At 44.7% G+C, this 71,907-nt stretch overlaps 2 protein-coding genes across 10 annotated transcripts; one reads left to right on the forward strand and one right to left on the reverse strand.

Annotated features, from left to right (window-relative positions):
- The first annotated feature begins 2,962 nt into the window (after nt 1-2,962).
- LOC115535556 (sodium bicarbonate cotransporter 3) lies at nt 2,963-46,632 on the forward strand. 6 transcript variants are annotated; one of them, XM_030346850.1, is made up of 26 exons: nt 2,963-3,106; nt 17,192-17,273; nt 21,444-21,593; nt 22,369-22,507; nt 23,458-23,618; nt 23,951-24,139; nt 25,238-25,564; nt 28,253-28,362; nt 29,170-29,327; nt 30,072-30,159; nt 30,455-30,601; nt 31,193-31,302; nt 34,746-34,920; nt 35,229-35,362; nt 35,800-36,045; nt 36,483-36,588; nt 37,699-37,860; nt 38,185-38,298; nt 38,635-38,796; nt 39,572-39,823; nt 40,391-40,459; nt 40,944-41,117; nt 41,438-41,575; nt 41,966-42,066; nt 43,648-43,764; nt 44,203-46,632. In XM_030346850.1, exons 1-26 carry the CDS (start codon nt 3,065-3,067, stop codon nt 44,291-44,293), a joined length of 3,744 nt encoding a protein of 1,247 aa, XP_030202710.1. In that variant the 5' UTR covers nt 2,963-3,064; the 3' UTR covers nt 44,294-46,632. The 6 variants fall into 6 exon arrangements, with proteins under 6 accessions (XP_030202710.1, XP_030202709.1, XP_030202704.1 ...); XM_030346844.1 differs by lacking the exon at nt 25,238-25,564 and having other exon boundaries at nt 2,964-3,106; XM_030346847.1 differs by lacking the exon at nt 25,238-25,564 and having other exon boundaries at nt 2,964-3,106; nt 28,253-28,326.
- A 219-nt stretch (nt 46,633-46,851) lies between these two features.
- On the reverse strand, nt 46,852-54,621 carry LOC115535557 (homocysteine-responsive endoplasmic reticulum-resident ubiquitin-like domain member 2 protein). 4 transcript variants are annotated; one of them, XM_030346853.1, is made up of 9 exons: nt 54,475-54,621; nt 53,782-54,101; nt 52,600-52,677; nt 52,083-52,193; nt 51,446-51,555; nt 51,210-51,335; nt 49,327-49,638; nt 48,770-48,860; nt 46,852-48,409 (listed from the first exon to the last, which is right to left on the reverse strand). In XM_030346853.1, exons 2-9 carry the CDS (start codon nt 53,926-53,928, stop codon nt 48,140-48,142), a joined length of 1,245 nt encoding a protein of 414 aa, XP_030202713.1. In that variant the 5' UTR covers nt 53,929-54,101; nt 54,475-54,621; the 3' UTR covers nt 46,852-48,139. The 4 variants fall into 4 exon arrangements, with proteins under 4 accessions (XP_030202713.1, XP_030202711.1, XP_030202712.1 ...); XM_030346851.1 differs by having other exon boundaries at nt 52,083-52,196; XM_030346852.1 differs by lacking the exon at nt 54,475-54,621 and adding an exon at nt 54,370-54,465 and having other exon boundaries at nt 52,083-52,196.
- Between the last annotated feature and the right edge of the window lie 17,286 nt (nt 54,622-71,907).

The following is a 71,907-nucleotide window of genomic DNA, read 5'->3' on the forward strand; positions in this document are numbered from 1 at the left end:
TGGAATAGGGCCCCTAAGGGATTTTAGGGACCATGTGGAACAGCTTCAGCTATTCGACAGTTGAAACATATAGAGGAAATATTTCTGGAGCCAAAACAGGAAGTGTGGGATGATGATAGAGGGATGATCTAAATCAAGCCCAGGTGTCAAGGTGTAGCTCAGGCCTCTCTGGAGTCAGCCTTGACCCCGGGACCATGTGGGACCCATGGCATGAGGGACAGACCAAAGACAACCCCCCCTCCAACCCCTCAGCCTACACACACAAACACACACACACACACACACACACACACACACACACACACACACACACACACACACACACACACACACACACACACACACACACACACACACACACACGTACAGACACACAACTCGGCATAACTCTGCGGTGCGTTACTAATGTCCGAGGCCGAGACACAGTATCCCGCGGCTAAGCTGCACTTAACAGTTGCATTGATTTCAAGACCCTCTGGGGTAGGAGGGGGTTTGGGGCAATGGGATTCACCTCTACATGCTTAAACCCATTGCCCCTCCCTCATCCACCACCGCCCCATTTCCCCCTGTGCAGAGTTTGGTACAGTACACCCGTCTCATCATGAACACACACACACACGGACACGCACCCTAAAGCGAGTAAGGGAGTCTCTGGGGATGTTCGAGGGGGCTCAGGACCACCAGACCCCCACCAGACCTTGTTGCGGTTCAAGCAGGGGGGTTTTGCGGGTGGAAAATGGCTGTGGGGGCGGTCATCTGGAAATGACCTGTGGTCAAAATCAATGCATTGGCACTTTGGAGGAGTGCTGCGACAGATTTGGGAATTTCACATTCCCGTTGATTTTACCCTGGCACCTTTCGGAGAGCAAGAGGAAAAATAAAATACATAACCGCAAGAAGAAGGGTAGAGAATGGGTTCCCTTCGACTTTGTCACAAAGCCAGGTGTTAGTCAATATCCATACGGTGGGCCCCCGGAGGCACACGTTGCGGCTCTGCTGACGCACCGACGCTCTCCCTTTCTTACTTTGAAGTGACTCCTTCCTTGCACTTGTTTGCAACTTGTGACTCATCCAGCAGCTGTAGCCTACGGTAGCGGATGCCTGCTGCAGGATCTTCTGCACCACGCTTCTCTGTGTGCTAATGGGATCTCTGCGTCTTTAAGACTCGGGGTACAATTAAGAGGTGACAGTTTGATCTCCCACCTAGAAGTTCTATTTCAGCTCAGCCGCGTGATTATGCCCAGGAGGGGGTTGGGCTATTTAAAGAAAGATGGCTATTAACTCATTTTAGAAAACTCTTTAGAAAACTATTTTGCATCATACATGTATGTCTCTCTCTCTTTTACTCTCTGTTCAAGATTCAAGATTCAAAAAGCTTTATTGTCTAGTATGTTGCCATACTAGAAAATTGTCTTTTGACTGAAGGCTTGGAGGTGTGTGTGTGTGTGTGTGTGTGTGTGTGTGTGTGTGTGTGTGTGTGTGTGTGTGTGTGTGTGTGTGTGTGTGTGTGTGTGTGTGTGTGTGTGTGTGTGTGTGTGTGTGTGTGTGTGTGTGTTATTTGTGTGAGTTCTTTGAGGAATGAGTGTTCTGTGTGTGTATAGCTATGGGGATGAATGATTTTTTGTAGATAGCTTTCCTGGCCAAAGGCATTCTGAATCTTCTGCCAGAAGGAAGTAGATCAAAACAAGGATGGAGTGGGTGGGAGGGATCTAAGAGGATGGAGTTGGTCTTCCTTCCCACTGCCTGGATATACAGATCCTCCAGCGCTTTCTGGTGTATTCCTATTAGCTTGCTTAGTTAATCTATTAAGTCTGCTTTTGCTTGCGTTTGTGAGGAAGCCGTACCAGGATGTAATGTTGCAAGTGATGATGGATTCCACCAGAGATTGGTAGGCAGTTGACAAAATGTCTTTACTGACATTGAAGGTGTTTAGTTTCCTCAGGAGATACATACGTTGTTGTCCCTTCTCTCTGTTACGTATGTCTGTGTATATTTATGTATATTCTTTTGCACCTATATATATATATATATATATATGTATATATATATATATATACATATATATATCTCTCTATATATATATACATATATATATTGCTCTTGTCTGGCCATTTGCTCGTGTACACTCAGGACGACACCACACAGTATCACACACACAAACACACACACATACCTCACACACACATACCTCACACACGCACACGCACACACACACACACACACACACACACACACACACACACACACACACACACACACACACACACACACACACACACACACACGCAAATCAAAACTAATCACCAAAGCAGGATCACTGATTGACAACATGCAAGTATTTCGAAGTCGTAGGACAGTAGAATTGAAGGAAACACACAAGTACACTGGAACAACGTGTCAACATACACAGACCTGAGCCTATAGGTTGAGATGTATGCGTTCCTAAAATGCAATATGAGCAAAGTTGTATATTTGTTCGAAACCTTTTCCCGACCATCTAGTAAAAGCTTTAGAGAAACCAGATCATTTAAGTCAATGTAACAAACTAGTTTGGGATGCCTAAAAATGATCTAGGAAAATGGATAAAGACTATATCGCCATCTGCTGGTATGTAATGATCATTACATAGTCGGCATGGATAATTTTGTGGTAAACTACAGCCACTTCTTGATAATAGTGAGACTTTCTTGTTGGCTAAGTAATTGATCTTGCGCGTGTAACTGTGTTTTATTCTAGTGCCATTGTTTTAATTTATCAGTGGACAATAAAGCTCTATAGCGCGTTAAACATTCCCAACACTGTACGTTAGTTACGAGAAAAAAAAGCCCGCTTGAGAGATTTACTGACAAAGACTTTGCCCCGCCCACTCAGTGGTCCTTCGCTTTAATTGGCCTTCGTTAGAACATTTGGCAAGTGTATTGGTCGAAAGACTCTGTCAATCAATTGTAGGACGTCCCCTCGGATAACTTTACAACCACAAACGGACTCTCGACGAGGGAGAGACAGTCGGTACCCCGTCCCCGACTCATGACCTGGTAGAAAGAGGCAAAAGGCAACAGGTGAAATGGAAGAACACACGGAGCAAATGCGGCCCCTGCTTAGAAGCGTAAGTACCCGTCCAAGCCCAGGACTTCGTACAAATAGTATACACACTCTTATGCGGTAGTTTAGCATCTTCCTGCCCAACAACCGCTGAGCAGGGGGATGCTGGAGACCAAGACTGAGCACCCGGCCACTGCTATTGTTAGCTGGCTCTTTACTTTTAACACGTGGCGAAGCCAATGTTTTCTGGTCCTAAAAGCAAAGTTATGTATCTGTATACCTACAGTTGGTGTCAGCTCCGTCCTTTTTAAAAGGAAAAATGTGCTTGTTGTGCACACAGCATTGTAGGTCTCGGTCCTGCTAGCTAATGGAGTAGCCGCCGCGAGTCCACCGCATAGTCAGTAACGTTCAATAACGTTATCGCCTCCAAAGCCGTCTAGATAACGACTGCATCGTGAAAACCACTGGATGTTTCCCCCACGTTAAACTTCAACCTAAACATGCATGTCAGTATTCATGGTGATAAAGGATGCGGAGTTGTTCTGTTTTTCTCTCCCCGTCAATGAAGGTAACGTTATAGGACCTTTTTATTTATTCATTCTTATTTCTTGTCACTGAGGAAAAGTCTTCGTTAGTGGGTCGTTATGTCTCGGGTTAACAGTTGTATTTGTGAGTTAAACTATGGTTTACAAATGCTGTATGGCTATAATAACATCGGAAACTACTTGTGACATTTCCAAGTGAGGACTCGCTGCACATTGGACTGTTAAGCTTGTCCAACGATAGAGAATACAGAGACCAACAGCTTTATTTGAACGTCTTGGGGACCGTGTCAGATGTAAACAGAAAACGTTTTCAACTGCGAGGTATACCTCTTACTTCACATTATGATCCGATGATTTATGGGGAACTACGAAGGGCAGGGGGAGGGGGTTAAACAAAGAGTGTAACATAATAAACCATCTTCCGTCTGAACCAAGTTAAAATGCCATATTTCTGTTCATTCGTATTGTATACTAGTTGCAAAGTAAGCATTTCAGCTCTCAATCTCTTCAGAGGAGACAATAGAAGAATCACCTGTTGGATGCCCAATCAACTTTCATGGACCAACCTTTATCGCAAAGAAAGCACTATTGTTCAGCTGTCCATTAACAATCCTGATCTTTTGAAATAAGACATTTTCTTGCTGGAAAGGATCATCTTGCAGTTTTAAAATGTGTTGGAACTGTATTATTGTCCTCGTTTTATTTTTTTTGCCCGCCATTTTATTTCTTTTAACAAAAAATATTTTTTTGGGCAACACACCCCGTTCAAATTACTGTCCTACTCGGCTCTCCTCCGGGTTAAACCAAGAAATTATCATATACCTCATCAACAATTTTTTTTTTGTGTCTATCATATTGTTGTTCTTTGACAACAAACTTGTAAGTCTGCTCCATAGAGCCTTTCTCTAGCCCCGGGCAATTAATTGTCATATACTTCATGTGTTCGTTCATTGTTTGTCTGGCATCTGATCGCTCAACTCCTCCGTTCTTTAATAGGTGACCTCGTAGGTGGAAAAACCACTCTGTATTATTTAAACTTGATCTCTAGTGTCAATATGTTCTACACATAATCATTATGCCAATTGTATTCACCACGTCTTCCAATGCTTTAGCACATTTCAGCAAAACTGCTGGGCGACCATTTCCTTGCCATAGTATTCATTATATTTGCATTGCATAACGGATTAATATTGATTTTACATTAGATAAATGCAACAGCTTTGTCACAAATGTAAAATTAGTTCAAGGCAATTTTATGCAAACTCTATTCAATCAGGGTATACTTTTTGTTTTTTTCTTATTTTTAAGGAGAGCATTGCTACATACCAGTCCCAGAACACCCTGAACATTGGGATATTGTGCAAATTCCATAAAGACCCAGTCCCCCCCTCACCCTGCCAACCTGGAAAGAGTGTCTGAGATTAAGCTTCAATAACATAACATTTATAAATCTTTGATAGCACATTTTTAAGGCTTCCAGATCTCTTTATAGAAATCTCATGATAATAACACTTGGCTAAGGCAAAAATGCAAGAAACTAGTATTGGCACGTTTTCACCAGTCACATCTCTCCACACTGAGAATTAAAAAAAGAACAGCAAACTCTGTGATTCACAATTTCAATTGCCACTCTTCTCCCAATTACCACCTTTTTTTTGTCTGTCCCTTAAGCTTACATCATTCACACCCTGACCGCTGTTTACTAATGGTACCAACTTGGCTCAACAGTTGGTAGTTTTCCTTTGCCATGGGATTTCACCCTTAGATGCCTGCCAGCCAGAAGAAGCACCGTGCCAGAAAGCTTTTTGTGTCCCGCTGTCAAACAGCACTAATGCCTGAACTAGAGAATCGGTTCAGCGTGTGCAGAGTTGTTGAACCTATTAAAGGTTCATGGCTTGGCTATTAAATGCTTAGTGATTGGCTACTACTGCCAGTAAAACGTGAGTGATTTGTTGGATCCAAGCAGGGCACGATTTGGAATTGGATGCGTTTTCCTGGGCCTGGAACAAAATTTAGGCGTACGAGTTACACAGGTGGCTGTACAATACCATGCTGGTCTCCTGTATGTGTGTATTTCTAAAAGGGAGGGTTTCAGGGCATAATTACGTTAAGGTCTTCTCACCAGAGGATTTTAATTGTCCGTGGCCGACAAGGCCCCTTCGGCTTCGAATAGTTTTTTTGCCATTTACCTAGTGCCATCATCCAAAAATAGTGGAAATGATCAAGACACCCTGTCTGTTGAACCAAGGTTACCCAGCCAACTCAAGGTTGGAATCTAGATGTTTACCTTTTAAACAATGTACAATTCATACAGACATCTGGCTTAATGTGTTGTACACAATGGGAGTCTATTTGTTAATATTCTTGTAATGCAAACCACCCTCTGTGGAATGAAGTGTACTTTCACCAAGTAGGCTCAGGGCCAGCAAAACTGCTCTGTGCTGAACAGAGATCCATAAGCTCATTCTCTTTGGAGGCAATTCATAGCCAAAGAAAAGGAGCAAATACACCACCAAGTAAACAAGACGTCAAGAAAATCCAAAGTTTTTTCTTTCATACATATAAATGCAATACAATGGCCTTTATTCGTACTTGATGCCAAAAAGTGTTCTAGTGGTGGGTTGGGGAGTGTCAAATATTTTCATACAGCTACTCTAATCAGCAGTTGTATGCTCATCGGTTTTGTATATTACGACACCTTAGTGTGACATGTGCGGTAGTAAAATAGGTTAGTAATATTCTATTTCTTTGCTTCAGTTTCCTTGTCTCTTTGGCCTCTTTATATAAATAGTTGTATGTTCATTTCATACATGCATCAGATGTGTTTTTAAATGTGGTTAATGCGATGGCAAACCTGATTCATATTCTCAAAGACAAATCTTCTACGCATAAACACCAGTTTTAGAATTGGATAATGCCTCACTGTTATGCCCCTATGTAACATCACTGATAATAACCCTAATAGGCTAGTTGTTTTCATTGTATGGCCATTATACATCTTTCTTGGCCAATTACACCTAGAGGTTAGGGCAGCAAATCCTTAGCTGTTATATTAGTGTCACTGGTTGGACAGAGAGGGCAAAAGTGTGGGTTCCCTTTTGCTTCAGAGCTTTCCCTGTTTTCTGAGTATTGGTATTGCGTAACACTGGATTAGTAATGTTTATCCAATTAAAGGGCTAACCTTTTGAACCGCGGTCAGGGCCATAAGCCTTGCATGTTGACGGGATGATTGGCTTTGTGAAGTTATATGATGCGTGTGTCCAGATTCAACATTTCCATGATATTTTTACCTGCTGATCTGCATACCATTTTTATTCTAATGCCCATATGTTATGCATGTAAAATGATTATTATTTAACTATCTTAAATGGTCTTGGTCAATCACCTTGCTTACTAACCTAATCAATATATTATGTTGACATGTTATACGAACACACTTTGCAAACTATGGCATCTAAAGCCCAGTTCAGACCAAAGACTCACTTTGCAACGGCTTGCAACTCGCAACTCCTTGCGACTCCTTGCGACGAGACGGGCTGCGACGTTCTAAAACTGGGCTGTTCACCCTGGCTGCAACGGGCTGCGACGCTAGGCGGTTTCCCTAGCAACTGTGAACGCTCTGGCAAAGCTGAGAGCCGCAACAGCATCATTTGCGTAGATTGGATTAGATTTGTTAGGTTTGCGATTAGTTAGGTTTGCAATTAGTTTTATTTATTTTTTGCATGAGAGTAGGCTAGAGTTACTGTGTTTTGTCATTCTCCGGATATCGGATATTTCAATCGGATATTTTTATGCTGGAGTGGACAGTACGGTACCGGGACGGAGTAAGGCCGTGACATACAAGTTGTTCTGTGCTGTGATTGGCTGAGGAGAAATAGTTAAATCGCCGCGTTCTAAAACTGGACCTTGCGATTTGACATGTTCAATCTCTGGCGACTCCTTGCGACTCCTTGCGACTCCTTGCAACGACCCGTTCACACCGCCCCTGCAACGTTCTAAAACAGTCTTGTTGCAAGCCGTTGCAAGGTGAATCTTTGGTCTGAACTGGGCTTTAGAGACAACAAAATTATGATTTGATGGAACTTATGCTGTATCTGTTTGCTTTAAATGTTTTTCTTAGGATCCTAATGTCAACTCAAGATTATTTGAGGATTACTGTAATTCTTTGTGGCGCATTCTCACAATCCCACAAGCGCATATCCTTTGGAAAGGCTAATAATCTTGCTATCTTGGGCTCCATTCGACTCCCACCTGCGTTGTTTAAATAAAAGCCTAAACCGTCTTTACCCGAGTAATCCAATTATCTCTGATAAATAGGCTTAGACACTTTTGACATGAAAGTCTCTGGAGTTGTCTTCCTTCACTCTGGACAACAGTCCAAACCACAACTTCTGATCCATTACAGTCACACAGATCCTGTGGAGCTGGGATCTTAGGAACCAGCCAAGAGCTTAGTACCTAGTAATGCATTGTCCTGCTGCTACTACCTTTGCTTATCATTGGAATGACCCCAGAAACGCTTACTCTGTTTATGTCCTTTGCCCTTTTTTATTAAGTTACGGCCCTAAACACATTATATCCATTGATCATCGTAGGGCGCAGAATGCAGAATTATCAGTAGTTTTAATGGTGTAGCCTTCATTCAGATTTGCATATAGTTTTTTACAACATGGCAGTGGTTCAGACAATTTTAAGTTTAAAGTTTAACAAGCTTCCTTGCTTAACTTCCTACTCGTCAGGTTTCCAGTCGTTTTTGCTGAATGTAGTTTCAGCCATTAGATGGCACCCCACTCATTCACATCTTTTTAGAATATGAATCCTCATGCTAGTCAAGGCAGTCATTTATTGCTGGGTTTCTAAGATCTTTAAATACCTAGTAGCGGGCAAATTCTAAGTAGCATTGCTTACAGGGTTAAGTTTGTGCATCCATATAGTCTTGTACTCATGGATGGACACAAAGTGATTCCCAAACACATTGTCATGCCTTGTGCTGAAGCAAACAAATATGTATCTCTCCTTTGTTCAGTTGGAGGAGGCGGGTTTTGGGGTATTGTGTGCTCCTCTGCGCAAACAGATTACCTTCCCCTGCTCATATATGAGCACAGAGGGTAGTCAGAGCCCTCCGGTGAATTAGAAGGTGATGAAAGCCATCGGTGACCTTGAGCCTGTGCGATAGTGAATTCATCCCCCACCCCACCCACCACTCCCCCTGCCCAAAACACTGCACTCGGGCCTATTCCCCACTATTTCTATTTGTGACGGTGGGTGTGTTGGTGTGGGAGGGCTATATGTGACCTGAATACCTTGATGGGTGAGCGGTTAATGTGTCCTGTGTTCGAGCGTGTGCGTCCTCTGTGGGTCTTGTGTTTGTGCTCCTTGGCGGCGTGAATAAAACATTCATGGCTGCAGTCTTCGGATTGGCTGAAAAGCGAGCGGATGCCTGTCAGGGTGGAGTGTAGCAAGGCTCTCTCTCCCTCTCTCTCTCTCTTTCTCTCTCCCTCCCTCCCTTTTCCCTCCCACCCCCCCTTTCTCGCTCTATTTCTGAGTATAAACAGATGAGCAGAGCAAGAGGGAGCAGACTGGTGCTGTAGTATCTCTTGGCTCACACACATACAAGTGCACACATTCATTTCAACTTGTGCTCACGCATCCTTTAAATAGAAGAAAGGAACAGAGAGAGAGAGAAGGGTACTGGCTCCTACTGCAGTTGCCGTAGTCTCGCTCATGATTTAACCCAAATGGAGGGACAGAGAGAAGGGGAGCACGTGCTCACGGTGTGTATATCCTGTTTTTATCCTACTGCCATGCTGTGTTTATGTTTGTGGACATGCATTCAAACAAGTGTGTGTGTGTGTGTGTGTGTGTGTGTCTAAGTGTGTAAAATTGGGTCCTCGTCAAGACTTTGCTGCGGTGATGGCTCATTTAGAGGACACTGGTAGATGGGGAGAGAAGAGAGAGGTAGAGGTGGGAGTTGTGACGGAGCAGACCATAACAACCCACCACAATACACCAACGCCATATGCCTCTCGAAACGGAGCCGCCTGTCTTTTTATCTTAGAACCACCAGAGGAGGTCCGACTAGGGGCACCTCGACCGAGGCACGGATATGGCGGTTCTCAGTGCTAGGGAAGGAGAAATGGAAGAAGGAAGATTGCAAGGGAGCGGGGGATGCCTAAAAAGCAGGTGTATTGAGAGAAATGACCGGTTCCCAAGACTAAAAGAGAGCTGCTCAGCTGTGTGCCTTATTCTTTACCATCAAATCACTTTCTTTTGTTTGGCATGCATGTTGAGGGACTGAAATATACCTCACCATGCAAAGATCAATTCCTTTTTTTTACTAGGCTATATCTACCTATTAATTTTAGTCAAGTGTCAAATACATCAAGAAGTTCAGGTAGTATTAATAAACAATATTCTAGAGAGACTCTACTTTAGATCTTATTGGCAGAAATATTCCATGCTATAGTGCTGTCAAACTTGTTGATTTATTCCCTAATCGCAGTTATGGACATGGATGATTAGGCTAATGGCAATCAATGGAAGTAAATAATTGTCAGTGGAAAGGGAAATCTGTGCTTTCTTTACTGCCACTATAAATCCTTCAAATTATTAATTCATTGCTAAATAAATAATTGTACAACTCGGTTAAGAGATAAGGCACCAAGGTCTGTTCAAGTTACACTTAATACTTACAAGCTTCTGATGAAGACTGCTATGACGTGATCTGAACAAAGATTGCAGCTGGGGAGAAATATCTCTTAATATTTTCACACAGAGATGGAAAGGATTGTTTTTTTTTTCTATTTATTTGGGTGTGAATAGGACTATTAGCAACCAGTAATGTATATGGAGAAGATCCTGCTCTTGACCGAAAACAAAATGTGTAATAACTAATTAAATGTTAGTTTTAAATCTGTAAATGTGCTTGGTCCACTTAGTTTTGGCCCAGGATCTATTAAAGGGATCAATTGTATTTGTGTTTTTCTTCGCAGTGCAGTGATTCGATGTCATGTCTTATGAGGATTACATCTATGGTTTAGCCTTCTGTTTATTTACACAGATTCTTGGGAAAGCTAAATCCCTTGGGTTTAATGGGAAAAATCCACCAAATTGGGCATTTAATTACTTAAACTCCTCCGAATGCAACATGACACAGAGCATTACTGACATGATACTGTTGTTCAATGAAGCCCAGCAGCTAGAAGCTCTGCTCAATACTTTGCCCAATGTTTCTTTTGGGAGACGGATGGACCAGACTGTATTCACTCTCCAGAGGAGCCCTTGGCTTACCGGCTCAATGCACAATATAGAATGGACACAACAAGGAAATAGGCAAACTGTGTAGTTGCATTCTCGAGGGCAGTGTGTCTATCCACACCGGGAGACCTATTAATTATTGAGCTTGGCATTCTCTTGGTTGAATGCACAAAGTAGTGCACCGCTTGTCAAGGAAGCAGCCTTTGGCTTTGTCTCGTGCTGATCGGCGCTGTACGTCAGCACTCAATCAGCGCATTCTGGATCAGAAGACCATTATCGGTAAATCATCTGCAATGTCTTTTTGTTGAGGTGTGTAGTCTGTAAATGTTTAAGATGAAATGGACGTGTCACCACTTTCAAAATTCAACCATTTGCTGAAACAATCTAAGCGCTAGTGCAGCTTGGAAACTCTGAATATCACCTTCAAATTGTTGGAGGGTGACTCCTTGGCACTGTGACTGTGAAGCATCAATGACTTTCACTTGTTTTCCTTTTGTAAGGCTGTCAACAGGCTGAAGAGGTCCCTGATGGGTATGGCAGAGTAAGGTGATGGGTACGCCTACCATGTATGCCAGTGTTAGACTTAGAGCCTAGCCTTCCTCCATCCATCCATCTGCTTATTTTATATTTTAAGGTCCTAAATGTTTAACTATTAGGGCGGTCAGTGCCTACTCCAATGGACCACTGTTGAATATTCAAGGCAGTTGTCATTTTTAACAACATTTTTCATTTGTCTAGAGTTGTACAAGGTCGGCAACAAAAACAGGGCAATGTTGAATTGTGATGTTGGTTTCTTTCTCATTTCCAACCTGCTGCTCATGGCTCATTTAACCATGTAAATGTCAGGAGACCTAGGGGTTTGGACTGTACAAGGTCCAAATGGGGGACCACTACAGTCCACCACAGGGAAAGGAAGTCCTAATTCCGTCGAGTGCTTCCGTCTCTGCTGTCCTCACACTTGGGCGGTCGTCATGTTCCCTGGCAGTGCTAGTGGGAATCAAACGCACCCTTCACTCACCACATTCCTCGCCTTGCTCGCTGGGCCGGCAGGACGGGCTAGTGTGGTCTAAAAGTAATTCACCAAACGTGTGACCCAGTGTGTCTCAAATGTCACCACTGAGAATGTTGCATCTCAGTGGATGTATCCACTACACACCTACCGAATATCTTGTCAATGTCAAAAAGTATAATAATATACATCTAAATTTATCTTATCAACTTTTGTCTCTCTAGACTCAGACCTCTAAGGGTATGGTATAGCCCCCCCCCCCCCCCTCCCTCTAGATTGTGTGGAAGGTAAAATGTATGGGACATGGATACATCACCAATGCCATAATGACGTCATTGAGTGCAACCATCTTTAAAATAAATGTAGAATATTATTTGTATGGTGTTATCACCATGATACCCTTCGTCATCAAATAACTAACGGAGGCATTACCCCATGGGCATTACTAGTTCAAATTAAAAGATTAGCTTTATCACCACAATGTTTCACTCTTCCCGAGACCATTCGACAATGCCACCTGAAAGACGTTTGACATTAAGCGTTGTTAAGGTGTCAAATTGGAAGCAGGCTAGTTGGGCTGTTAATAACAAATCTCAACACATTTTTAGAACCACAAAATCTAATTTTCTTCTTAAATCTCAGCGTCTTTGTTTAAAAATGATCATCTTATTACAAAATGTTGATTGATGTTGTGTGTAACTATCGAGAAATGGCAATACAATATTATAGCGCTGCAAAACCTCAGTACAGGTATTTTGGGATGCCATGCAGAATCGTACAAGATTTGAACAGATATCAGGTGTATATAGATTTCCGTACACTCCCTCCCTACTGTAGACCCGGATCAACACCATTCGTCATGCCAGGTCAACAACATTACTACCAGCAATGACCGGTGATGTCATCTTGTGTGGGCCTGCGACCCTCGCTTGGTTGGCTGCCTCATGGACACTCCTTATTCCCCCAGCCCCCCACTCTGGCGCAGAGATCCTTTTAGCCCGGCCACAGCTGTGTTCTCTGGGCACAATGGTCAACCGGCGGTGGCCATGGGTGGGCAGCTCGCAGGGTTATTTTGGTACAAAGCTCTTTGACAGGTTGCATCGAGGGCCTGGCGAATGTTTCCAGTAGAGGTGACAAAAAACTTGTGTACACAACTGATGAAACGGAAGGGTTATATCACTTAAAGCAGTCGTAATAATACGCGCATGGTTACAATTTGCAATGTGACCCCGTGGTATCTTAAGCTGCTCACGAATCGCAACAACAACATTGGTTGGAGATATATGCCCATGTGATTGCTCGAGAGTTGGAGGAAAGTACCACAGGCGGCCCAAGTTGCATTGTGGTGGTATGTTGTCATATTGTTATACACAGTTTGGTTTAAATTGGCTAAATGCTTTCTTTTGGGTATTGGCCTAGGGTCTCAAACAGATAATTTGAGTTAATAAATAGAAGTGTCTTTAGAGGGGAACGAACCGTTCCCAATGAGGGATCCATACAAATAAGACACACTAGTGTCATGCAAATGTATGGGAGACGCTTCACACACAGAAACAGACAGACGCGCACGCCCGCACACGCACTATAAGTTCTTACTTAACATGAATGCAATGATTTACATTTGAATACATGTCCGCACAAGCACATGATTGCCCCTAGCACATCATTGTTGAAAGGGTGTGACTAAAGCAGTGGAGCTATTATTATTATCGTTATACGTGTGGATATCTGTCATTCAGAGAAACAGTGTCCTCTAAACACTGCTGTTTCTTACGATACAATTTGATTGAATTGATATTATGCAATGGAACTTATTATATCGATATTAACATTGAGGATATCGATTATTTATTAGCGTTCAGTGGTTCAATATTTAATGCGTTTTTTTTTTCAGTATGATTTCGACAACCTATTGTCTCTCCAACCTGTCTTCTAATGAATACATTAACCGCTGGGCGGCATGTTATGAAGACCAATACAAAAATGTGATAATGTTTACAACATCATTGTAAAGGCTCCTATTTTGGCTCTCCTAAAGGCTTTAGGAGGCTGTGGGGACTGTGTTTGTGTCTGCTATATTTGTACACCGCACCAAGCTTCCCGCTCCTTCTGGATAGAGTCTCTTGGGGGACCGATGCAGTGTGTGCGTGCACGTCTTTGTGGTGGGAGGGCTCAGACGAAGGGGGTTGAGTATGTGATCCCAATCACAATGCACCGGCAGTGAGTCTGCTCAGAGAAGGTGGTTTACATGCCTCGTGGATGCAGTGGAAGCAAAGTGTCGCCTGATGTCAGCCAGTTATCCTGTATGCATCTGGTTTATTTTGCAATGACGAGTACAACAAATTATAACACATCTCTGTCATCCATTGCTTTGCCCTTGATCTGCTTTGCTACGCAATGCTGTTTTGCAATTGGCTGGAGCAATCTGAATTATAAATATAAAATTGGATGTTGGTTGAATTATAAAGCATCAGCCTGGGTCACCGAATAATTAACATGAAGATTTGAACATTTTGAAACAAATCTTACTACAGTGTATTGGTTTCATGTGTGCATTCTCTCTCATTGTCTGAAACATAAACGCATAACAAAATTCTTATTTATTATCAGCAGCCATGAAACAAAGCCAGGCTTTGCACATGAACTGTGGTCTCATACCCTTCAAGCTAGATTCTAAGCTGTGGTACAACTGCAGTTTGTATTGCAGTCCAGCCCCCTGCTCTTGGCCAATCAGCCATCAACAAACGTGGACCACTAATCCCATCCATTCTGCCAGTGAGCCGGGCGGACCTAATGCCCACATTAGCTTCAAGGTATTCAAACATCCCTACCGGCTTTCTGTCTAATATATTCTGCAAGAGAGTTTGGCCTTTGTGATCGAACAAAACCTAAACTCCTCTGTTATACATGCACAACACTTCACTGCCTTTAACCCTTTCAGACTGGCCACAGTACAACAAACAACATAACAATGTACTAATCACTCAAGTAATTTTAAGGAGATTAATGGCTAACCTTATTAAATCAAAAATGCTGATCATCTATCTCGCTTTGCCCTTGTCTATGGGTAATGTATTTGGGTCTATGTTCTCTGCCAGTTAATGTTGAGTGTAAGGAATAACCCATTTGCCTCCATAGAGAAAAATCTATCATTATAGGGGTAGTGAACCCCCACAACTTTTCTCGCTTTTGGGACCTCAGTGGTGGAACGAGCTCCCTGCCGCTCTCAGGACCGTAGAGTCGCTCACTATCTTCCGAAAAAGGCTCAAGACTCACCTGTTCAGAGTCCAACTCGACACTGCATAGCCAGCCTCCCCCTTCTGGCCACCATTGTACACTGTATTGTATTGTATTGTAGTGTATTATAGTACGAAACTGTGTAGCAACTGCAGTAGCTGCTATCATGGCTGTAACACGGGGAATTGGTTAGCCTAGCGATTGTTGTGCTTGCACTTGTTTCTATGAACATCCTTTCTGTACCGACAGCGATATATTGATGCACTTCTTATGACAAATGTACTTATTGTAAGTCGCTTTGGATAAAAGCGTCTGCTAAATACCCTAAATGTAAATGTGAACCCAAAATTGTATTTTGTTTGTTTTGAACATGGTAATAAGTCTTATAGGATCTTGAACCAAGGATCTTCATTGTTCTAAAATAAGACTGGCATTTAGAGAAAACGGTTGTCTATGTCTTCTCTGCCTCAACCTCAAGTCACATTCTATTGGTGACGGGGGGATAATACTTATGGCCGCCTCCGAGAAAGGGCTAGGCTTCTCAGACACTGATGGTATTACGCCAGGATGTGTGGCTCATTTCAGACACATCGTTCAAACAAAACGATGGTGCCAGGTAAAAAAAAAAGTATCAATAAGTTGGCTTCAAAACTGCAAGGAATTCGGTCTTTTCCCATGTTCGGCCGTGCGCCATCCTCATTAGTTCTAACTGGTCTGTCATTCGTGGACTCTAGGGAAGTTCCCCATCGTATTTGATTCTGGTCAAAGGGTGACAGTAATTGTAGACACCATCTCCTTGGGTAGTGTTGTTGTGTCACTATGAGGTCATGGAGTGACGACGGGGGAAATGGGTGTAGGGGAGGTTGCAGGGCTGACAACATTGAATCTCTTTTTCTGCATTTCAGGGATAATTGTGATACAAACGCGCAAAAATGCCTTTCATATCTCCAGGATTCCTTTTGATTATGACAGACTTAAGCTCCCCTATAATTGGTTCTTGGGTAAGTTGCCATGGTAACGTTATCAAGCTCTTAATTTCCGGCGAGGTCATTTATGATCCTTTTTTTATTAACTGTTCTTAGCAGGACGTTGACATTGGTATGAAAAGTTCCCCGTGTCCCATAATAACGAATAGCCTATAAATATATACCCTCAATCCACTTCTTTCATTTGTGGCAAGTAGAAAGACAGTTGGCCGTTATAAAAACACCCAATTGTTTTCAAGAGATGCAGTTCTTAAGAAAGATTAGATGTCCAGTAAAGCCTTATCTTTTAACTTGTCCTAAAGTACATGAATTCATGTTTTCAAATGATAGTGTAGATTTAGTTTGAAAGGGATGCACAAAAAAATGGTATTCTCTGAGAAGATAACTGATTAAAGTTGCAACTTGGACATATTACATTTAGTCAATTCTGATCGATAGTGGTTTCAATAATGTTATCCATAAAATCCCATCCTAAAACTGATGCATTCTACAAATGCTAAATGGTGGTCATCCAGTCCATCTTTGTTTATAAGAATCTTACTTTCAACACTCTCAAAATCCCACACACGCAACCATGCCAGCCAAGCCACGCTAGTTGGCACCACAAAGTCACACAGCCAGTTGGAGTGGACAGAACATTATAACATAACCTTCGGAGGAGGTCATTGTGAGGGCTGAACTCTTAAGGAAGATCAACCTCATATTGAAGTGCACTCTACTTTCCTCTTGTATAATTATTCTGCAGTCACGATGGTGCTCTTGTTTTGTAGTACCTGTGGAGTTTCATGGCCACCGCTCAGAGGCATTGGCCCAGAGATCCTAGTGCCATATGGCACCTAGGGATGTGGCCAAGCTGTTAGGGATGATGAACTGGGAAGCGAAACAGGAAGCGGAGCAGCATGTGATCAGTCGCTTGTCAATAGAAAACGTAGTAGCATATCGAGTTTCTTCTTTACAATGCGTCCTTTTCTATTGCTCCACTAGATCTCACAGCCATTGTTAACTTAGTGCGTTTTGTCCCTTTTGACCTCCGCATTCTTGGGTTACTCGTCCACCTTTGGCCTCTTTGTCGCCGCCCTCCTCCCCCCACTAACCTTCTACCATTGTCTTGACAGGGTCTAGACGAGGAGGCTATCGTGGACCTTGGGAAGACCAGCTCCACCACCAACACCAACTATGAGACTGAAGAGCTGGAAAGTAAGTTCACTCAAGTCTCACAAAGCAGACATTAGTTTACGATCTATTACCACTATTCTAAAGTTGACCTTAAGTCTCCTTAGACATAGTAGGACTGCTGGAGCCGAGATTAACGCCACTAGGACTAAATTAACATCACCCTTCCCAAATGTATAGTGTGTTTTGCATGTTCCAGGTGACATTGCATGACAAGGCAACATGGTTGGCCCATTAAGGGGCGCGTGTTTGCCTAGCATCCTAATAACCTGTAGCGGGGGTTGTTGCTGCTGCTGGAGTTCTACAAGTACAGAAATAAATCAGCAGTGGGCGTTTGCTCACCTTGTGTGGGTGTCTAAGCAGGCATTGGTGTCACGCTTCAGGCGTCCGTGTTATGACGGTCTGCTGTCACAAGGCTACATGGCCAAGCTTGCCTCCAGCCCATTCCCGTCAATATCTAGCAGCACCCTCAGGGTTAAGGAAGAGATACTGGACAGTAGTCAGGACAGCTCTCTTTGAAAATAATAAGTGCCTCAATGAGACTTAACCTGTATAAAGATAGGTCAAATAGATAGTAACTGGTATGATTGGACAAGGCTGGACAACGCTGGCGGTTTTAACACCAATATTAAAAAGGTGTTAAATGGATTTTGTGCTCTCGTGCTTCTTCGTGTGTGAGTGTTGATGGTTAAATCGACCGGGTTCCTCTGAAGGCGGTTGAATTGCTGGGAGGCGGATCAGACAGCGGCTGGATTGTTTCCAGCCGGTGTGGACCAATCAATCCCCTGTGATCTCACATCCACCGCCTGGGGGGACAGACAAACGAGTGGTGTTAATTCAAGCCTGTCTCTCTCTCTCTCTGTCTGTCTCTCTCGGTATGTGTCTCTCTCCCTCTCGCTCCCTCTTTGAAAGACTGCACCCCCACTTTTTTTTAGTGTGTGTGTGTGTGTGTGTGCGTGTGCGCGCCCCCATACTCTCACCTTGTGTGTTTTCATCCTCTCCCACGGGTCATGCGCATGCATTTTATTTTCTGCTCCTCCTGGGGCCTCTCTCAAAGTCGCCTAGAATATGACTCATCCATGGAAAGCAAAGAGGAAACGTCTATTGGCAGAGAGAGAAGTATGAGAGGAGAGCATTTGCATCCCCCAGTGCTCCAATGGGCTGTTTACCACCACTGCTGACGGTGGACGTGGATCACCTTCTATCATAACAATGATAGTTATACAGGCAGCACACATTATCCGTCTGTGTTCAGACCCAGCCGTGATGGTGGTAGACGATGGTCGTCTCTGACGGAGGAGGTGTGGTGCTAAAGGTGCTTGAGGGAGTACCCCAACCTGCCTTCCTCATCCACGTCGGGTAGGCCCGGTTCCTGGCTCCCCGCACCAGTGGGAGATTTGTTACCGTTTCCCTGGAAACCGGCTCTCGCACCCAACACAGTTTTGGTTATGTGACTTCCAACGAACGGGTCTCTCCCCTGTAAACAGTTGGGAGTTTCCTTTCCGACTTGTTGTAGTTACCGCTGTTGCCGTGTCCTACACTGACTGGGGTCAAGTACCTCGATAAGGAATTGTTTAAACGCACAGACCAAATTGGATGTAATCTGAGGGATGTGTACCACAACGTCTTTGCTGACCCGCTCCAGGTTGTAACTGCCCTATTGGCAACAACACGCAGCTCAAGTTACCTCCAGCCTAATTAAGTGAACACCAAGGGAAGCATTATAAGAAATGGATATTGGGCATATGTAGGTTTGAAATTAGAATGTAGCAGGCAATACACGTTAGACGTGGATCATCAAGGTGAAAAAAGTGACTGCTTTTCCAAAAGAAGTTCTGGTCGACCTTCCTTCCAGCAGTTGGTCATTGGGGGGTATTGCAGTTTAGGCTAATAGGGATCAGGCCTCCTCAACACAACAATGACTTTGTTGTTTTGTGTAATGGAAATATTAACATGTGTTAAAATTAATGTTGTAGTTAATCCTTTAGAATGTATTGCGTTAAAGCCCCCCCCCCCTTCCACACATTTTTAGTGGGTGGCTCAAATGCTTGTGTTCAAGGTTGGCCATAAGATGGAACCATACACTAGCCGCGTTTACATGGACACATCTGATCCGCATAGATTTCTATGCGGAATAGAAAATGATCATATATACGCCTCATTCGGAATACAATTATCTAGGGATGCACGATATATCGGCAGTGATATCGTTATTGGCCGATGTTAGTCATTTTTTAACATATCGGCATCGGCCCGATAAGTAAAACTGGTCCGATATTAACAGCCGATATTTATTTCCGTCTAGTTGCCGTTGTGTGTGTTTTTTGCCCAAGCGCAGCTTGCTTGGTCATGTGACATTGTCAGTGACGCAGCCAGAGACGCACGGAGAGGCAGTACAGGAGTGTTTGTCACCTTAACGGAAAATAATCAATGTCGGCGGTTTGGATGTTTTTTACGGTCTCAAATGAAGGTACTCGAATTGCAATATGCAGTACGTGCAAAGCCGAAGTAATGCGCAGAGGATGCCGTGTCAAATCATTATATACATTATCGTAGCGAAATACAGTTTCTGTTGTGTTTTATTTGGCGTTCCGTAATCCCATTGAACCGGAACCGGATATGTGTATATTTGGTTTTAGTCTTTTCGCTCGGTACTCCGGATCAACAATAGGGCTAGAACCGAGTGAAAAGACTACAACCAACCTCCCTTGATATATTTGATTTAGCCTATTTCACAGATTTGAGTTGAAATTGACTTAAACTTGAAACACTTTTTGTAATTTATTAGACAAGTGTCTGGTTACCATGAATATTGGCACATTTGATTTAAGTTATAAAACCTTGTCAAGATATTTTGATGTGTGATCGTTATTGTGATTTATGATCCAAACTTTTTCATAGATGCAAGTTGTAAAAGTAGCCTAAAACTAACACTGTTATTAACTTGTGTTTGTTATGGATGCCCTGTAACTTGTTGAAGAAACAATGTATTTCGAAGTTTTGGTAAATAAAGAAAGAAATAACTTTTTCATATTCACAGTGTTTACATGTTCTTCAGTATACAAAATCATCATAGAAACTTGTTTTTATACCAATATCGATATCAGTAAATATCGGTTATTGGCCGTAACAGCAATTTTTATATCGGATATCGGTATCGGTCAAAATGTTCATATCGGTGCATCCCTACAATTATCTGTTCGGCATAGAATTCTATGCCGAATAGAAGAGGTGGTCTAGTCCGTTTTAATCCACATGTATACACTTATTCCGAATAGATTGGGGTTTAATTTAGAGCAGCTTCAGTAGTTCGCAATTGGTCCACTGAGCTCCGTCTGTACTTTTATGCACACCGGACTTGACCACTGTCAAGGAAAGTGCTAAGCGACGGGACATGGGTGTTTATTAATGACGTGTTCGCGTATCGTAGTGTCCGAGCACGTCCGAGATAACTGTAAATGAGTAGGCTACTACTAGTACTTTTGCAGGCTGAACGTTAAAATACTTCTTAACTTAGAGAGCCCACTCTCTCCCACCAGTCTTGGCTGCGGACTCGCATCCAAATTCCTCTTGTTTGCAACGGAGGTGGGGGTAAATATAAAGATCGGACGAGAAATTTACGTAGCTGTGATGTCCTCCTCCTTCTTATTTGAAGGAGCAGGCAGAGAAAAGCTCTCTCCTGCTGTGCCTTCATTAAAATCAAATTCACAATGCCAAATAGTGATAAGACGTCCATTATGTCACCACCGGTCCAGAGATGTTTCAGGTGTGTGCGAGAGACATAACGGACACTTTTGTTACTGCCATGTATACAGTACATTCGGATCTTAGGAACAGTCCTATTCCGCATAGAAATCTCTGCGGATCAGATGGGTCATGTAAACGCGGCTAATGTTTCCCAGAAGACAATCGCCAAGATAATAAGGCTGGTTTTACTTATATCTTCACATCCATATATCTTGTTTTCAACTATGGACTGGTAACAAGAAAAAAGACAATGGACATAAAGTGACCAATTGCCACCGGTGTCTTAAATATTTACCTGACCAACTGTCTCACTATCCGCCGAATCTTTAGTTCGGAGACTCGTCTGATCTGCTTGTGAACGTGTTCCCTCTGTATCACCATACAACCTCCACAAAGGCAACCCCAGTGTGTGTTCTTTATTAAATAAGTTCCCCCGCACTCGACCAGGTCACAGGGCGGTGTATGTCGGTGTCCACGTCCCCCTGGGTCGAGAGAGGAGAGGCAGGCACCGCCACCGCGGACATCGACACCACCGCAAGAAACGGGACAGGGACGCAGAGGAGGGGAAAGAGGACGGCAGGGAGTCGCCGTCTTACGGTTGGTAACCATGGGCTACCTATATCAACACACACACAGCAAACCCCCCCTCCCCGAAGTAGCCCTTTGTCTTGACTCTCCGTCACTGTTTATGTATGCGACTCCATCTTTATAACACTAGATTTATACACGCACGCACGCATGCACGCGCAGTTCCTAGATCCAATATGTGAAGGAACACGCCAGTATTGTCAATTTCAGAGGACAATACTTTTGTTTTTTCAGTGATTACATGTCCTCCATGTCGATCTATAACTACAATGATAAAATTGGCTTTTCCTGAGTCCTTAATTTTGGCGTTAATTTTGCCCCATTGCCATGGTTTCTATTCACATTAATAATGGGTAAGCAAGGAGGGCAGGGACGGAGTGTGTGAGAGGCGTTGAGGGGATTTTACATGAAGCTCTGAGGGGCAATAAAGGGCACAGCCAAACAGCCCCAACACTGGCTGAGGCCGTTGACATTTCAGACACGATAAGAGAGCGAGAGGAGCCGACAGACTAATGTGTCACTGTTAATCAACGGCACAAATGTTAAAGGGAAAGGCCAGGGTCTTTTGATTGGTTATTAGCCTGGCCCTAACCTTTTTAATAACAGAGTTGGAAAACTAAGTGGTACCAGGTTGTCATATGGGTTGAAAGGCAAACGTTGCATTAACGTTACGTCCTCCATGACTTCAGAGGTCGTTGTTGAGATGCTGACCGCATGCCAAACGAACGCACGCACACACTATTTCCTTGAATGACTTCCCCCCCCCCCCTGTTGGTGCGTGCAGACACCCCGTCCCAGCGGGTGCAGTTCATCCTGGGCACGGAGGACGACGACGCAGAACACGTGCCCCACGACCTTTTCACCGAGCTGGACGAGCTGTCCTTCAGGCACGGCAGCCACACGGAGTGGAAGGAGACGGCCAGGTCAGAAAGCACCCACCTCCTCCTCCCACATATCTTATTGAGGCAATCTTACACCAGGGGGCAGCCATTCATGATGGTGAAGCACGATTCGGAGTTGGATTACATAACTGTTGCCCACGAAAAAGTACAAAATATAATCTATATTTTCTCCTTTTTGTACAAAATATAATCTATTATACAAAATATAATCTATATTTTGTCATATCGTGGGTGCAATGTGCTCTCAAAATATCTTTTGATCTGTTTTCCCTGGAAATACATGGGGTCTGACTTGTACCCGGAATACATTTAGTCGCATGTGTAAGCTCCTTTGAAACTCAAACGTGAATTTACTGCTCCAGCAAGTAGGAAGTACCTAATTTACAACTGACCTAGCAACGGAGGGGCTTCCTCGTCCCTGGTGTGTAGTCAGCCAGCCAACTGCAGTTAATGCTTTCTAGAGAGCAAGGGATTTCCCGTGCTGATCACTGAAAGCTTTGCAAGCTCATTCTTTTTGACATTTTGCCACTACTAAACTCGTAGAACTGTGTTTTGGTTCCAATCACTGGGGTAGTAATATTCATAGCGATAAAGCTTTGAAAATTAGAGCATAGTTAAGTCTTTCTGATCACTGTCGAAACGTTTTGTTTACCAATCTGGTTGTTTGGTCGGAACTACCCGTGGTGAAATTAACAGATTCAAACAAACATTAGTACGTACAAGGGGGGAACAACACAGTCCTACAGAACCCAGAGCCTTCGAAACGAGACCAAGAACAACAAACAAGCATCCACTAAGGCTGCAAATAGACATGATGGCCGGTCCATCTGGTCATAATACTGCAGTGTTAGTAAAGCTGTGACAGTTTTACATGTTCCGACTGGGATCAACGACAACTGTGTGTGTGTGTGTGTGTGTTTGTGTGTGTGTGGTTGTGCGTATCCCTCTGCGTGTGTGTGTCTGTGGGGCAGGTGGCTGAAGTTTGAGGAGGATGTGGAGGACGGTGGGGAGAGGTGGAGCAAGCCCTACGTGGCCACGCTGTCCCTCCACAGTCTGTTCGAGCTGCGGAGCTGCATCCTCAACGGCACCGTCATGCTGGACATGAGGGCCAACACCATAGAGGACATCGCAGGTACGCACAAAGTACATTCACAATGCCGTCCTCTGTTGGTGGGACTTGACATTCATATGTTCAATAGGCTGTTTGGATAAACATGTTTTCTTTTTTAATCAGGGTTTAAGCCTTGTGAGACCATCCATCTATTCACTTGAAACTTGCAATGAATATCAGTCAGGCATTAGGGCACTGGGCAGTAATTGATTTCTAAATATAGGCACAGTCAATCAGAGTGACGCTCTTCTCTGTTGCCGATTGAAATTCTAGCTTATTATAATCTGAGAAATGCCTTTGGTGCAAACATCAGTAAATCCTTCCAATTCGTGTCTGTGGGTCTGTCTCCTCAGACATGCTGATCGACAGCATGGTGGCATCGGGCCAGCTGAAGGAGGAGCTGCGCTTCAAGGTGCGGGAGGCCATGCTCAAGAGGCACCACCACCAGAACGAACGCAAGCTCAGCAACCGCATCCCGCTGGTGCGCTCCATCGCCGACATCGGCAAGAAGCACTCCGACCCGCATTTGCTCGACCGAAACGGTGAGAAACCACACGACTGCACTCCCGTTATCTATTCACCAGAATTGATTTGAAATTCTCCGGAGCCAAAGCGACACTTTTCAAATTCCCTATGTTCACCCCCCCCCCCCCCCCCCCCCCCCGCCACCCTTGCCAGCATAAAAAGTGGAAGGTTGAAAGTGAGTAGAATGCAGGGGACAGTCGTTTTTTGGGGGGTCACGGTAGCGACAGAGATATATGGGGGTTAATCACTATGCTGGCATGATCGTCTTGGCCTGGCTTCAGGGTTTCTTGAACGATGGCTTCGGTTCCCAGGGATTATGCAAGAGGTAATGCTCAGAGTGATTAGCGTTTTTGTCAACTGGAATCACCAAAGTATGTGTCTTTGTTTGAGTGTGTTTGTTTTTGTATTTTCTTTTTGTTGACTGTAGTAAGTAGTATGGTTGTCTGGTGTGCATTCATGTTCACTGTTCGCTGGGCTGTGCTTCTAGGAATGATTTGGCAATTAGGATCTTATCTTGGACCATGCCCCTGCATTTTAAAAGCAAAAGCGTAGCCTATTTTTAAATGTGAAGTATTTGAATGCCATTTGTATAAATTGTTTATGTCTGTTCTATATCATGTAATATGTGTTTAATCTTGCCTACAGTAGTAACTTTTCTTATAGTTTGTACGTATGCATACAGTGCACCTTCCTTTGCGCTACCTACTGCATGCCTGCCTCTTTGAAGTATGCACTGATGCCAGCCACCTGTCGAGTGCTGTGATCGGTTGATTGGTTTGAAACTCGCTAGAGGGCCCATGGGTCTTTTCTGGATGCTTCCCCCTACACGTCCCTCCGATCGCACTCGACCCGGTCCTCTCCCCCGCACACCTTCTGACTGCACCCCTCCTGTTGCTTCACTCCTCCCCCCCCCCCCCCTCTGCCGTCTCCTCCTGAAGTCATTGTCCTCTGTGTTCTCTTCCCTCATCGAGTTCTCCCCTTTGCTCCATCCCTCCTCTTGTTCCTCCCTTCTCGTACCTCCTCTTTTCCTCTCTCTCCACGTCTCTTCCTCTCTCCACCCCCTTCCCCCTGTCCCCTTGTCCGTTCTCCTCTTCCTCCCTGTTGTCTCCCGTTAGGAGAGGGCCTGTCCTCCTCTCGCCTCTCCCTCCAGAAGCCCGGCCCGTGCGCCGCCATCGGCAGCCTGTCCCAGAGGCGCGAGTCACGGGTGGCCATTCTCCTCAACCACCTGCTGCCCTCCTCCCTGTCCTCGACCGCAGCAGCCGCCACAGGCGCCTCTCCTATGACCACGCCCCATAACACGCCCCCTCCCGACCGATGCGTCTCCCAGTCCCAGCAGCACCAGGGCCACGGCGGCCGGGGCATCCCCGAGGTGGTGGTGTCCCCCCCTGAGGACGAGCCGCCGCAGACCCCCACGGACGGGGGGAGACCACTGCCCTTAGAAGGCAAATATCTGTGTTGCCCGCCAGTGTGAGTCACTGCTTGAACAGAGAAAAACTAGCACTGGGCATGCTGGCTCTTCTCCCCCCCCCCCGCTCACACAGCCCCCAACCCACCCCACCCCACACCCCCACCAGCCATGTTGTCATCACCAACCTAAAGACTGCACTCACAAGCTCTGCTTCTCTGCCTCTTGAATTTATTCATTCCCCCTCACCTACCGTTTTTTTTTTTGTGATCCCAAGTCAAAAATTGTGTGTGTGTGTTGCTTGGCCCTGTCCCAATCCATACTTAACTCGTTGGCACTGCATGGCCGTCCTCCAGATAGTCTGGTCCTGTGTGCCACTGCTCAGCCTGCTATACCGACCCAATCACCACCCGGTGTGTGTGTGTGTGTGTGTGTGTGTGTGTGTGTGTGTGTGTGTGTGTGTGTGTGTGTGTGTGTGTGTGTGCGCTCTCGCACGAAAGCCACCCTCACCCACTCACACATCCACCCCTCTTTTCAGCTCAAATGGCTTAAGAAAAGTGTACACCTCCAGAACAAGCCCCTCTCCTCCCTCTATACTCCTCCATTTTTGTGAAACAACTTCCAGCCAGGAGACTCCCATTGGGGACTCGACGCAGGTTCTCTTCATCCAAATCTCGAGCCAAAGCTTTAACTTCACCAATCAATATCTCGGTCCGGCTTTTTCCATTGCAAATCTCGGCACACGCAAACCCCTATTTGGTTTCCTCCTCCAACGTGGGAGCGTATGGCTCCAAGATGCTTCCTCATTAAGACACGAGATCACCGTGCGCCAGCAGCCTGCCTAAATATAAACCCCGGCCAGAGCAGGGTGGCTGTGTTTCCACGTACCGTTCGTGGGCTAACCGACAGTCACCGTTTGTCCTTACAAAGTGTGTGTGTGTGTGTGTGTGTGTGTGTGTGTGTGTGTGTGTGTGTGTGTGTGTGTGTGTGTGTGTGTGTGTGTGTGTGTGTGTGTGTGTGTGTGTGTGTGTGAGAGCAACTTTGTGTGCCCCCCCCCCATGTGCGATTACGCTCATGGTGGTTGAACTGCGAGGTACGGGTCCCGTGTAGAGGTGACAACAGGGCCGTAGGGGATACTAAAAGGTTGGGGTGGGCTTATTATAGATCAACCGCTACCTCTGTAATTCTACTCCCCACGAGGAAGACCACCTCATCTCCGCTCATGCCTGTGAGGGACACCCACGAGCACACAGTTTAAGGACGTGGGTTATTCATAGAGGGTTGGGGAATTCATGGACTACAGCACAGCGTTTTGGATGGGGGTATTGACACGGAACAGCATATTGCTTAGGGATGTGACCGTTGTGTATGTATACTGACCCAACAGGTTGGGTCGTGCCTAATACAGCTGAGTGGATTCGTTTTTAGGGAAGTAACTAAATGGTTAAATCATTCTTGGGAACAGAAAATATCTAAATATTAATCATTGTAAAGCTGGGCAAGGGTGACTATTTTCCTAATGGTGTTGGTTATCTTTAACCGACATCTGTCTTTTTAACTCTAATGATAGATTTATTTTGCCCTTCATTCAGAAATCTATGTGGGTTTGCCCCACAAAGAATGTTTAAAGTTATATATTATTATTTTCATATTCTTAATTACTCGTGACATCCACATATGAAAGACGCCAACAATATGACGCAACCCTATTGCCATGCTGGCATGGATACACATTCTGGCGCATTCTTGACTGGCATGCGTTGGCGGATGCGGCCTAAGCCAATTTACACCCCCACCACCCCTTATCCCGCCCCACCCCGTATTCCAAGTGGCTTTGTTGGGAATGCTAGAGATGGCGCCCATGCTGGCCACCTGTGGTGGATACCAGGGCCTCGTCCAGTCGGGTCAGCCCCCCGGGGATACGAAGTCAAGGGGAACGGATCACCAAGCCGGCCCCATGCTGACACCGTGTCTCGCAGATTCGGTGGATCATTACAGCGCCATGAACTAGTGATTCACAAGCGCATCAGCAGTTTTAAACGATCTCGGTTTAACCTTTTTGGTTGATGAATTATTGAGCTGGAAACGTGTCGTGTCTGTGAAGAGGGGGCAGCTGATGAAGTGTGGACGGGGTTGCTTGTATGTGTTTGAAGCGTGTGCACATAGTGGTGAGCAAGAGAGAGAAGGAGGGCATTTGCTTCTGCTATGGATTTACATACATTACCCTTTCATTTCATCTCCCACTATTAAGTGCTAGCGTTTCCTGTCGTGTGTATTGCTTCGCGTCTTGTGGGCCGTGTTGAAGTGTGTGGCCAATTATGCAGAGAAAGGGCTTCAGCACCTGTCACTGCCCAAGTCCCCGAACGGCGTACGGTCGCGCATATTCAATGTCTCTAGCTCCTCTACATCATTTTGAAGGGTAACCAAGCATTAAAACAAAACTACAAGACAAGGCCCAAAAAACATTGGCACTATATTTACAACCAGGTCCATCTTGCCTATTTTCAAAACAAAAAGGGTCATTATGTTTTCTTAATTCAATAAAACGAACAACCACAATTTAGAAATTCATCAAAATAATCATTGTGCGTTTCGTCTTCGTAAATCCCCCCCCCCTTCCCAAGCGCCTGACCTCTCCCCAAAACCAATGACTGACAACCCCCGCCTCTGTCCCCTCTCCCCCCCACCCCCCCCACACACCCCCCCGCCCCCATATCTCCCCCAGGACATCTTGTGTCGCCCAGCTCCTGCCCCAACCTGGACACCAAAGCAGCAGAGAGGAGGTCGTCCAAAGCAGGGGTCAGTAGAGAAAGCAGCGGTTTCGACTTTAGCAAGGTAACCTAACTCCCCTTGGCCCCCCCGGTACAAAGCACAGAGGTTCTCCTCTGATCCCCATCCAACTCCATTCTGCTGGAGTGCGCCACATCATCGCTCATGCTCCTCATTGATCATGGACTGGAGCCAGGAAACCTTTCTGGTCCTCTGAGCGAGCACTTAAACGCTCGGATGATTTAAGCATCGTGTGACTTGGGATTTGATGTTTTTGTTTTTGCCTACAAAAGATGGTAACCCATCTATCACTGCATTGCACAATGCCCTCATCCATCAAATATAGTTTGAATTGAGAAACTTGGCATGGAGCCTGATACCTCTAAAGCAGGTATGAGTGATGCACTTATGAAGCATTATTATGTCACTTTTCTTGTCCATATAAGCGAAGATAGTCATCTTGGCTGCCCTTGCTCAGTACTGGGTAGTTCTCCTTGTAGATGCTATCTTTCCTTGTTAGTAGCCCCGTGCCCCTCAATTCTTGGAAACCATGAATTCTTGGACACCTCAATTCTTGGCCTTCCTTCATTCCCCATTTTGCTGCATAAAAGACCAGTTTTCTAGTTTTATACTTCACTGGTCAATGCCTAAAAAATGTACATGTCTTCCTAAAGAAACATGCAAAATAACTCTCCGAATAGAGTAACGATTCATTTGGACATGTTTCGATTTCTATAGGTAAGATTATGGCCGCATTCCTAGTCCGTGTCCCCCGCTGAAAGCCGCCTCGTTCCCCGTCTGTGACTTTTTGCACGCCTTCTCTCCACCGCTTCATCGGCGATGCTGTCTGAACTCTCTCTGGCTGCGCTCCAGGTGGACATGAACTTCATGAAGAAGATCCCTCCCGGCGCGGAGGCCTCCAACGTGCTGGTGGGCGAGGTGGACTTCCTGGAGAAGCCCATCATCGCCTTTGTGCGCCTCTCACCCGCCGTCCTCATCACGGGCCTCACCGAGGTGCCGGTGCCCACCAGGTTAGCCCCCCCCTGAGCCCAGAGCAAACCACCGGGTCGGGACAGAAGCAGGACCATGTTCAGACGGAAATATTCACGTGTGAATCCTATACAAAGTGCCTGAAAAGGCCTGGTGCTCTGTGAGCTTTACTCTTCGGCTTTTTTGAATCACACTCTGATTGTGAACCAAAATGTGTATGACACATCTGCTGTTGGGAATCTTTGAGTCAACTTGGCCAAACAATACAAATAACCAGTCCGATCAATGAATCCTTAGCGGAGTCAATTGATTATTTGATTTGGTTTTGTGGCTTAATACATTAAGCATTGTTTGGCGTATAAAAATGCCTGATTCAATATCCCATTCAGTAGTGCTGTTCTACCATCTCAAATAATGTGCTCTATGTAGATCCTCACTTTAATTGTGCTATTCCTAAAACAATTGCATAACCCCGCCTTTATTTGTGTGTACACAGTCACATGCCTGTGTTGAGATTAACCAGCTCCTTAGGAACTTGAGACTCTTATTTAATTACATATGTTTTTTTAATGAAATACCACTCATGTTTTACCAATTATTTGGGTACCACTGCAGAATTGAAGCACACATGCCATATTGTCTACATACATACATTTAGCAGTACACATAGATTCTAGCCGGCATGAGATCAATATTCGGATTAGGTGGTAGGGGAAAAAAAACGCGTTCCATTCATCAGTATGGTGGGGTTACTTGTTGGCATGACGACCTGTGTGTCATTGCAGGTTTCTGTTCTTGCTTCTGGGACCTCATGGAAAAGGCCCCCAGTACCATGAGATTGGCAGGTCTATGGCCACTCTCATGACGGATGAGGTGAGAACAGTGATGAGTAATGTAAATGCATATTCACATGTATATTATCGTAGTATTTGAACTAGGAGATCCCTGTTTAATATTAATGAAAGCTCTTATCGAATTTGCTTGATCTTACGTTTTAAGACCAAGATTGTGTGCTAGGATGGTAACTGGATTAGCTTTTTGGCACTTTACTGGTTAACTACAATCATGGATATTTATATATCGACGCAGTACATTCTCTCACACTACAAATATGTGTTCTTGCGTTTACTCTCACTGATCTCTGCTAATGTTGACGACTGCTCTGTAGATTTTCCATGACGTAGCCTATAAGGCCAAGGACCGAACAGATCTCCTCTCTGGTATCGATGAGTTCCTGGACCAGGTCACAGTCCTGCCTCCTGGGGAGTGGGACCCCACTATACGCATCGAGCCCCCCAAGAACGTCCCCTCTCAGGTCAGGCCCTCTCACTCACTTTCTGTCTCACTCTGTCTCTCTCTCCGTCTGTCTCGGTCCCTACCAGTGTCTGTCTCTCTCTCTCTCTCTCTCTCTCTCTGTCTCTGTCTCTGTCCCTCTTTCTCTCTTTTTCTCTCTCTGTCCCTCTCTCTTTCAAAAGAATTTTCCACAAAAGCTTGGTTTTCAGGGGAATCAAACGGAATGAAACTAACTAAATAATCCAAAAAATTATGATATGAATGCATATCAAAATGTAATTATTTTGATCAATCAATCCATAAATGTGTATATAATGTGCAACAATAATTGCAAAAGCTTTTAACCTACACATTAAATTGACTTGCTTACTTAAAAATATGATTGCACGTATTCATGCCAACAGCTATTATAAGTTTATTTATATCTGGACTATTTTCAATGTCCTGGTTGCCCTGGGAAAGTTGTTTTGAATGTGTTTACTAGTGATCCCGTCGCTAGGTCGTTATAAATACTTTGTGTGTATAGTAAGGAGCCATACAGCCGGTTACTTCGCCAAGAAGACTAGGTTCATGTTTGTCTGCGAGTTGAAGTCTGATGACCTCTGACCTGTAGATGAAGAGGAAGCAGCCGTCCCAGCCCAACGGACTGGCGTCCCCGTCCCCGGGGGACATGGAGAAGGAGGAGGAAGAGCACTCGGGACCAGAACTGCAGAGGACCGGCAGGTGAGCTGTGAACAGATGAAGGGCCAATCCCATTTCTACCCCTTACCCCTTCACCCCTTCAAAACAAGGGGGAGAGGTAAGGGGAAGGGGTAAGGGGTAGAAATGGGATTGGGCCTTACTTAGGCCTTTGAACTGGCTACCATCTGGCGGCAAATTATGGGAAATTGTGCCTCCCAATATTGAAGCTTTGTGAGACCATCCAGATATTCAACTTTGAGTTTCACAATCATAATCAGTCTGGCCTCGGCTGGGCGGCAATTGATTGAAAAAAATAAAAATAATCCAGCCAATCAGATTGAGTATCCAAGTGACACTCTGGCTCTCTTTGCTTTTTTCGAATCTGGTGAAAACATCTACTGCGCAAAGCCATCCATGCAAATAGCTGTTCCTCTTCTCAGTCGAACATCGTTATTCAGTGTTGTCTGGATATTCCATGAATGTGCCATTGATTGCTACCCTTTCCTGTTGTTTGGTGCCCCTATTGTTTTTTCAATTCTGTAGACTGCGGGGGCCCTTGCTTCTTCATAAACAAACTCTTATCTTATCCCTGAGCGCTTTAAAGTCCTGTTATTTTTTTCTTTCAACAATCTTGACGCCAGACTGCAGCGAGAAACAGAACGTGAACTCCATGTGAGATCAGGATGGGCTCCCAATTCTGACCACGATGCTGCCTCTGAAATATACACCTTCTCTTTTGGGATCTTTGCATCCATTTTTGTTAAATGTAAGACTTTAAATTGAGTAACATGAACGTATTTCTGTCATTTGACGAACAACAGCTGAGCTAAACGATTGGACCCCTCGGTGTTGGATTGGATCACGCACAAGGAACAAAACATGTTGTCCAGCTGTGCGTGTTGAGCCTTTGCAGGCTTTTTACGAGGGAGCTATGATGAGGATGTTGTGGCTGAAACCTTACGCCTTCACAGGCCCACACGTTGACGTCAGCCTTTGCTCATCTGTAGTGGAATGTGGATTTCCTTCGGGTGTACTTTATTGGAATAGGAGAATAATGTCCGTGGAAATTAGCTAACGAGGGATATGAGTGACCGAGGTTAGAAGCCTTTTCTCATTTCATGGTTTTTATTTGAGTTCATCGACCCCGACCGCTGGCGGAGTTTCTCTGTGTGTCATGGTATTTTTAAGATGGTATATCTCAGGTCCTAGACAAAAGGCAGAAATTGACTTTATTAATCCCTGGACGTAAATTATTCTATCGCGGCCATCCGCGAGAAAGGAATAATGTTATAACTATAGAATTAATTAGTGTTAATTAACAAAACTGTAAAACTATTAAAGAGACATTTGTTTTTCTTTATTGGTTTGTGAATAGTGAACACTCCATTAAATTGTCATTGTGTATGCGTCTCATGTTAATCACAGGTCAGTCAGCAGGACAACACCTTTCAAACCTTAAATAAACAGAGCAGGGAGGGCTCACTCATCCCCCCCCCCACACCACCCACACAGAGTTGAAAGTGCATCTATAAAAAAGGCATAGGGTTAAAAGCACAGCGATAGCAGTTGCTCCTGCAGAGATATTTAAATCCTCCTCTGAGAGGCATTTCCGTACTCCTAGCAGAGCTATCCAAACATAAGTGTTCTGACGGCTCTTTTTATTGTAAGCCAATGGGCTGCTGCCTATGAGGTGTTGCTGCACCTGGGTTAAAGTGCGCTTAACAGTCGTCCACGACATAAGTCTTTTAATTGCATATGTTTGTCTACAATTACCTCATGGATTCACTTGTTTCCTTACACCCATAAATACAAAGCAATCCCGATGGGACACCCGTGTTGTTGTGTTGCTGTTAATACCCGTGGTATTTCAGACTGATTGTAGGTTTGAGACCTTGCCAGAGTTAATTACCCACTATTGTTTCCTCGGCTAGCCCTGCTGACATTCAGCCCAAGACGGGGCTTTTACAGCCGTAGAAAGTCATCTGAAACCCAGAAATGTCACACTTGAGCATACGCATAAAGTGTGTGTGTGTGTTGCATTATTTACAGACTCAAGCAGACTTCTATAAAAGGCACACAGACGTTACGAAAGGGAGGGGGGGGGGGGGGGGGGGGGGGGGGGGGGGGGGGGGGGGAAAGAGTAGGAAATGTCTGAGAAATGAGTGTGTGGAGGGGAGCTGGTAACGGGTAAAAAAACGAATTGATGGGAGGAGCTGAGGGTTGTGGTGAGAGAGAGAGAAAGGTGAAGGTGGAACGGCACAGCTATATTTAAAACATAAACCCACTGTGTGTGTATTTATAAGATAGATTAGCCCCCGTCTTTATACAACCTGAGCAGGAAGTGGTTGGGTTCCACATTGACACACACACACACACACACACACACACACACACACACACACACACACACACACACACACACACACACACACACACACACACACACACACACACACAGAGAGAGAGAGCTAGTACCCTTTCCCATCGAGCTGCAGCAGGAGACTGCCTCAGTGTTGTCTGGAGGGTGGATACGTTGGGTGTGAAGGGGGCCCCTTGTGGGCAGGCCTGGGCAGGTCTCTGCTCCCCTGGGGGTATCTACGCTGCACTACCGCAGCACAGATCTCCCTGGCTGCTCTCACGTACATATCGAAGCCAACGTCAACTCCTACAGCGCACTGTGGTTTCAGTTGGCCATGCCACCCTCTTTCTCTCACATGAGTGGTTTTAACCAAATGTACCCGTTGGTGTTCTTTAGTTGAGGCATATTGAGAACAGTGAACCCTAATGGATGTGTGTGGATAGGACATCCCCCTTCTCTCCCCTGTTATTACTTTGGTCAATGATGATGACACTTACGTAGACATTTAGGGAATTTAGCAGACACTTTTATCCGAAGTGAGATAGAATAAGTACATTTGTCAGAAGAGAAACGACAATATATCTGTAAATATATAGGCAATAAATCAGTAAGGATGTTTATAGAAACAAGTCCCAAAACACATAAAATTGCTATGTTAACCCATCCCCCGTATACAACAAAGATAGCTAGGCCAAGACACAATGCATCTATTTTTAGGTGTCAGATGATCAATTAAAATGACCAAAATCAAAGATTCCTTGGTAGTGTAATCACCCTGTTGCCTGGATCGGCAGAGTCCCCCCATAAAATGAGTGGCCAACAATGTTTTGTCCTTTTTTTTTTTTTTAAGCGGCAGCTAGTGAGTTGCGTGTGATAAAGGACTATTACGCACAACGTTACGGAGCTTGTGTTGATGGTAGATGTGAAACACACCCGTAGGCCCCATGGATTCAGTGACTTATGTCATGTCTAAAGACACAACCTTATTGACTCCAAATGCCAATGAATGTTTCCACTTTGACCATCATATTGCTCTGCATGACCATAGCAACACAGAGAACCCAGATCAATACAGACCCATGGGGTATCCACCAGACCTTCATTTCTCCTGTGTGTCTGTCCTCAGGATATTCGGGGGGCTTGTGTGGGACATCAAGAGGAAACTGCCGTTCTACTGGAGTGACCTGCGTGACGCCCTGAGCCTGCAGTGCCTGGCCTCCGTCCTCTTCCTCTACTGCGCCTGCATGTCTCCTGTCATCACCTTCGGGGGTCTACTAGGGGAGGCCACCAAAGGCAACATCGTGAGTGTACAGTTTCTGATCTGTGTGTGTGTGTGGGTGCCCAGAATAAACACCTGCCACCTGCCGATGGCAGATAGTTTTGGTAATTTCAGGTTAAAACGATTGCCTGGCCGATAGATGTTTACAGTTAAAAAGACAAATTGAACTGCATCAGCAGAGTTCAGAGCATATTTTTCTAGTAATTTCAATCCAATAGGTTTGAAAGCTGGTTTGAATGGGTACGCGCGATGTCCATTCCTTCACTGTCCTCATTGGTCCTCTCTCTCTCATTCCCCCTCCTCTCCCCTGTGTCTCTCTCCGTCCTGCAGAGTGCTATAGAGTCTCTGTTCGGGGCCTCCCTGACCGGGGTGGCCTACTCTCTGTTTGCCGGCCAGCCACTCACCATCCTGGGCAGCACAGGTCCCGTGTTGGTCTTTGAGAAGATCCTCTTCAAGTTCTGCACGTGAGTCCTCCGCCTCCAGTCTCCTCCTGTGCTACGAGGCCATCTAGTGGTAGATGTGTGGAAGGACAATTCAAGTCCTGCTGCTGCTACTCAGTGGTTGCCTCAAGCTGCCACACATTTAAATACGCATAATTAAGTCTCTGTAAATATATCCCTGAGAATTACGTATTTTTATAAAAATAATTTGCGTGTGTATGTAAGGTTTGTGTTTGTTTGCAAAAAGGCACATGTCATGTGCAAATAAATCTACAAAACGCCTTGGCAGAATGAAGGGCAACATTTTACCTTTTCAAAATGCGTCCTGTATGCATATTGATCAAGTGCTGATTCTCTGTGAATTTTTCTCTGGGAGCCTTAAGCTGTTGGGTCAATATTGATTGTTCATAATACACTCAAGCCCCGTTCCATCCATCTCTCTCCCTCCCTCTGCCCTCCAGGGACTACGGCCTGTCCTACCTCTCGCTGCGGACCAGCATCGGGCTGTGGACGGCCTTCCTCTGCCTGGTGCTGGTGGCCACGGACGCCAGCTCGCTGGTGTGCTACATCACCCGCTTCACGGAGGAGGCCTTTGCGGCGCTCATCTGCATCATCTTCATCTACGAGGCCCTGGAGAAGCTCTTCCACCTGGGGGAGCACTTCCCGGTCAACACGCACAACACCCTGGACAACCTCACCCTGTACTCGTGAGTCACGCACTGAGTCACCGCCAGCATTTTTTTGTTGGTAAATGCAAATGCCAAGTCCCAATCGCTGCTTTCTATTCCTATTTTTTTTGTTGCTGAAGGATTTTCAATTCCATAACAATTCACGTGTGCAAACAATATTTTCTCACCTTTTTGAAGATAAATCCTGCATAAATGGCAATTCAACACCGAAACTAACGTTTTATAGCAACAGCATTCTCATAACAAGCAACTTTTAATCATACGTATGGAAAGGCTCTATGTTCTCTTTTGCACTGCTAACCAGAAATACGACCAATATAAAGAATAGAAGGCAATTGGGAGCAAATTAGCAAAAGTGTTAACCTACCGCAAAGATGCAGGGAAATGATGGATTAAGATTGAAAGCTACATCGAAGATGAAATGAACGTATGCGTGATCCTCCCCATGGCTTCAGGTGTCAGTGCAGCCAACCAGTCAACGCTTCGGCCAGCACGGTGGAGATATGGAACCAGACGGGCTACACCCCAGACAATGTCCCCTGGGACAAGCTCAACGTCTCGGTGAGGCCAAGACACAAAAGTGACCCCCAAATTCTTCGTCTGTGTGCTGCTGACTATCCTCACCATAAACGCTTAGTGCTCAAACACCATTTCTTAGGGTCATCACTACTATAGCTTACTTTATCTTATCTGGGTTCCCGGATGCCCTGGAAGAGTCAGTTAATGTCTAATTTCTGATCAAGGAGAGTTAAGACTTGTTTCATTACAGAAAACATGCTACCAAAGAAAACTAATTTGTGTGAGATATTGATCTAAAGTTTGATTTATGAGACTAGTTCATGAAAAACTGATGGATTACACAAAAATGGGTTCACAGAGACTGGAAAAGATAGGTACACAGATGACTATAAACAAGTTAAGATGTTTGAATTTATTCCTTTCATCAACCTTTTATTTATACCGAGATAGTTCCTCTAAGACTTTTTTTTTTAATGAGGCTCTGGGTACACGCAAATGGCACGAAGGATAATTATGAAAAGCTAAAAACATAAAACATCAAGGAACAACCAAGTGATAAAATAAAAAACGTACACTAACTGCTTTAAGAGAGCGATATAATAATTCACAAATGGATACATCGCAGATTATTTTACAATTTCATTTGACCTCCATTGAGGTCAAGAGAAAATGTCCTCTCCTTGTAATCATATCTTTTAGAAACACATGATGTGTCAGGTTATAACCAAATAATTGCAGAGAGAAGGACTGCAAGGACACAATGGAGAAAGGTGGATGATGAGGACTATGGCCATTAAAAATAGAGGGTCATAAAGATCATAGGTGTTACAAAGAGGTCAAATGGCCCGAATACAGTTGTAGCGACCTTCAGGCTCTTCAATAGGTCTCGCAATGATCAACACAATAGGAAAACCTTAACTCATCTTCAGAGCAGGCGTTCTGGAAGTGCCAGTGAATCCAACATTTAATTTTTAAACATGTTAGTATGTCTCCTATGATCTAGCAATAGCGGTCCCTAAGCTACTTAAATATCAGCGTAAATCAGAAAAAACAAACCAGTGAACAAAAGGTAGTGAAAATACACTGCTTCAGGGCGTTAATATCCATGAATGAATAGTGTGTGAGGGTAACACGGTGTCCTCTTTATCCCAGATGTGTAACCTGCTCCACGGGGAGTTCACGGGCGAGGCCTGCGGTCACCACGGACCCTTCATCCCCGACGTGCTCTTCTGGTCCATCATCCTCTTCTTCACCACCTTCTTCCTCTCCTCCTTCCTCAAGCAGTTCAAGACGGAGAGATATTTCCCCACCATGGTAAGTTGTTGTTGATGAAGCGAATGCTGATTGGTTGTAAAGAGGTTGTTTTTAAAGATGAAGAAAAACCCTTGTTGTGGTTGCTGCATCATATTTCTAAACTACTCCACATGCTTTAGCTTGCTACGCTAAACAATGGCTACACATGTTATACAGCCAAGCTTGCACGCACCAGGCTAGCGAACATAAGGTCTTTGTAGAGGTATAACTCTGCTCACTATCTTTATGGTTTAAGTAAAGCTCTGGGGTTCACAAAAATCGTTGTGAAATGTGGCAATAAAATATTGACCTTCTTATTTCGTCGGTTGTGATTGTTTTATGTAGGTGCGCTCCACCATCAGCGACTTTGCTGTGTTCATCACCATCATGGTCATGGTGTTGGTGGACTATCTGATGGGCATCCCCTCTCCTAAACTCAACGTTCCTGACCGCTTTGAGGTAGGCATCGCAACACATAACGGATCAGCCTCGCTCAGGAGAGCTCATTAGTGTTTTCCAGCATGTCGGTACACTTTTAGTACAAACATTCCCTCACTTCGATCCAGATCTCCATGAATGTCTCCCATGATGTACCACAAAAAAATGCCCGCTCATATTCAACATGAAATAATAACGAGACTAGATATTAATTAATTGGAAATAAACCCGGTCCCCGTCAGCCAACCCCGGCCAGCGTTCTATAGCTGGGTCTTGGTGTTTGCTGGGGCCGTGTCCAGGCGCCTTTTCAAAAGGCCACACATTAACTAATTACCGTGATGGTCTGCTCCCCGGCAGCCCACCTCCAAGAACCGCGGCTGGCTGATGGACCCGCTGGGCGACAACCCGTGGTGGACGCTGCTGGTGGCCGTGCTGCCCGCCCTGCTCTGCACCATCCTCATCTTCATGGACCAGCAGATCACCGCCGTCATCATCAACCGCAAGGAGCACAAGCTCAAGGTGAGCACGCCTCCTCGGACCTCTGACCTCTGACCCCTGACCCTGCCGGGAACAGGAAGGGTGCTAGTGGGACAATACTGTGTTTTTATCTGATCTGATATACTTACGAAACCAAATCGATATAGGGTGTGTGACAGACGTTTTGCAGGTAGAAACAATGCACCCCATTGACTTGGGTCTTACTTTTGCCACAGCCCCCCCCCCCCCCAGTACCCAGCGGCCTACCAGTGTCTGGGATCTGTCAATATTTTGTATCCGTACCCAATAGACGTCCCACTCTGTTTATTTCAAGATGAGGCGGTTCAACCGAAGACTTGCTGTGTTTGTGATGGTTGATTGATATTTTTATGACAAGCAGGGACAACAAGAAATCAGAGTTGGTAGTACACTCCTGGCTTCATTTAACACACAGCCCCCGCACCGCAGCAGGGACTTTATTGTACCCTGACAAAATTATATGTAGCTGCCAAAGTTTGACAGCTTATGCAAAAATGCCAATTTTAATTGTAACACAATTATAACTTTTTTTTTTTTATTATACTTCATTAATTCAGGATGACACATTTTCAATGTTTATTTCCCTAAAATTACCAACCACAAAAAAAATATCATAACAGAAAATTGTCACACGTTTTCAAAATAGACTATGCCAATCATTTAGTCAATTCCTGTCCATCTTCTTCATCCATAACGAAAAACAAAACGGAGAAGTGCATACTCCAGAGGCTCCACCGCTCACCCCCCCCCTCCCCCTGTGCACCCCCCCCCCCTACAGAAGGGCTGCGGCTACCACCTGGACCTGACGATCGTGGCCATCATGCTGGGCGTGTGCTCCATCATGGGCCTGCCGTGGTTCGTGGCGGCCACCGTGCTCTCCATCTCCCACGTCAACAGCCTCAAGGTGGAGTCGGGCTGCTCCGCGCCCGGCGAGCAGCCCAAGTTCCTGGGCATCCGGGAGCAGCGCGTCACCGGCTTCATGATCTTCATGCTCATGGGCTGCTCGGTCTTCATGACCTCGGTGCTCAAGGTGAGGGCCGCGCCGTTCGTGTTGTCTAGTGGAGCTCTTAAGGGGAGCCCGCCTGGGTGGGTCTCATCTCTTGAAGGGGCTTTAGGGGAGATTCGGGAGTTGTAAAGTGAGAGTAAGCGGAAGGTTTTGGAACTGAACACCATAAAAATAAAGTCCCCTTCCTCTGCTCTCCTCTTCCCTCATTTCTCAGATCTTCTAATAGATGAATAGATGATGGCTGTGGTTTCTAACTAATTACAATTAATTAATCTAGGTTTTGTGTTGTGTTTATCAATGTGGCTTGTTCATCGTAGTTATGATCTCGAGGGCTTTGCAGGGCATTAACCCAACCTTTAATGGTCAGGTATACAGATGGTTGCGTCCAGCAATTGTTGCATGGTAAACATACGTTTGTAATTTATTGTAAACAAACAGGTTGAATAAATGCACTGCGTGATGAAAATAAAAACCAATGCATGTCCATGGCTCCATATGATAATACCTATTGTTTGATGGACTGGAGGTTCTGAGATGCTGGTGGTGTTTTTATAAACTGCATTGACTCTTGTGTGCTTTGTTTCTCCTCAGTTCATTCCCATGCCCGTGCTGTATGGAGTGTTCCTCTACATGGGCGTCTCTTCGCTGAAGGGCATCCAAGTAAGACCGCTCTCCGTTGCTCGACTAAAGATCACACAGCGATATCTCTTTGTTCCCTCTCTTCAAAACACTCATTGTGCATCGGCTGAAATCGATGAAAAGCTTCCCTTTTACAAAGCTTCCCCTTTGATCATTTGAAATTGTGGGACAATGTAACATAAAGGGTTTCCCCTCCGTGCATCGAAGCAGCCATGCCACTTGATTACGAGGGGGACTGCAATCAGCCAAGCAAAATATGTAAATGAAATGTAATGTAAATGAATAAATTATGTAACATTATATATATTAGAGAAATATCCAGTATAAGTACTGAGAAAATAGTGCTGTGTCATATAAAATAAAAAATGCTTGATGAAACTGAAGCTGGCTTTTCGAACAGCACCGTGCACTCGCACATCGGCACCACGCACCCACACACACCAACACTGTTCCCATGGAACAAGAGACATTTTACGAGCCGCTCCCTTCCTTTGTGTGGCCACAGTTCTTCGACCGCATCAAGCTGTTCGGCATGCCCGCCAAGCACCAGCCCGACCTGATCTACCTGCGCTACGTGCCCCTCTGGAAGGTGCACGTGTTCACCCTGGTGCAGCTCACCTGCCTGGTGCTGCTGTGGGTCATCAAGGCCTCGTCCGCCGCCGTGGTCTTCCCCATGATGGTAATGGACGCCCCAGTGTGGGGTGTAGTAGCACCTCTCTGACGCCGCTCACGCCCACCCCTTATGATTTAGGGGGCGGGGATCGGCATGGACCTCCCAGTAGGGCCGATATGTATTGTGATTCTGTTAATGTTTAGACTCTGAACATTGAAAAATGCTTGAATGTATGCACTGCTGAACACAACACTGTCCAGAAAAGCTTTTTTTTTTTTTTTTTTTTTTTTTTTTTTACATTTTAAAGTGAATATCACTACAAACTTGCTTCGTTTTTTCGGGTGATTTCTTTTCTTGACTTGGGTGCTGGCTTGTTCTGCCCCCAGGTGTTGGCGCTGGTCTTCATCCGGAAGCTTCTGGACTTCTTCTTCACCAAGAGAGAGTTGAGCTGGCTGGATGACCTGATACCCGAGAGCAAGAAGAAGAAGGAGGACGACAAGAAGAAGCGAGAGCGGCAGAAACGGGTAATGGCTCCACTATGACGATGTGCTTCTTCATTCACAATGTATTTTACTATTGTTTCTGGAGGAAAAAGCATTTGTGAGGAGGATGGGGAGATGGTTTGAGCTTTGTGTCAAGAGAAGGAAAGCATAATTTACAGCGAGACAGAATAAAGGTTTCCACTAATGTTATATATATTATTCATAGTACCATAGTAATCATAGTAAAACAATCAATAATAAAGTACTTCTTCTTTTAACAGACAGACAGACAGTGTCCTCTAGAAGAGAAAGTCAATAGCTCTCCACGTTCTATTGTAGACGGGTCCATTGTGAGCCAATGTTTTCCACATGAGGGACTGCACATCCCCCAGCGGCCCGTGATTGATTGGATGTATTGTTATTGTCTGACAGGAGGCTGAGGCCAGGCTGCAGGAAGATGTGGACGCGGGGTTGAAGATATGTTACGGAGACGCTAATCACCTCAGTGTTCCTGTGAAGACACTGTCGGGAAGGTGAGTGGCATCCCAAGCCTCTGATAGGCTGAAGACGATGGTGTAACAGCAACGCTATTGTACATTGTGGAGACCCTACATGGTGGAAGTGCACTGCACAGAAACAAATAGGCTAAATTGCATGCGCATTGAGTTGTTAAACATCTTGTTGTACCTGCATCTGTTGTACTTACATGTATTTTTTTTTAAGAATACTGTAATAGGGAATATTTTGAATTAACTTTCAAATCATTCAAATATTGAATCCAAGATCAGTTTAACACAGTGTCGTAAGCAAGCGGCAGCCATGACCGCCTCTTTGTGAAGCCGTGGCGGAAGTGACTAACGTGGGGGTTGGTTGCAAAGACCAGCCCTCATTCTAAGTCAAATGTGATTTCAGTCTTGTAATGCAAAGCAAATATGTTTTCTGCCTTCGGTTAGTATCTAAGTGGCTAGTTCATCTCTATCCTATCTATTGTCAGTGGGCCAAGTTGTTAAGGATGAATTATTCATGAGTTTTGGCAACATAGACTACGCCAAGGAGGACACCAATTCCTGCCCACAATAAGCCAAAATGGTATCGATTCGGCAAAACTGCGCCCGTAATGCAAAATCGACGGTTCCATAACGTTTATCTGTAAACCAAAGGCTGAGGTCCTGGACGGCACTTCCTTGTTAATTTTACAGTAGATTGTATGCAGTACCAAAACGGTGCACTCAAAGAATAACCAAACATTAGAAATGACACTACAGGGGCCGCACTCTCTCTGGGGAAAGACAAAATTCTGATTAAGTATTGGCCTAAATTGGTACCAGGTGATGAAACCACAATTCCTATAGCTCATGTCAATGCATGATGTCTGGTCACGGAGTGTGTCAGTGGTGGCTTGGACCAGCGGTCAGTTTTCTGTTGTGTTTGTCCTGAACAGATCGTACAGAATAGGACTAGTGACCCACACCACGGAAGAAGATGCTCCAGGGGTGGGTGTCTGATGCAAACCATCTGACCCACGTTACCCACTAGTTAAACAAACATAGTAAAGCTCTGTAACAGTTTGTCAGTGACGGTGTGCGCATGGCCACAACCCTCGACCATTTTGGTGGAAAAGCACCCCCACACACACACACACACGCACCCCACGGTGCTTTGTGTTGTGTTATGGCAGTTTGCTACTCGACGGGGAAAATGGTCGTTGATAAAAGTGTGTCACATTTTTATCGTGCCGGAGTAGAAATAAAAAACAAAGGGGTGTTTTTTACATTTGTATTCTCCTAATGAATCTTACCATGACTAACCAACAGTAGTTTCATGACTCATTCAAAGTGACAGCAGGGAACAGAGTGACACAGTGTTTGTGTGTTGTGGATTAGTGTCGGGTGACGTTGACAAAGACAACCAACCCTGTCCTGTCTGGAGTTTTCTCCCTTGACTGGTTAATCCACTGGTTTACGCGCACGTCTGAGTCTGCTTGTGTTAACCGTCCTGTACTAACCCCTCTCACCGATCTGCCGTTTGTTGTCCCTTCTGTGTGTTTGTGTTTTTTTGTGTGTGTGTGTGTGTGTGTCTTTGTGTGTGTGTGTGTCTTGCATTCGGGCATGTAGCTCTGATTGCGACCCCTCGGTTGTTAATATCTCTGATGAAATGGACAAAAGCGGTGCGTGGAAAGCGGTGAACGTGGGCGCATACTCAAGTACCCAACATGTGCATCGTAGCGACAGGTAGCTATGACAACCCTCACCGTTGCCGCCCTGATTGGCACAGTATTCAACTTGGGTTCCCATGATTGCAATTTAGCCAGCTGGTATTTGGAATCTGCATGAGTAAGAAACCGATGTCATTTGCTTTATTTCTAATCTTCTTTCAAATAATTAATCTGTCATTGTATTACTAATCAATTATAATCAACCACAGCAAACAAATCGATTTGGCTTTAACTGATGCAATAAAAAAAGCCTGGTGTCTTTTTTTATAGTCTTGCCCATGGCCTGCAACTCTTGTGTGTGTTACTGCATCACTCTATAAAAGGCATCCCAGAGAGTAGGAGAGTTCTTCAAATACAATGCCTGGAGTGACCTGCATCCACATTCCACTGTGTCTTGGTCTGTCTCCCTCTGGCACTCTCTCTTTCTCTCTGACTCACTCTCTCTCTCTTTCAGCCAGGAGAAGGTGGCGTGCGTTAGAGTGGAAGTCAACCCAGACGAACCTCGCTCGCCCGGGGAAACCTCGTCGTCCGAGACCTTCTTGTGACGAAGGGGAGCATGACACTCTCCCTCCACCCCCTCACCCCAATACTGCCACTCCTCAAACCTCTTCCCCCACCTCACCCCAATACTGCCACTCCTCAAACTTCTCTCTCCCCCCCCCCCCCCCCCCCACCCCTCCCTAGCCATGTGAGACCCTCCTCTCCACACACACATGCGCCCAGGTCAGGGCTTATCTTGTCAGGTGAGGGAAGAGTGGGGTGCTCTCACGTGCACGCCTGGTTGACTGTGTATGAAGGAAAGAGTGCACATTGACCGGGGAACACAAATGTACCTCTGCGGCTACTGCCTATGAATTTGCCCAAAGATTTGGAGTGTTTTAAATGCAAAGTAACACAAAAAAAACGGAGACATACAGATTGATATACATTGTAACACACACACACACGCGCGCGCACACACACACAGACACAGACACAGACACAGACAGACACACACACACACACACCAAAGGACGGTGGCCATTTTAAGTTCTTAGTAGATGTTTATTATTTGAATTTCAATTTTTAATCTCCGTTAGTATATAGCCGTCTCATTTAAACTGCACTGGTTTCGCTTCTGATCTAAAATTGTTCCCACCTGTCATGATGGTAATGATGTTGTTTTCATTTGTTTTCTGTGTTGAGTTGTATCTTGTATGTTCACACCAATAAGTCAATCGATAAACCAACTTCAAAACGTATTTTGAGTCAAAAGCATTTCAGGGTTCCGGCAGTGCCAACACTCTCCCGCAGCCTCTCTCTGTGTCGTTAGTAAGCCCTGTCCGGTGTCTGATGAGTCAGAGGAACAAGGTCCATTGATACCAGGACTCTTACCCTAGATATTTCCAGAGTATTCAAACTACTCCTTTATGTTGAAGGTCTTTTCTGACCTCAGTGTTGGTATTGCTGCTCGCTAGTTGGTCCAACGATGCATAACTTGTAACATATGAAAAACATTTCAGAGGCCATATCTCTTAATTGTACTGTACAGCAAGCACTTTAGATGCATATGCCAGTAGGTTTTAGTTTTGTCAACCGATAGTTTGTTGTGTACAAGTGTATCTGTCGAAAATGTACGCTGAGCTGTTGCTCCAATGTCTCTTATTTTGTCAGTATACTTTTTGCAGGACTGGAAACGCAATCATTTTCATGAATATAGTTCCTACAATGTTGAGGCGCAGGAGAGTATATTGAGAAGTAGGTCACCTGAACTGTGTTTTCCATGTTGATACTCTTTGTGTAATACATGTTGTAAAGATACCTTGGTAAAACCAGTATTACAACTGTAATTGAATGCACAAAAAAGACTTTCCACAGTAATCTTGAAAGATAAAAACCTTTGCTGTATGAGAGAAAGTAGTTCTCGTTTGGCTCAGCGCAGTCCTGTTTTAGCAATAAGTTTTCAATCCCATAAAATGTATGGATCATCATCCAACAGCCAGCAGTGGGTATTGATCTTGTGTCTATTTGTGTCTGTACTCTTCTTACCTGTATGGGCAAAACGCTTATGTGCCTTTTGTGAAAGCTTTTCATGTGCAAGTCTCGACATTTCAAGTGTTAAACAAACTCATTGGTACACGGTGGCCCACATACTGCCAAAGAACAGCCAGGGCCATTTTCCTTCATTGAACTGTACTGTGGCTTATATGTCAACGCTCACGCCAGGTGTTTGATGTAAACTAAGTCTGAGCCGGGGGCACACAGCGGCCCTGATTTGCTGCTGGTCTCGTCTCCTGTTTTAATAATATATCTGAAAAAAGAGAATACAGTGTACTATTGTGTCATAGCCGTTGTGGTTTTGTTCACAAACTAAATGCTTTCGAAATCAATTGTATAGGTACTGGTGTTTGAACTTTTGTGAATGTCAAAAAAACAATTGTACCCTTTTCTAAAATTAATAATGATCTTGCTGAAACAGAAAGCAGTCGCTGACGGTGTTCGCTAGAATTTAAGTGTTTCCATGTGAACGATATTCAACACCTACCCGACACACAAACACAGTTGGTAGATTCAACCATTGTTAAACAATCACCTGGCAGTGATTACCTTGATGGAAAAAGACTACAGATATATACAGAAATATATTTTCTCTCTCTAATGTTGGTTATTACAATTGACTGACACACACAAGGTCTCTACAGAATCTACATTTCAACCAACTTTCAAAACCTACTCCTCAAATGAACAAGTGGCTTAGAATCTTAGGCGCTTGACATTCAACAAAACAATAACTGTATGGAAATACCATTGACACACCAGATCAACGTGTACTTCTACTGTAATTATGACTATACAAACATTATTTTTTTGTAATAGAAGGCAATAAAAAAAAAAACTCTTTAAATATGTGGATTCTGTTTAATGATTGTGAACCTGGTTGAATAGAAGACTGCGCACAAGTTTAATCTTTGCCAAAGACTATAGTAAACAGTCGGACCTGATAAAATTGTTGAATTCAATATTACTTAGGTCGGCGACATTTTGTGATGTCGAGGGATTTCTAGTAATGGAAAATCCTAATGTCTCGGATTAGAAACGCTGTGGCAGATTTAAACGTCTCCCCAATGAAAAAATGTCATGATTTAATACAAAACAATGACAAACATTACTACCATTTTCGCGGCGGGCAATGTTAGGTGCCATCACGATGATCAAGTCAGGTGACTTCCGGTTCAGACTTTAACAGGAGCTCTGCCGACAACGACGTTCTAAAATATGAGCGACAGAACTTCAAAATAAACTTTACAGGCAAAAGGTGCTCACATAAGCCCACTGCCCGTCAGTCAAGGGTCTGATTTGCTACACTGTGTGCATGATTGTCAGGGAGAGTTAAAGACATGACCTTGTGTGTAGATGGCGTGTCACGACGTTGATGTCTGAAGGGCACTCTGCAATCCTGTCAACGCAATCAAATAAAGCCGTTGTAACGTGAGGGCCTCGATTAATTTATTGAGATGAGTGAAAGGGGTGACAGATGCAGTGATTATCAACCCAGTGAACATTTGGGTGATGCTTAACCTCAAATGGGTAATCATCTTAATTCAATTATTTAGGCCTCAAATGTTGTTACAGAAGATTACACCGCCATTGTGTCGAGGATATTCATTTTCAAAAATACCTTATCTTTCAGAACATTTGGTTGAACGTGTAGTCAACAAGCTATGCCGAGTAGCATTATATTGGAGTCATTACTTTCTTCTTACAATTATAATATATTAAATGCCACTGCATTCTATTAAGAATAAAATACAAAGGCCTACATTTCATAAAAGATAAGTACAGGGGAAAACTATTCATCAAAACTAAAGCACATCTTAATCCATCCCTGAAATCAGGGATGGTAGCATTTTATAACACAATTCTGTAATTGCATAGTCGAATAGTATAACTTGGGACTGTGCCTCTTTTGGACAGACTGTCTAGAGTCTGTTTACGATGTGGACAATGCTGATAATTATAATAAAACTACAAATATCGTATACCATACAAAGACAATATCTACATTTTGTGTGACAGAAAAATTCAATGGCCAAGAGACAATATGACAAAGGCGACGTTCCTGTTATTACATGAAATTAATATAACTACACAATCACTTTACCACACCAACAGGCAACTCGCACTCCTAGATGTAAAAAAAATAAAATAAGAGAATATTTTTTCCGACACTTGAATAGGTGTTGTAGCTTTACTGTAGCAGTCATGTGAATCATATGCGTTGAACTTCGTCTTGAGTTTCAGGGTGGTTTGAATAAGGGACTTGGCCACAGTTCAGTGGAAAATACTGGATGAGGTTCGCCTGTCCCATTTGGCTGTGTTGAGACGCCCTTGGTGAGGGGCCCGCCTGGGCCTCAGTTCACAGCATTCTGCGGGCCCTCGGGGATGAGCGACATGAAGAATGTTACGATGAACGACCAGGTGGTGGACAGGAAGTTGGCCTGGGGGGCAACATCCGTGTCCTCCGCTCCTTCTCCTTCTGCACCAGCTCCACCATCATTATCCTCATCACCGCCAACCCCAGTATTATCATCAGCGCCGACACCATTATCATCAGCACCAGCCCCATTATCTTCATCAGGGTCGTCGTCGTCGTCGTCCAGCGTGTCATCCATCGCTCCCTCCTAAACAGGGGGGACATGGTTGTCTGGGTTAGGATAGGCACCTCATAAAGGCCAAAAGCGAGGCGCAAGTTACATTTAAAATCAAAGTCAAATATTAAAGGTCCCCTTTTCTAACCACCGATGGTCATGTTGATAAGCCCTTACAAGCCACGTCCCAATCCACCATCTAGTGCCAGCACACAGAAAGATAGGGGACCATTTAAGCCAACAAACTAGTTTGCTTGTATTCCTGTAAATATTTACCTGGTATATACACATACATGAGGATGCATTCCCCTCCCTGGCAGATGCAAGCCCCAGTGTCTTAAAGAGTGTGGTGCTCTGCATGGCTCAAGGGGTTGTGTGGTAGAGGGGGGTTACCTGGGGGTCTGCGTTGTCCTCCGGCAGGGCCCCGTCCTCCCCTGCCTGGGCATCGTTCTCCAGGTTGAATGGGAACCAGCCGGCCTGGTGCCTGGACGGGGAGGAGCAACACATCAGTCGGCTTGAAGAAAGACACAGCGCAAGGAGTCCAATCAAGTATGTAATGTTAAACATAGATTTAATAACCAAATTAAAACGGGTTTGGGAGTTGTATATGCTTAGGATTAAAACAGGTTTGGGAGTTGTATATGCTTAGGATAATTTAAATATATATATATATATATTAGCCTGGTTTACCTGTCCATCCACCTACCTGCCTGCACTCTGCCCGCCATGTACTCACTGAGCATGACAGGAGTCTTGTACAAGGCTAGGCAGACCCATTGCTAAAGCTAGCCAGATAGTCTTTTTCAGTTGGATACCTTCAAAAACAAGAAATTGCCTAGCGGCCTACCTTTCAAGCATTGGAACAGTTGAGGAAGACTAAAGGTACCCAGGAAAACACAGCAAAGGGTGATCTGACACGCTGGAGCGGGGGCGGAGGGGAACAGACTCACAGGTTGAGGACCAGGATGGCGCCCATCACCAGGACGAAGCGGCTGAAGGAGGAGTAGAAGTACACGATGCTGATCAGGATGGCGGTGCGCGACATGGTGTACACCCAGTCCAGCCAGTCGCGGTTCTCCTCCTCCTCATTGTTGTTGGGGGCTTCAGCCGGACGCGCGGCCGCCTGGGCCCCCTCCACGTTGTTGTTGTTGACGTTGTTGCCGTGGCGATACTCCCGAGGGGGCTGGGAGGCGTCCATTGGCCACGCGGCGCCGGCAGGCTGGTTCCGCCAGTGCTGCTGCGCTGAAGCGCTCCACGCCTGACTGGGAGGGCAAAGAGGGAGTGGAGTTCAATTTAAAAGGTCATTGTTACAATATCAGGAATAGGGTTAGCTTTAGGGTGCTTATGGTTAGGGTCAGTACTGAGATCACACAGAGGGGGGCGCTGTTGAGGTACTCATTAGCGGTAAATAGCAACAGGTGAGGCTGCAGGGGAGTCTAAGGAAGTGAGGCTGCAGGGGAGTCTCTGGAAGTGAGGCTGCAGTTGAGGGTTTCTGGCGGTGGCTCTCTGCAGGTGAGACTCGAGTTGATAGGATTAATACAGAGGACGCACGGTTTTGTTGAAGACTACCATGAGAGAACTTTTGGGTTGCAGCACGACGGGATCCAAAGCACAGGCTGGTCACCTGGAGACGAGGTGGCGGTGCGGCGTGTCATGGAGAGAGCTGATCGCCTACGGTGGCTGTGGACCTACGGTGGCTGTGGACCTACGGTGAGTACCTCGCGGCAAACCCCCTAGATAGGCGAGGTTGTACTCGCCCAGGGAAGTTCAGGAACATACTTCAAGTTCGACGGGCCAGACAGACATGAGGTCACGGGCTGCCTGCCCAGATGAATAACGTTTGTGGTAGGTCTGGCTCGTCATGGATTAGGAAGATAAAAGCCCCCCCACTCAACAGGGTTCAAGACTGCCACCAAAAAGGTTGCATGTGCAACCATTTATTATGTGGATGTTATAGGGTTCTTCGGATAAAAAATATATTCTAATTGATTCAAACACATTTTATTGGAATAACAAAGCAAAACTGCAATATCGCAGAAGTGCTATTCGTAGCAAGTAAGTGGCTTCAGATCTACTCTTTGTCCGAGTCCGACTCGGTTACAGCAGAGCGTTGATGTAAAGCGGCTGGTTGCACACCACACGAGCGCCAAGTTGGGCAGCTTCGATTTTAGGTCTTGTTTTGTGTTCAATATATTGAGTGGTAAAGAACGATGAGCCAAGGTATTGAGCAGGGCTGGAATTTATAGTGTGGCTGTACGGCGGCGCCGGTGTGAGTGCTTTCATTGGATACACGACCCAATGAAGACACTGCTTTCAATGTGTGGGGGTACTTCAAATGATCATAAAACGAATAAGGTTTGTACATTTTGCAAAGTTTCAATGAAATGTCACCTCAGCACTAGCACTATTCAAGAGCATGCAAAGAAATGCACTGTTGAAGATGAGGGAGCAGAAAAGATAAGAAATATATCTTAACCGGATATGATCAGCCTGTTATCATTGGTATGCATTGCTTTTTTTTTTGTTGCTTTTATTATGGGAGGAAGAGTACTAACGGTACGTGAGGAAAGAGATGTCAAGGCGTGGGCGGTATAAAAAAAAAAGAGGACATCCTATGCAGTAGAAACATTTTACATTGTATTTAAAGTTACCGATCTTTGAAAATGAATGTACACAGGATGTCCGGTACGTGAGAAAGGAGTGGTGAAAAAAGGGGTGCGACCAACTCAAAATAGTTAGTGGCACAAGTGCCACCAGTATTATAAAATGTTAGTCTTGAGCCCTGCTCAGTGCTGACGAGTATGATTCTGATTTAAAGACAGAATGTACTTACTAGTGCATGTAGTACTGACGGAAGTATTGCTGCTGCCACCACATAAGGGTCATGGTGTTGTACGTGGGACTTTCGGTTGGGTTGGTTGGAGGAACTGGCTGTGGCGAATACTGGTTCCATGGTAGACTGCCAAACAGAGTTTAAGTTTAGACAAAGAAGCACAGAAACAAGCAATCCTTCAATCCCATAATGGATCATGAGTGACTCGTGGGCTTAGTGTTTTAAAGAAGGTTTACCCATGCATGAAGGCTGGATGCATGGGGTAGTAAGGGCCATGCGTTCGATGCTGGACCCCATCGCTGCTCTGCGATTGGCCGCTCTGAGACGTGGACGGGTTAGCAAAACTCTGTTGGGGAAAAAAAAGGGAGGGAGGGAGGGAGGGGGTGGGGTCGGGTTTCAGCCATGAGGTTTTTTTTACACAATACAATAATCGGGCACACCAAATGTGAACGGTTACAGAAAGTAAAGAGTATGGGGTGCTGTGGCGTTAGGCTGCAAAGATGAATCGATGGAACAGTTGGTTATCGATCGACAATAAATGGGTAGAATCTCATTTCGATAATAGATTTATCGTTTCATTGATGCATCAAGTATAAACAAATAATTGCTAATTATTTTGTAGTTAAATGGCAATATTTCGGTCCACGGATCATAATAAAATAAATTAGTTGAGTTTTTCTTGCATGTGATGATGCTTGCTGTCATGGCATTTGCTATTTATAACAGTGGATGGATTAAATGATCTCTAAATAATAATGGACCATGAAGATAGGCTTAAACGGCCCCCCAGCCCTGCTGTGGTGGTGCTAATGAGAAGGCTGATGATGATGATGAAATGAAGGGCAACCGGTGAGCAGTTAGTGGCAAGCGCACCGTGGGGCCGGCGGGGGGGCCCGGCGGGGCCTTATTACTGCTGCCGTGGGCCTTCGGGGAGGGCGGGGGGGTGCGGGACGCACACACCAGATGGAGCATGTGGTACTCGTCCTGCTGTGAGACACAGACCCCGCGTCGTTAGCAGAGGAGGGCCACGTATTGCATAACGCATGATGCAAACAAAGGGGGGGGGGGGGTGGAGGAGATTGATTGACACTCGATGATTGTGACATCAAATAACAAAGTTGTAATCACAGCACTTCTTCTAGTCTGGAAATCAAAGTGGAATGCCTGCAATTCCAATGCTTATACTTTTATTCCCCGTCAGCCATTTATTAAAAAAAAAGTTTTAATGTCTCAACTATCCTTTAGTTTTTCGAACACATAATATAATTTCAACACTAAGCAATAAAGTAGCTGTGAAAGAGTGGGAAAACATGAAACGTTCTATCCTTATAATTCTCCTTCTACAAGGAAACAGGGAAAATACAAGAGGTGCCATAGAGCCAGGACCTACCGTTCTCAGGACATCTTTCAAGGTAAGGTGATCCAAAAGGAGCTTCCCAGAATACACCAGCCTTTGGTCTTTTGAGCTCTAATAAAATATTGCAGAATGATACAATAAAAAAAAATGGAAAAATCAGCAATTCAGATTAAACTTGCACATTAATGTCTTCAAATGTCTATTACTAACTTAAGCAGGCGCTTATCGTAATTGTAGCCTTTCTAGAAAGAAGTTTGGCTTATATCATGGCTTTACTTCTGCGTATCCCTTGACAACATGCATTTCCTTTCCCCCATTGTTTTAGCTTTTATTTATTTGTAGTTTTTCCTGCATAAAGGAGTGTTGTGAATGGGGGATGGTTGGATTATGATGAACATGACTTTACATAGAGAGTTTTCGGAATGAAGTGGCCGGTCATAGAAATAAAAGGATGTTTGATCAAAAAAGCTTATGATGCAACATGTGAGCCTTGCTGGGACGGGTCGCAATTGCTTTAGATAAATACAATTTAGAGAAGAAACACGGCAGAGCGGCAGCCGTGCTACAAAAGGATGACTGGGACGCTTTACATATCAAGCACCTTTCTTTCCTATTCAGAAAAGCAGTCATAATGACAGTCCCAATTTGGTAACAAAAAAACAAATCAGGGTTCGCTGTAGAGAACGCTTAATGCTATCCTAAAGCACCTGGCTTTTCATAGGCCAGGGCACTGGAGGAAGCCAATCATTTCTTGGCTGCATCAATTAACTGATGCATTCCAAAATATTTGTTTAGGCTAACCTGCAAATTCTGGCCTAGCATTTAAATAAAATAAGAGTTTGATCATACTATGTATGATGGAAGGACATACTGTAATTCCTTAAAGCTTGTCTGTGCTTCCATGTCACCAATGTTTAATTATCGATTATTAACGATTGAAGGTTCGTAAAGGTAATGCAGTGGTTAAGGGACACTCCTACTTCCCCAGAAGAATATTAAAATCAACCATAGATAAATGACCACATTTCTTGAAATGTAAACGAGAATCTCTAAATATGTTGTAATACGCTAATCTGTAAAACATACAGATACAGTCCTTTCCACTTCTTAACAGAGCAACATAAAATGATGTACTATACTATACTCTGGCAATAATGGGTTAAAGGTCCTATGGTCTCATGTAAACAAAAAAATGATCGGACATTGAATACTCACAGGCTTACTGGGGTAAACATCAGTAAGGTGGGCTTTCAGCTTCTCCACTGTCCAGTTCTCGAAACAATTAATTCTCTGGTCGGTGTACTTCTGGTTCGGTGCCTTGATGACAAGAATCACCGGGATGTCTACAACACCTGGATCCATTTGGCAAAACCATTCGTCTTCAGATTAAATATGAATCTTAGGTGTCCATTACTGTTTCCCTCTTGTGCGAAGACGACCAAAAATAAATCCGTGTCCCACCGTCCCAGGCGGATCTATCCCAATGGAGCCCCCCAAAAATATGTCACCAGTGAGTGGAGACCGCGATGATAGGCCTGGTGGATAGAGGAACAAGACAACAACTAAATTACTAAATTATTAAGATAAGGCTGCGTCTAGGGTCACTTAAGGTATTCACATTTAGGTTCGCTAGACTACAACTATGCATGGAAGTGTGCATACAGAGAGATACCGTTGACCTGTAGAATATGCATTAATATGCAAACGTCTGCAACCAGAAAACGTGAGGCGTTTTAAGGAGCCATCCTCGCTTAAGCAAGACATAACACCTCTAGATCAGCAGGCATGAAGTAAGCATCCTACCCTGACAGCTTATAACTGCTACAGCAAAAGTTGTTAGCCAACTCGGCTAACCCGAGGTAAATCGATAACAAACAGTTACGGTCCATAACATGCACATCCGCTTACCTCAGCCAGAACAACAGGTTATATTTGGTGGAAAGGGGGCGGACGCGTTGTCAGACAGTATTTTGAAATTGACTCGTCGTCTTGTCCATGTTTGCCCGTCGTCTTGTAAGCTATAAGTAGAAAGAGATGGGGCAATCGAGTCCGGAAATGACGTCACGCAAGCGTCGAACAGCTGATCGTTCAGTACGTTCAGACAGGCTCCACGTTATCAACATCTTTTTTTGTATTTTTTCGATATACATTTTATATATTTGCTTAGAATTATTATTTGTAATGCTTTTTATTACATGAAGCTTATGATTACCGGTTGTTGGCCATTTAATTTTAGCCTGGCTTCGGCTTTTTACCTTGTTTTGTTTTTAACACTGCATATTTATGCAGTGTTTCAAACAAATCCTTTGCTGGAACGAGATCTCCATCTTCAGGAGTTTTATTTTAAGCAGTGGCTTTCAACGTTTTCCTTCGATGAAATTTAATTCATAGAATAACATCTAGCGGCTATCCCATTTGGTGGCAGTATGGTTTGTCAATTCAGAGCTGGGTACGCTTTCTTCTACGATGGCCTTTTTTATTTTATTTATTATAAGGCATCGTGCAGCCATATTTCTTTAATCAGTGGTGGACAATGCTTAAATATCTTCTGGCGTTAAAAATCCTTGAAAAAGTTTGGAAGGTCTCATAAAGGCTGTGATTCTAATATTATTATTTCAGTATCATTCAACTGAAATGTTTTCTATAAGCCTGCAGCCAAGTCTGTTCTTTTCCTTCTTTCAGGCCATTAAACACTTTGGTAGTTGTTGCAGCACATGATATATTGTATCTGACAAATGTATCTCTCTCTCTCTCTCTCTCTCTCTCTCTCTCTCTCTCTCTCTCTCTCTCTCTCTCTCTCTCTCTCTCTCTCTCTCTCTCTCTCTCTCTCTCTCTCTCTCTCTCTCTCTCTCTCTCTCTCTCTCTCTCTCTCTCTCTCTCTCTCTCTCTCTCTCTCTCTCCCCCCCCCCCCCCCTCTCTCGCTCCCCCCCTGGGGACTTTTGACAGAAAACGCTAGCTTTCAAACTGATATGGGTCTCCATGTCCCACCTCTAACCACACTGCATTAGCGTTAACCACATGTTTTTAATTTCCTTCTCCCACTGTGCGGATCTGTTATATTAGCTTCCTGCTATCTTCACACGTTAGTATTTCCGACGATGGCTGTGGCTTCATCGACTTCCTCCATTCTGGTTTGGCAGACAGAAATGATCTAAATGTCTATTCAGAAGGCCTGTGAAACGTTGCTATCTGATGACTAAGGCTTGTTTTGCAAGAGAGGCATTTTCTAGTTTGTTTCTGTGTTCGTTTTTTCATTTTCTTAATGATCAGGATATATGGCCATAATTCAAACATCGGTTTTTACAACTTATCTGGTTCCAGCCGTCCTACTATGTTAAAGCAGAACTTCTGGGGGGTGAATATTTGTCAATTACATGCTTACATTTTCATGCCTCACCTCAAGCAATATGATCGGTCGAAAAAAATATGAGGTGAAAGAAAGGGAAATGCCCCGTTCACCCATCTTTAAGCTCATCTGCCATCAGACTTCAAACGTTCATCTTAAGTCTTATTCGCGAGATTAGTCAACGAACTAGTCTCAAGAGTCGTTGATGGCTGTGGTTTCATCACAGTCAGATCTGCTTGTTTGTATTTGCGTGCAACGTAGATAAGGAGGCGAGATGACAAGGAAATCCCTTGAACATGTCGATGCACTGAAGTGCCGAAGTCTGTGACTGTTGCTGAAGTCATGGCAGCCCCGCATGTTAGTACCAACATGTGTCTGAAGTGAGGGTCGATGTGCAGACAAAGAACATTGCTCAGAGCAGAACTGTTAGGCAAACTGAAGAGAGATGCATAGGTTGGCTGATACTAATGAGGTATTGTCATCAGGGGCGCCGAAAAGGGGGGGTAAAGGAGACGGATTCTAGGGGCCCATGATGGAGGGGGGCCCAGAGAGGCCCCTAATGATGATGAAGTTATAATACAGAAGGCCCTGTAAAGATTTTTTTCATGGGGCCCAAAATCCCTAGCGGCGCCCCTGATTGTCATTAGTACCACACACACACACACACACACACACACACACACACACACACACACACACACACACACACACACACACACACACACACACACACACACACACACACACACACACACACACACACACACACACACACACACAGAGAGAGAGATGGTTTGTCCTCAGTGGTCTATCAGTGTTCCGTTTGACTTAGGCCTACAGTGGTAATGGGGCACTTAATGAAAGGAAGGAAAAAATATCTGAAAACAGAATTTACCTAGGCTATCACACATCATGCATTGGTGTTGATGGCTGCTCTTCACAGAACTCCTGAGTGTGAACGTCACGGCACGGAACTGCATCCAGACACGGCGAGAAACTCACCGGCATCATGTGGTGAAGGAAGTAGCTTATTTAGCTCCAGTTCACAGCTTGCACACAAAAGGGGTTGAAATTTGACAATTTGCCTTTATAAGGCATGAGGACTGGGAGACAAAGTCAACATACTGTTGCTCACAACATTTCCCTGTCTCTATTTTTCAGAACAGCAAAACCGCCTTTCAGGGCTAATTGGTTATTTTGACTGGAAGCAACCATCATCTTCTGGGTATTTGTGTAAAAGCATCAAATTGCCTCGGAGCAAGGTTGTATGTTTAGATGTATCAGGCCTGGAGGACAAATAGACAAGCTAGTGTCTATTTGTTAGTGTGCCCTAAGCTAGGGCACACTAACAGAAGTGGGACATAAATAAAAGGGGGCCCAATAAACAGTGATTGATGTCAGAGTAAAGACCTTTTTAAGCTTTCCTTTTGCTACGTGGAAACTCTGGACTTTGTTGATGTTCATTTGCTATTTTCGTCTTTGAATGATGGAGACAAAGGTCTCGGCGGCTTGGCTTTCTGTATTTGTTTTTCTGGGTTCTGGGTGTACAACCGCGGAAAATGTGAGTCAAAGACGTCTCAAATAAGCTGTGTCTCTGATAGTTCAATTATTTTCTTTGACGTGGCATCAAATAATGTACATTTGGATGAGAAAATATCTCATTAAGACATATTATTTTGAAACATATTTATCTATTTTTGGCCTTTTTTTAATGATGTGAACGCATAAATAATAGTCACAAATTTATCATCATCACACACGCAATCAACATCTTGGATATAATCCAATTCAGAATACATTTGATGTGTGAGGCATCAGTGTGGCTGAATAAATTAAAGTTAGGGAGTATATACAGTATATATGTATAATAAAGGATATATGACCCTCTCCTTTATTTCAGACCTCAAACTAGACATTTTAAAGGTACACATCATTTTTAATCCAGAGTCAAGGTTGTCAAGGATTTGTCCTTGCAACAACCTGAAGTAGCATGTAGCATGCACTAGGTGGCAGCATGCATTCAGAAAAGCTCATTCCTAACAAGAAGAAGTAGCCTATTCAACATAAATAAGGAGGATTTAAATGTAAATGATTGAATAAGAATGAAACATTGTCATATATGTGATTGCTGCACGCATAATGTCTTCTTTAACGTGAATATAAAAAGTGTGTTCATTTGTTCTTAAAAGCTACATTTTTACAACCACAAAATGTAACTTAACTTGCATGCAAGAGTTAAAGTGGTCAATTTGTTCATTGTAGTCTGTATGTTGCATTGTATCATACATGCATTGAGTCTGGCATGCATGGATTATTATAACATCATGTGTAGATTGATTAACTGAAGTATTCCTGCAACAAATTGATCCGTGCCCTATTCAACTCCTTTAAAAACAACGATGCAACAATGCACCCACATGAATAGGACAACTTTCCTGTCTTTTATTCAAAAGGTCAGGTGAGGCAGACAGACACCGCAGTGTTACCCCTTAGACTTTCTGGCAGTGGTGCTGAGGTGTGTGTGTGTGTGAGGTGCAATGTGTTTATGTGCAAGTTCAGTTTTTGTAAGCATTTATGTTCACACAAGACGGTATTCAGTCTGCAATTTGTAGCCATTTATAACACTGTTGCTTCTGTCCTACTCATTCGAATATCTAGGCTACTGTCTATCATTACATCCCTTGCGTTACCTTTTCTCTTTGTGCTTCCTACCTTTAGTGCACAGTGCCATACAAGAGCAAATTCCCCCTAAAATATTGTCATACACTTTTCGTTTTTTGTTATGTCTGATGAAGTGGCACCAGTGATCCAGCGGCAGTGCTGCGCCACTGCTGGATGCATGGAGGGGAAACACTGCGTCCCCATGGTAACAAGCTTCCTGTCCGCCTGAGCTCCATAAACTGATTTCCTTCGAGACGGAGGGAGGAGAGAGTGAGAGAGATGGATGATGACGTCACAAAAGTTTTGCAGGTTTTCTGCTAAAACCGATTTTTCATTCACAAAAAAGAAACTACGAAGGGAGAAACTTTTCACAACAGCTCTGCAAGGCTGAATTCCTGGGCTCTCAGTCTCTCAAAGGAGACATTCAGTTTATTTGCAATAATCTATTCTACTAAAGGGGAATACCTTCAGGTGTTCCGAGCACAATGTTTCACCTGTAACCGCATCAAGTGTCCGGGAGTGACTCACCTCCTGTATCCCGATGACGCAAGTGGATCGCAAGTGTGATGCGCCCCACCGTTGAGCATCATCGCTCGGCATGAGCCCTCACCCTGGAGATCTTTTCTGTACTAGTGTGGTGTGCACACAGTCTGGGTTTGCGAAGTGAAAAGGGAGCTGCGGGACAATAAGGCGTGACTCAACCCTTTCTATCTTCCAATGACATTGCTCTCCCCCCTCCCCTCTGGCCAGGAACCTCATTCATGCCGAGGATGTTACAATATAAACACAAGGTCAACTCCTTTTGCGTTCTTTTCTCAAAGGCATCCGGTTGGCTGTGGAACGAGTGAAGCAGTGGTCGTAGAGTGCAAGGGGTATGTTAATAAACCAAAGAGCTTTAGATAACCACATGTAGCCTCATCGTCACCAGGAGATCGTGCCGTGGTCTTTGGGGCCGCTCAGGCTCTGCGGCCCTGTGTCCCATGTTCCACAGTGCCGTGAATGGCTCACCGAACTCATCGGATGTATGTGTAGTTGTGTGTGTGTGTGTGTGTGTGTGTGTGTGTGTGTGTGTGTGTGTGTGTGTGTGTGTGTGTGTGTGTGTCACCAGCTGCTGCGTGTGGCAAGGTCATGAATAAAAGGTTGTTTTTGGAAGGCTCCAATTGGTGCAGCAAAAAGACCCCAAATAGCCCTCCCATGACACTGACGGGGTGTTCGTCCTACATCAAGGGGCGTCCTTGTGTGGCGGAAGAATGTGTGCAGTGTCATAATCGGCTTTAAGAAAAGACCAGAGTGGCTGGTAACCGAGCTCCCAGCCTTAGGGATAATTGTCATGCAGAGACAAATTTGAGCCTTGTCTTTAAATGCAGAGCACGGCTGCGATGGTGGGGCTACTCGGTAGCCCATTCCGAAACAGATGGTGCTAATGAACGTACATTTGTGGTGTTAATGTCACGACAATAGCGTCTATTTGGGGGTGCAACGTAGTAACTCTAGATATAGCCGAAGGGAGGTAAAATGAAACAGCTGCATCCGACTTTCAGTGTAACCTTGGTCTGGCTTCCGTCACAAGTCTGGCTTCCGTCGCACGATATCGAGGGAATATTCAATCAGAACTCCGTCACCTTGTGGCTCGGCAATGGTCACGCTCAGGGATATTGCTCCATGTAACATTTTGTCCTTTTTACCAAACGCAGCTAGATTGAGGCAACCGTGATGAGTCAATGCTACATTTAGATGTACCAATATTCATGGGGCACCATAACCTTGTTAGGTTCCTCCACCAAAATGGATCTCAGGGTGAGAATGTCCGGATAAGGGACGAAAATATCCAGATGCATGACCTGCTATTGCGAAGAACATGTTCCTTGCAAATTTGTTTCCCCCTCCACCCCAGCCCCCCTCCCCAATTCCGTCAGACAATACATTCATTGCCTCGGGAACAGTCCAGGAGATTTGCCTTGAACTGTTTGCTTTTACAAAGTGTTCATATAATTCAGATCTTTATTTTATTATTTTCCACTATGTATCATTAATGTATCTATTAGTTGCACACTTCTTTTTCACTTTCGGTACTTCATAAAGATTTTCTGTGATCAACCAACTCCTACTCCACTTTAAACTTACAAAATAATAAGGAAATAATGCTTCAGATTCCCATAGCTATTCTCTGTTTTTATGAACTTGTTTGTGCAGATTGGTTGTACTTCCTCCAATATTCATTGTTTTTCTTTGATTCTTCTCCGCCTCACTTCTGATTGTTATTGGATAAAAGGCTATTTTTCTAGCTTTATTAGAGTGTATTGTTTGTAATATAGTTGGTTGTCATCTAGCAGTCTAGGTCCCACCAAGTTTCCCCACAAAACATGCACATCCTACTGCAAAAAAGTCTGTTATGCACTGATTTGTTGCTTTCGAGGAATATTGACTTAAACCTGTGCAAGACACATACATTTGCAGGTCTTTCACCTGCAAATGAGCATGAGTTGAATAGCATTATAATCATTACTGCCCTCTCTGAGGGAAAGAGAGAGAGCTTCAGGCCAAGGGATGATGGTGATGTTCATGTTTTTCACAGCTGGTGGTCGAACTCTCCTTTGCATTGCTCCTGCTTAGTCCTTTGTTTCCAGGGCGCCGAATGAGGGGCACTGCGGGAATTATAGGCTTCAGGTGAGATCACCCAATGAATGAAATCTGAGTTTCCATTAAAGAAAATTCTCCAAAGGCCATGAAGAAGCTTGAGTCCAACCTTTTTTTCTCTGCTTGCCCACTGACGGCTTTTGTAATGTATGCAATCCGCCATGCTGCGAAAGTCAAGTTGAGAACAGCACTTTTGCTGAAGTGGTGCTGCACACAGTCGCACAGGGAAGGAAGGCCCCAGGAGGCGGAGGAGAGCGTTTCCATAGCTACAGGGTCATCAGAATGCAGTGACACACAACCTTACAGCACCGGAGGTGGACTGGGAGTGCAGGCATGTGTTTCAGATGGAAGTCGCTGCAGTGCATCCATTACCGAAAAGAAGTGCCTCCATGCCGTCGACAATCCCATAAAGAGGAGGATATTGCATGCTCTGTCTCGCAGCATTTCTTAATTGTCTATTAGATGAGATGAAAGCCAATGAATGCGTATGAAAGATGAATCACACGTCGGTAACAGTGACTCCAGCTGCTCAGCAGGGAAGTTATCGCTGATAAAATGTAGGGCTTTTGAAAAAGATGTAACAGATGCTTGTCACTGATTGTCTGCTTTTTGAAAATCAAAACATGATAGCATGCATTCTGTGCATTCGGTTGAATTTCCTCTCTGCAACATATGCCGCCCGAAATATCTGACATTCCTCCATCTTCCTCCAGTTTGCAAAGTTTTTTTTTGATACATTTAACCAGGCTAAATAGTAGAGAGGATGGAGTCAGCCATCGCCTATCAAGGTGAGTTGAGAAAGGAAGGGAACGTATTGGATTCAACATTGTCCATTGGAAAGAGCCTGCGGTTTGATTTCTCTCTTTGACTTTCTCCCTGTTCTGGGTCTCTCTCTTTATATTTCTTCCATGATCTCTTGATCAGAGAGAGAGATAGAGAGGGGGGGAGAGAGAGAGGAGGCGGGGGGAGAGAGAGAGAGAGGAGAGGGATAGAGAGAGGGAGAGAGAGAGGGAGAGGGAGAGAGGAGGAGGAGAGAGAGAGGAGAGAGAGAGAGGAGGGAGAGGGGGGAGAGAGAGGGAGGGGGGAGAGAGAGAGAGAGAGAGAGAGAGAGAGAGGGGGGGGGAGAGAGAGAGAGAGAGAGAGAGAGAGAGAGAGAGGGGGGAGAGAGAGGGGGAGAGAGAGAGAGGGAGGGAGAGAGGGAGGGAGAGAGAGGGGGAGAGAGGGAGAGAGGGAGAGGGAGAGAGAGAGAGAGACGGCCTGCACCAAGGCCGGGCCATTCAATTTGCTCTCTCCCTCTCTCCCCCGCCCTCCGCGCTCCCCTTAAGGGCAGCCGACTTCCGTCTGCACGGTGAGCATTAATAGTGCGATTGGTATTCCACACTCTGCAGTGAGGCGGATGCTCGGCTAACATGCCTTGACGGAGGTCGCACCGCGGAGACCCCGACTTCTCACCCTAACCGGCCTAACCAGAAATTAAGCAGCAGCCGAGCCCATTTCCTCTTTTTGGCTGCTGGCTAATCACCACACCTGTGCACTTTGGAGACGAGCCTTGGTGTGAGGATGTGACACGGTCACTGCAATGCATCTTCAGTGGAAGTGGCTGGCCGACGGCAACGGAAATGCTTCATAAGGCGATGAAGGGAAAGGTCCCGCTTATTATGATGTGACCTGAGAGCGGTGGACACGTGTTAGAGTAGAGAGACGTGCCACACACTCACGCGCAAGGAGGAAGGGGAGCAGCGCTTTAATGCAGAGCTGCTAATTTGCATCCGTAGTCCCTAATAAAATAAACATAAAATGTACACACAGAAGAGACAGCAAATAAATAGATAAAATACAAATAGAAGAGACAGCAAACAAATAGATCAAATACAAAGTAGAGGAGACAACACACAACAGCAACAATACATTACACAATCATAAAGAAACCAGATGCAGACAGGATATAACAATGCATTAAAAAGTAATGTTCAGTTAGCGTCCAGTCCAGCTAGTGGTCACACTTTACGCAATTTGAATCATAAATTCTTCAGCAAGGCAGTGAATGTACAGAAAAAGAAAGTTTTTGGTTTGTATTTCTGTAATGTACCGCCATATTGTATGACTCAAAACAGAAAGACAAAGACACGCTCCCCTGCACAAAACGAAGGTCTGGTGTAAACGCTCTGTATTGATAACGTTCCTTCTAATTACAAGGACTAGGAACAATGTTGCGGTTCTATTTACTTGCAAGCCCATCAACTTGTCATTGAAAGAATTAAACACCCGTCAGTCGGGGTTGTGTACATGTTATGTATAACAGCCACTGGTTGATATGTCGATTTTAAAGGCAGTGTAAACAATGTGAACTCTAAATAAGTGTTTTCCCCTTATAGTTGGGTAATGCAGTGTTTTCTATCTCAATTCTTAGAGCATGGTATTACACGACCAAGATTAGGTAGCTGCTAGGGCCAGACATTATAAAGAAAATGATGCATTTTACATTGATATGTATGCATCGTAGTTTGAACAAAAGTGTGTGAAGTGACAAGTGCAGTGAAGCGTACACACTGTGGAGTGAAGCATAACACACTGTGCAGTGAAGCATAGACAATGTGTAGCGAAGCTGGCTTCTGCATTCATCTTAGCAAGACACATTTCCCAATGCAAATATGAATAGTGCTACTAACCATCGTCTACTATAGCACAATGGCTTTCAATCAAAAATCACTGAGCAAACATGTGATATTTGCAGGTCAAGGCCATATCACTGATCATGGAGATTTAGAAACTCCATTCATTCTACATGTAATATGTTAAGCAGCATTACTGAATAGTACAATCAAGTACATCAATGGCATTACTACGGCAACGTGAGCAGTGACCCCCCCCCCTCCTCTCCTCCACCCCTCCTATGGGGTCTGGCTAGCCGTTACCCTGACAACATGTCTCACAGCATAGTGTTCCTGCGGCGTGTTGATGAAGCGAGGAGCTCTCTGCGTCTAAACGCAGGCCAACTCTGCTAATACAATAGAAGGCAATTAACAGTGAGCTCTCATGTGACAATCATTATTCTGAATGTGAAGGACGGATACAACGTTCTGTATATGTGTGTGTGTTATGTCTGTGTTCTTGTTTGTTTTGTGTGTGTGAGTTCGTATTTGTGTTTTTGTGTGTTCCAATGTCTGTGTGTGTGTGTGTCACCACATGCCTGCAGGACTGTTTGTGTGTGGTGTGTGTGTGTGTGTGGTGTGTGTGTGTGTGTGTTGTGTGTGTGTGTGTGTGTGTGTGTGTGTGTGTGGGTGGTGTGTGTGTGTGTGTGTGTGTGTCTGTTTGTGTGTGTCTGTGTGCACATTTGCGTAACGTGAACATGCCTGCAGATAGTCTTTGGTATGAGTGTTTATAAGGCTCCTGCAGTCTGTAGGGGTTGGCAGCGTTCGAAGAAACCAGATAAGTTCTATGCTGCACAATGAATGGAGCAGGGGATCTGTGCAGGCTGTGTTTTCTTTGACCTGCCAGTGCAGAGCGTCGAGGTTCTGTATCGCTCTCAAGTGTTTCTCGTCCACCAGGGCTACCAGACATTTAATAGTTTTATTCACCGTGCTGATCTCAAAGTCCATAGTTTGTGTCTGATTGACCCCTGACCCTTTTTCAGCTTTCACCCCACGCCCAACGCACCCCTTGCTGAATGCTGATCAACTGATAACACTGAACAGTGAATGTTGGGGGGGGGGGTAATAGTCGACAACAACAACAACAGCAAAAGCAGGAATCGCTAGTTTGTGTTCACAACTGCAGAGCTGTGCGGGCTGCAGTCCAAAGATTTCATTTCGCAGGTACAGAGAAGGGATGACTCAGGCAGCCGCTCAATGGGAAGCTGAAAACCAAAGGGGCTTCTATGGTGACCACTGATCACAGGTCTGATCAGAGACGCAGGGGAGGGGTGGGAGCGGGAACTTCCGGTGGTCTTTCATGGTGACATAAGGACGGGGAGCAATGCAGACAAGAAGCGGATATGTAAACGTGATGCAGTCATGACGCGGGTGGGGAATTGATTCAGTGATTCATATCACCTCTCCTTTAGTCTCCTTTTGAATGGTTAAAGCGGCAATCTGGAAGATCGTCAACGATTTTATTGAAATAATGGTCAGTTCAGGGACTATTGAGGCGAATGAGGCAACGCAATGATGATTGAGACTATGGCCCATTGATGAAAGCCCTTGCATTTACAGTATGATTAACTTGGTGGCGACATTAATGACCAACTGATCCAAGTCACAATTGGCGCACATTAAGCAACGCGTTTTCCATCGCCCAGCAGTGCTGGTTCCGCCAGAGAGGGAGTGGCTGAGCCACTGCAACAGTCTCTCTCTTCAACCCGTGTGTGTAGCGGCATACAGTTTTTATGTCTGCAATAGGTGCCGCCAAAGAGAATGAAACGGATATCTTTGAGATTTCCACTTAAAGTTCAAGATGTTTGGCCATGAGTATAAAATTCATATATTGTCATATCGGGCCATTGTTTGTTTGTATGAAAATAATGATATGGATTTTTCATATCGCCCAGGCCCATGTTTAAACTACACTAGATCCTTTACTTGCTTCTGTCTCCAGCATTCTTTTCGACTTCCCTTTCATATACCAGGTGACTCACGCCAAAAGAAATACATATTAAGACTCTACTACCCATTATCTCTCTCTCTCTCGCATCTCTCTTTCTAATCAAAAAAGTTCTCCAAATATTGAGTGGGATGAGTCAGAATCAGTCTGCAGAACTTGAATGTTTGTCTTCAGTGGGGAGTGTGACAAAGAGGGGGGGAGGGTGGGGGAGCCTTGTCAGTTCGACCATATTAAAACAACAACAATAACGTAATTAGTGTTAATTGTTCCGTTCAGTGGGAGGGGGGAGCAGAGCAGAGGGATGCTTTGCCGGCTTCTTATTGGCTCCCACTGTTGGGTGTGCGTATGGCTTCAGCCTAACCTGGGACCGCGGTTGAGTCAGAACTCGATTAAAGCCGTTAAAGATGATCATTGTGACACACGGTACATTCAACCCCTGGGAGGAACACGGAGTGTCGCGGATCATTTAAGACCGCAATCGTCACCACAGTAAAACGACTGCATCACACCCTCTGCTAATGTTCTCCTCTGGCTCCTGCAGGCAGGAGGGGAAGACTTTTGTTGTAGTGAATAATCAGGGTTCCTCGTGAGACGCCGGTTGCTGTAGTGTGCGAGGCAGGCCTTTGCCTCTCCAAACAGGATGTTTTTGGTGGTTTGTGGTTTGTTTTGTCAGTTGACATTATGCAATGAATGATTATGCAATGATCAAGCAACAATTTCTTGCATCTAATAATATCATCAGCTGTTTTGTTTTAAGAGCACAGATGATGGAGAGGGACTGGTGTGGTGCTGTGAAGCATCTCAGTCCTAACACAAATGGCTTGCAATAGATGCACAGCAGGCTGAAACAAAACCTTTGTTGGCATTGATTTGGTGATCGGCAAATTCTGAAAATATTAAGAAAAAGAGGAGAGAATAAGCAAGAATGTCTTAGTACACAACAAAAAGAGAAGAGAAAGAGAAGGCAAGGCAATGCCACTTTATTTGTATAGCACTTTTCATACACAAGGCAGACTCAAAGTGCTTTTCAAAAAGAGAAGAGAGAAGAAGGAGAGTGTCTTAGGACATAGCAAAAAGAGTAGAGAAGGAGTAGGAGAATGTCTAAAAACTCAGCAGAAGGACTGCGAGTGGCTTCTTCTTTTCCCTTAGCATAGGGATGAGCGTTTTCATGCATCGTTTTCAGTGATTTTGATCAAAGGTGCAGTCAAACATGTTACATAATGCAGGTGCTAGTAAGCGGTCAATGGTATTAATCAGCAATCGCTGCTGGATTGAATTTCATCCCATGGGATAATTTCATCCCATGAGAGTGAATGAATCGTACACACAACACATCTCCTGATTGCCTGCTCTTTGTGATGCTGTTCTCTTCTCTCCATCCATGCTTATGCTAGTTGTATTGTGTTCCTCCATCACACACAGCTGCATCTCTCTCTCTCTCTTTCTGTCTCTGTCTCTCTGTCTCTGTCTCTGTCTCTGTCTCTCTCTCGTCTCTGTCTCCGTCTCCGTCTCCGTCTCGTCTCTGTCTTTCTCTCTCTCCCTCTCTGTCTCTGTCTCTGTCTCTGTCTGTCTCTGTCTCTGTCTCTGTCTCTCTGTCTGTCTGTCTCTCTCTCTTATCCTCTTCACCAGTCCAGCCTGTTTCCTCCTTGATGGTCACTGACGTGTGATTTAGCCCACTGTTAAAAGTGCTGTCATTCAATTGCCAACAAGTTTGAATAAAAGCAATCATCCCCTCTCGCTGTCATTTCTTTTGCATGTTTATGTGTGTGAGTGTGGGTGCGCATAGCTTATCTGGATCTGAGAAATGGAATGAAAAGGGTCTGAGATGCATCAGGGCTATTTATTTATTTATATATTTCACATTTGCTGACGTCAATGAGATGAAAACCACTGGAAATTAACACCTTTAGTAATCACTAAAGTACCGGCTCACCCCCACCACTGAGACGTCGGGCTGAACAGCCCGACGCCTAGGAAAATTACATATTTTCTTCAATTGTAATTCAGTGAAGGCTTTCATGGCCACAGGAAGTGCCTTGGTAGGTTTAGAGAATCCTCTTTCTCCTTGCAGACCTCAACCTCAGCCAACCCTCCATTCATGACTGCAGCAGGATGCGAACGTATTCTTCCATCACATCACAAACCCCCGAGAGCCTGACAGTGTTGTAGGAACCTTGCATGATTGCAGGGCCAGGTGCCGGCTGTCATGGTGCACGCCTCTTGCAGTTGTGTGCAAATCTATAGATGCGTTTACTTGGCTGCAGCACGTGATGAAATCCACCCCTCTAATGTGTGGAATGCATGTAACTTAATTACTAGATGCGATACCAGGTACTAGGATTAACGCAGGACACTAACTAGATGGAGAAGAGAACCTTTTATCCCCGTCGCAGGTAGAGCGGAAACACTGCAGTAATCGAATAAAGATGGTGATTTGTTTTCGCTCTCTCCCTCTCTCCCTCTCCTTCCCGCCCTCCCTCCCTCCCTCCCTCCCTATCTCCCTCTCTCCCTGCAAATGAGACAAGCTCGGAAGAAGCTTCCGGTTTTAATTTACTCTCCTCTGAAGACTTCTCTCATCGGCTCCCCTAGAGGGAGCAGACACTCCTCTGAATGGTGACTTGCAGCTTTTGCCACGCACACACAAATACACTGGTCTAGCACACAAGCATTTCTCGCTTCACTTGAGACATGCACGTGGAACCTGGCTTTCCTTCCTGATGAGATTCTGTTTTGTAAGGGAGCCTGTAAACTGACTGTTGGCCTTCATATAGTTGAGTATTGAATGTTGTGTTCGGTATACTAATCTAGACAGACTGCAATTAGGAGCAACTTCAAATCCAACACAGGTCGGTGCCTTGTGTCTATAATATAATGTACAATACACTTAATGTTGAATAACGATTAAGGATATCTGATTGCCTACTTGTATGTGTTTTGGCTCCAAGCCCACATATCACTCACCCTGTGTAAATGGACCACAGCTCACTTGAACTCACTTTCTTTGAACTCCATTAGATTAAAATCGATTCTTGCGGCATACAGAAGGTGAGTTCTTTGAAACCCGAGCTTTGTCACCTCCCTCGGGTTAGAGATGAGCAGTCGGGTCCCTCCATGAACTATTTGATCAGCGTGCTCCTCGACGTCACTAACGTCGCCGGCTTTATTCATCCCAAGCAGCAAAGCCAAAGAGCAGTGGCTTCCTGTCTGCGAGGGGAGAACGACAGGAAGGTTCTGGCACCCCCTGTCTCGGCAGCATTACCGCGACGGGGCGCTGGAGATCTGACGGAGGAGAGGGGATTTGACCGAGGGATGGCGTCGGCGGATCACAAGCGACTGGGATTAGCATTGAGGCTTGCATGTAGGGCTTTGCGGTTCTCGCTGTTTCCCACGAGGAGCACACCGCAGGCCTGTGAAGGCTGTGCATCCTGAGTGTGTTTCATGTCTGTCTGCCGTGTGATGCCTGGCGTCTGCAAGGATCACAGAAGTCACTCTGCACTCTTCTCGTGGCAATTTGTGCAAAGGTGTAATTAACGTTTTTTCATCCAGTTGGATTAATTGAATGAAAGTTCCTTCATAGCTTTACCCGCCTTTAGCAGATGGGATTACAGCATTTGAATATCCTGTATGTAATCCTCTTTCACAGTGCTTCAAATAAACAGCACAATAGAGGCCAACACAAGAGCCCTTCTGTGACTAAACCTCCGCCGCTGCATCTTGAGCTCCTCTGCGCGTACGTAACAAGGCGTCGTTTACAATAAGCCACTTACAAAGGTCAGCCCTCCATCATCACATGTCCCCCCGGAAAAACAGCCCCTCTGAGAGCCGTCACAGCTGACGGTCTCACAGGGTAGGGACGGCTGTTTCCCCGTCACAAAGATCTTTGAATCACTCGATTAACGCCTTTCACAAAAATAGTCAATCTGCGTGATTCAGAGTGCTTCAATCTCAATAGAGAAATGGCACAAAACAATCTCCCACTCCCCAGACTGTAGTTTGCCACTGCTTGGTAGAAGAAGTCTGAATAACAAAACTAATTGTATGACCTTACCCACTGAGTGACTAACTTACTAACTACCCCCTTGATAAGTAGGCAGCAAGCGAGAAGTAAAATAATAATATTTGCTATTTGGTGTTTTCTCTCTGAAGTTTTGTAAATAAATAAATGCATACGACTGAAGTGCATACTTTTCTCTTAACATGGGCGACACTAGCGGGTATCGAACCACTAATCCCCAAAGAGTGCAAGGCCATGCCGCTTTACCGACTGAGCTACACAGGGACAACACAAACATATCGTCTCAGTTTGCCTCCTCTGTATTCCACTCACAGTATAAAATATGACATCAACAACAACAAACCCCCTGTGCCTTGTGTCGACTGTGTGCTTCTTTTCTTAAAGAAAAGCTGTTATTAATTTAACCGACAAGTGGCATCGGAAACCTGGAGCCTGACGTCAGTGAGCAAGTTAGCATTCAGGTCCGGCCCCAGGTTCGGTGGAAACTATGATTCAGTGCTTCTGATCTCTCCGCTCCTTCCCCTGCCACCAAAAACACAATCCTTCACTTTTTACTGATGTGGAACAGAAGTAAATAGGAAATGAGATTAGGGGCCAGTAGGTCCAGAGTTCAACTCGAAGAGCAGGGTGTTGTGCCTGACCACTGTCTGGCACCATCCAGGAATAGTTGCACTCACAATAGTGTCAAATCGAATGCATACATTTACAATAGCATGCACATACCAAACAGACTATTTTGCCGGAAATCGAATTTATACTTTTATACTTAAATGTCATGCTACATTATATTTAAGTGCAAAAGTATGCATTCAATTTCCGGCATGATAGTCATTTTGGAATTATATCATAAGATGCCCTTAACTCAACCCTGCGTTTCATGTGTTTGTTGACATGCTCTGCCGCCATGGCTCACATTATAATGCCGACGGGGGTCTGTGTCTCTGAACGTGTGGACTAAGAGCTTTTATAATGTGTCACATTATTAATGGAATAATGCATGAATATGCAGTGGAAGGTGCCAGGGAGGGCCGCTGTGCGTCACCGCCGTACCCAGTCTGTTGGCGTTGCCATGGGGGGGAGGTGTTGTGCCGGAGCCCCCTGCAGGGTATATCTACTGTATATATGGCTCAGAGGTAGACCTGGGCCACACACACACACACACACACACACACACACACACACACACACACACACACACACACACACACACACACACACACACACACACACACACACACACACACACACACACACACTTTCTCTGTCTGTTCTCTCTTTATTCATCTATTACAATCATTTGCAAACACACAAAGGTGTCCTCTCTCTCTCGTTTTGATCAGTTGAGTGTATCCACAATGCACTCAACAAACCTTTCCCTCTCCCTCTCTTTCCCCCTCTCTCTCTCGTTCTGACAGTTGAAACCCTGCATCAATAGACACAGACGCATCACATCACAACCCTCTGCACTGCCCTCTACACAACCACATCATAGGCGTATGTGATTGAGCCAATCATTCAATGATTGTAAAACAAATGGAACAACCTACTGGGAGAATTTAAGCAGATGAATTTGCTAAAACATTGTTCATCCCAACAATGGCTATATTTTCCAATGCATAATGAACCGGTTGATATTGAGTAATGCATTGACCTCCCGAGAGTGCCATTATATGGTGTTGCTTCTCTCTGTGGTCGGTTGATTAGAAGCTTTCCCTGGTACGCCTTCTGTTGACCCATGTGTACAACCATTTGTAGAGATTAGCCACAAATGTACCATTAAAGTGGTCTACCTCTGTCCATTTTGTCCCCTAGCCAATTCTGTACTCCAAAGTGAAACATAGGCTTATATACTGTAGGTATGTTATGTAACCAGAAATTAGGAAATGTGAATTCAATGAACCTGTTCAAATGTCTGAACCTGTAACTTGTGAAACAATGTGATCGTAGTCGTCGTCCATCAACTCCCACTCCATTCGTGCATCTGAAGTCTCAGACTGTCACAAAGTGACAGTGACCTGTGAATATCTAATAATTATCATGCCACAGCGGTACCCAACTATATGGTCCGGGGTCCCCAGAGGAA

The sequence above is a fragment of the Gadus morhua genome, chromosome 22, assembly GCF_902167405.1.
Source record: "Gadus morhua chromosome 22, gadMor3.0, whole genome shotgun sequence".
NCBI classification, from domain to species: Eukaryota; Metazoa; Chordata; class Actinopteri; order Gadiformes; family Gadidae; genus Gadus; species Gadus morhua.

Coding starts and splice junctions, on each gene's coding strand:
- LOC115535557 (XM_030346851.1), bottom strand. CDS start 53,928: ATGGATCCAGGTGTTGTAGACATCCCGGTGATTCTTGTCATCAAGGCA. Junction 52,678..53,781: donor ATGTTTACCCCAGTAAGCCT/GTGAGTATTCAA, acceptor ATATTTTATTAG/AGCTCAAAAGACCAAAGGCT. Junction 51,336..51,445: donor CATCCAGCCTTCATGCATGG/GTAAACCTTCTT, acceptor TCTGTTTGGCAG/TCTACCATGGAACCAGTATT.
- LOC115535556 (XM_030346850.1), top strand. CDS start 3,065: ATGGAAGAACACACGGAGCAAATGCGGCCCCTGCTTAGAAGC. Junction 17,274..21,443: donor TGAGACTGAAGAGCTGGAAA/GTAAGTTCACTC, acceptor GCACTCGACCAG/GTCACAGGGCGGTGTATGTC. Junction 42,067..43,647: donor GTGAAGACACTGTCGGGAAG/GTGAGTGGCATC, acceptor TCGGGCATGTAG/CTCTGATTGCGACCCCTCGG.